The sequence below is a fragment of the Magnolia sinica genome, chromosome 3 (assembly GCF_029962835.1).
Source record: "Magnolia sinica isolate HGM2019 chromosome 3, MsV1, whole genome shotgun sequence".
NCBI lineage: Eukaryota > Viridiplantae > Streptophyta > Magnoliopsida > Magnoliales > Magnoliaceae > Magnolia > Magnolia sinica.
Window position 1 is genome coordinate 71244292 of NC_080575.1, and position 72089 is coordinate 71316380.

Here is a 72089-nt window from a genome sequence, read left to right on the forward strand (position 1 = left end):
TGATGAGGCCCAATGTGATGTATTTGAGGCTCATGGGATGTGGCCCAAAGCGATGTATATGAGGCCCTTGTATGAGGCCCAATGTGATGCATGAGAGGCCCATGAGTGAGGCCTAATGCGATGTATGTGAGGCCCTTGTGTGAGGCCCAAAGTGATGTATATGAGCACCGAAGTGATGTGTGATTCCACCATGATGTATGTAATGTTGTTTATGATGGGTTATGCCTTGGGAGCAATGATGGTTTGATGTCCACATTGTAAGAGCAATGATGGTTAAATGTTCACATTGTAACTCTCCCTAGGGCCCATTTTTAGGCCCATTCTCACCTCCCCTTAGTGGGCTAACCCAAACCATTGGGCCTCTATGATCGTTAAGCCCATTTTTTATATGAGTAGGTCGTCTAACCCCAACCTTGCTATGAGGAGAGTACATCATCATCATAGAACATGCTTAGTATAGCTTCACGATCCATGCCCATGCGCATCATATGTATGCTTGATATGAGGAGTGATTGATCATAGCACATGCCATTGGGTGGATTATTATGGGACTCCCTGATAGGAGGAGTTGCTATAACGTCTCAAAAAAATCCATATAAAGACCCAAGTACCCCCTCAGGCAGAAATCACTAAGGACCAAATTCTTTAGGAATTAGACGAAAATTAATTAAGTATTAAACTGAATTAATCAGAAGATTAGCTTGAACCGCTTTCTATATGATCTGCAAGACCCAAAACTAGTAGAATCGCTAACGTTACGTTACCTGAAAACATAGGATCAATCTCAAAACCCAGTTGCTCTCGGGAGCATCTTAAAACTCCGTATCGGACCTGGACCGTGTGTCGAAAGTCTGATTAATGCGAAACTATATAGTTATGACCGCCTTACTAGGATTGATGACCATCTCAGAAATCAAGTCCAAATAGTATCCCAAAATGCACAACTTGAGCCCGGAGCGAAGTGTGTGAGAAACGTGAATATCTTTAGAAAATAGACTCAACTTAAGTGAATTGGGCCATTCACTTACAGGCCAAATTTAAGGTTTCAGACCATCATATTCTGACCCAACTACACCCTTGGATTAGGAAAATTTCCCTACACATGTCAATGCACTTGTGACCCTAATCGAGTGACGATGACCGTTGAACTAAAACTGGTCCTCCGCGGTCGATTTACAAACCCGATCGGACCAAAACTTTAACCTGACATAGATCCATTGTCAGGGGACTTCCTCTGGATTGTACGCAGAAAATAGGCCTCCAGATGAGCCCCATTGGACCGAAATAGCCACTCTTTGGCTATAACCTAAGTATACCATGGCCCTGGGGCCATTTACACCAGTTCTGGGCCTATACAAGGGCCTTAACCCACCCCTCTCTCATTCCATACGAATTCCCTAAACCCTAGGAGAGAGAAGAGAGAAAAGAGAAGGAAAGAGTGAGGAGAAGTGAGAGAAAGTGAGAGAGGGTTGCTGGGATTCATTCCTACTGCTCTACGTGCTGAATCGCCTATCCCGTGTCACTACACCGGTGATTCCGATTTCGTTCTTGGGTAAAAAAATCTTAACCCTAATATGTTTTAGGTATCCAAATAGAGTAAATGGTGAAATAGCTAACTTATTTCATGCTATAGGTTGCAGTTGTGCCGTAGACAAAGACTTAGTGTTCGAACTGAGTTCGATACGAGTTTACCGGTGGAAGGTGCGGATTATAAACATTTAGGTTATGGTTTTCAAGGCTTTTAATGTTAATAATGATTTATGACTGACTTAATTGCTATCACATATGCTTAGATACGATGTTTTCCATATATTACATATATATGTGTATTATGTTGTTTTTAATGCATTCTATGTGTTTGTTGAAATGTTTAATTAAATATGAAATTATGATTTGTGCTTATTATGATTGATGTTTGAGGATACATGATTGTTGTATGTATGGTGAATCCTTTATGAAGGGATTTTGTATAATACCTGTTATAACTACTATATTACATGTATGTTGAGAGGTGTAGTCTAAGTGTTTGATAAAATGTCTAAATGAGAAAATGCTTGTTGAAATGTATTTAATGAGGGTGTTGAGATAGGATTCTCAATTCCCTCATCTATAGTTACCATTTCCTTTAGGTAACCTATCTTACTACTATGTGATTTGTGGATGAAATGCCTATGTGTGATAACATGTGTATTATTTATTTGTTAACATGCTCAAATGAGATTTATATTTAGATTGGTTGTCACATACTGTCTTTAACTACCACATGTGAATGCTATTGTTTAGAGTGTGATTGAGGCTACGATGTAGTCCAGGCAATCGGTAACCGTTTACAATCGGCGGCCGAACTGTTTAGTCACAACGGATACGTTCGATGAATCTGAGTCATATGGTGATTATCTACAGTGGTTGGGCCATGAGGAGTGCATATGCACTCCATGTTGATTAATTAAACGTACGCTCATACCAGTCGAGCTTGTAAAGTAACCCGATTGGCCTAGTGTATGTTCACCATGTATGAACACTACTGCTTGAATCTAAGGTACCAACTTACTAATGAAAAGCCCGTTTAACCTGGGTACCATGATCCGCTAAGGCTTATGAGCTGGGCATGATGGTATGGGACACCGTGGTTGAGCTGTCAGCCTACGCTGGGGCGACGAGCCTCCCCGTAGTGTCCAGTGAGCAAACCAAACTCGTGAGCTGAATATGGTGGTATGGGACACTGTATTCGAGCTATCGGCCAATGCTAAGGTGACAAGCCTTTCCCGTAGTGACCTTGAGTACAAACTAAGGCCTACACTGAGGTGACAAGCCTCTTCATAGTGACTCAAACTTGCCTGTCCACTCCTTTTAATCAAGGGTAACGTTGCCCTATAACTTGCCTATCATATATGATTAACTAGGATTGACGACCCTAGATAGATCATCATTTGGGTAAATGATATAAAGGAAGGTACCTTAGCTTGTCGAACCTACTGTATGAATGGGTCTAATAAAGGATTGGGCTAACACGATCATGCACCGCATTGCATATGCCTTTGGCGTAGGAGTTGACAACAGTGGAAAGGATGCATGCCGCGATCGTGAGATGATGTCACAGAGGGAGTGTAGGCGAGGGCATGCATCATTAACACATATCATCCTTGCATTAACCAGAGTACCTAGGAATGCTTGTTGTATTGCTTTATCATTACTGCTTAACTGAATTGATAACATGTTAACCTTTGCCTTATAGCTCCACTGAGTTGATCACTCACTCCCACTCTGGGATGGTGTTTTAAAGCACCAACCAGACTCTGTTGTTGTTGTAGATGATGGCGATGCTGACGAAATGGAGCCTGACTTTTATGATGATGAGGAGTTCTCCTATATGCAACTCTCGGGCGGGTCTATGTAGACCAGGAGTTATGTCATCGGGGCTACAGTGATATGGACTAGATGACATTACACTTGATCATTTTGTAAATTTTGGTATAGTACATGTAACTATTTGACCTAGTGACATTCATACTCTGGGGACCTACAATCACTTATATGCTTATATGTACTTATCACAGTCTTCTACTAGCTTAATTTAACTGTCTTTGGAGTATGATATATTGATTTGGTATAATCCTACTCATGTTTAATGCACTAATATGGATAACATTTAATCACCATTATCTATGTTGCATAAGTGATGTGTTGAAACTCGGGAGTTGGGCTCCAGCTCAACCTCCGATTTTCAGGGCGTTATAAGTTGGTATTAGAGCATGATTTGGATTAAACTGGGCCTGGGTTATGGATACACGATGCACACTGACATACTTTGATATAGGAGGGAGCGATAAAACATAGAAATGATCCTTAAATCCCCAGTTTCACCCGACGGCGATCATACGACCGTTGAAGCGAAACTGACCGTAGAAACAAGACCCATATGCATCTGTGATCATGCGAGGTGATCCCAATCCTTTTTCAGACTGTCAATCGATGAGTTTAGACCATAATTTAGCCTATTTCATACTCAAAAAACCTGAAAAAATGTGAATGTGTGTGAGATCGTACCCAAAACGCCTCAAACGGACTCATGGGCCTAAACGGTGCAAATCGGGGGTATCCAAAGTGGACCCCGCATACATACGACACCCCGGGGGGGATGACATCACCCCTAGGGCGAGCCCTCACCCCGCTGTCCAGCGACCGACATTGCCATCGCCGGATCGGCGAGGCCTCGCCGATCGGGTTGCTCGGTCCTGTCGGGCAGCGCCGGGCCGATTTGGCAGACATATGTACACGGCTGTGGGGCCCATAAAAATGTGTGGGACCCCTTATATCTTTCCCATTTGCTTCTTTTCCTCCATTCTTACCACTCCAAGCTTTCCAAATCTCTCAAATCTTCATTTTTCTCTCTCAAATCACCCCTCAAATCTCTTCTTCTTCCTTTTTCTTGCACCACCTCCACCATTCTCTCAAACCCACCTTCTACAACCACCTCTCTTCCTTAATCCCTCTCATTTGACCACAAACCCTTTTTTGTGTCTCAAAAATCTTAAAGTCCAACAACCCATCCTATCCCTCCATTTTCTTTCACTTTCATGGCTCTTTTCAAGCTCATGGCGGCGATTTTCTCCATTTCCATACTTCTTTCTCTCATGGGGAAGAAGAGGGCTTCTACGGATGAAGTCGGGCCTAGCCGTCCTACCCATTCATGGAGGCAGAAAGGCACCACAGCAAGTACAAGCGTCGATCGGGAGATAAAGATGAAGTGAGATCTCAACCCCCAGGTTCCCCTCGAAAGAGCTCTATTGGCAGATCTGTCACATCAAAGGTTTCAAGGCTGTAGGGTTCGTTTTGAAGCACACGAGGACGAGAAGCTCTTTAGGCTTTATCGGGCAATGGATCGCCTATTAGACGCCGGATGGGGTCCCAAATTTAAAGGCAAGTCCCGTGTGAATGAGAGCACCATCCGAGCCTTCTACGTCCATATGCGAGAGCCATCGCTGAAGCCTTTACAGTTTAAAATTCTCGTGGGAAGGCGAGAAGCCACAGTTGATGTTGGTTTGATAGCCTGAATCATGGGCATGCCACGTGGAGAGGTTCATGCTAGTGAGAAGAGCCTTAGGAGTGCGCGTGAAAAAGATTGCCGCACATGATTTCTTTGTGGCCGACTGTCCACTGGAATCTAAGCAATTGTCTCCTGACGTCCAGAATGACTCCTGACTTCTGCCTGCTCCACCACATCTTTACCCACAATGTGTATCCCAAATGGAGCAAGCGCAACGAGTGTACGCGCCTAATGGTAGATTTCTTATACTAAGCTAGGCAGGGAGACAACTTGTGCCTACCTACGTATGTACTACTATAGATAGTTCAGACCGCACGCTCTCTTAAGATAACCATCTCACTCCCATTCGGCCAACTTATATGCAAGCTTGCGCATGAATTCGGCTATAGACTTGGTGCAGAAATTCTTGCGCCGATTCATTTCATCAATGACACCACTCTCAACAACATGAATATTGGGCTACAACAACGTCAAGCCTGAGTCGATGAGAGTAAAGATGAAACGGAAAGTGAAGAGGAAGAGAGTGATGAAGAAGGTGGAGATGAGATAGAGGAAGAAGGTGAATAAGAGGAAGACCAGGAAAAGGTAGAAGAGGAGGCCCAAGACATAGATGAGGGCTCTCCTCCTATCCCACATGAGCGCGACAGTGATTGGGCTACTTTGGAAGCCCATTTGGCTCAAATCGAGGAGGGCCAGGTTGCCTTGTCACAGGAGGTCAAAGAGACCGGAGCCAAGTTAGAAGAGAATCAGGCCTTCGTGAAGTGGAAATTTTGTAAAGTGTCTCGCACCTTGAGGGCTATCCTGTGTTGTTTGCAGGACAAGGGTGCTCCTCCACCATCGCCAGATTCAGACGACTAGTCACATGTGTAGTCGTCTTTTAGTTTGCTTTACTGTTGGTCTTCCTTTGTACTAGCCTTAATAAACTTGTTTGGTCGTTAGTATGTTTAGTGGTTAAGCTTGTTTAAATTAGCTCACATGTATCTTCTGTCATGACTCATGTGAATCTATATCTCATGTATTGTGATGATTTTGGTAAATAAAATGCAAGAAGTTTCTTCTGGTATGGAATGTGAATGATGTGTAGATGAGTGTATGTTCTTATGCTGAATTTGACACGGGTTGCACCCTATGTTATATATAGGGAATGCAACCTAAGGCTACTCGGAGTACGGCACGTCTTACACTTGGCGACTCTATTGATGGGGCACCTCCCCTTAGCGATAGCCATACGGACTCCAGTTTTAGCCCGGATCACAAGACTATGCCGGATTCTCAGCCGGCCACTGGCCTCACTAATGGGCCAACTCCTTCTGCACCACCGGTTCCACAGCAGAACCGTGCGACTACCTGGACGCCAAACGTGCCTCAGTCAGCTCCTCCTCCTGATAGGTTGGAGTAGATGATGCTCTTGATGCAACAGCAACAACAGCAACAACAGCAGTTTTTGGCCAGCATTGTGGGGGTCATTGCCCAGAACATACACATGGTCCTGCTCACACCACCAGTGCAGTCTACTGAAAATATGAGTGCTAGCAGCTTATTCGAGTGATTTCAGTGCTTCCGACCTCCTACTTTTACAGGTACTCACAAACCTAAGGAGGCCGAGTATTGGCTCGACCACATCTCTAAGATGCTAAAGCCACTGCACTGCACTAAGGCAGAGCAGGTTGAGCTGATCACATACATGTTCGAGAAGGAAGCCAGTCTTTGGTGGGACAGCGTCCTTTGGACCGTGGCTGCTAGCTATGTATGGACATGGGAAGCTTTTGAGACACACTTCCATAAGAAGTACTTTCCCCTCACATATCATAATAAGAAGGAGAGTGAATTTCTTCACCTCCGTTAGGGAGGGATGACAGTGGCAGAGTATGAGAACAGGTTCATGGAGCTGGCTAGATATGCTCCCCTAATACTAGCTGATAAACCGATGTGAATGCGGCTCTTTTCTGAGGGTCTGCGACCCGAGATATGCTTGAAGATGTGTTGCACTAGCATATCTAACTATGCTAAGCTAGTGAGCATGTCTCTGCGAGCTGAACAGGATGGGGACAGGCTGTCCCATACACGTGTGTCTATGGTTCCTAGGCCTCGACCGGATTTGTCGAGTAGACCATTTCTCTGCAAGAGGCCCTGTACAGACTCGCCTCCCAAACTTACTGCTCCACCAGCCCCAACGAGGCGATCAGACTTATGGTGCACCTACTACAAGAGATCGGGCCATACAGATACCTATTGCATCACCAAGATGAGGGATAACGACTTCTCGCTGCCTCAGAAGATCAATCGTCAGCTTCCTCAAGCCATATCAGCTCCACCTCTGTGATTAGTACTGCCAGCATAGCCTTTCTATAGGCCTAATGTGCTACCTAGTAGGCCACCTCAACGGCCTATGGTACCACAGCCGAACTGCTCTCAACAGGCTCATGTGCACTCACTTGCAACTGAGGCATCCAAGGCAGCAGTTACAGCATCGATGGCTTTCGAAGTCACTGCGCATATTCAAGGTACACTAGTGTACTTATTGGTGGACACCGGGTCTACTATCTCTATATTATCATGCGCAGCAGTCAAGCGACTGGGATTGGAAAGTAGTCTTATAATTGGGCTGAGACTCCTTACCGCCACAAGGATTTTCTTAGACACTACCAAGATGTGTAAGGGTTGTTTAATAGACTTAGGGAGCAGAATGGTTCTCATCAACCTGATTATTACCATACTATGTCATTACGATGTGATCCTTGGTATGGATTAGCTCACCGAGATGAGGGGAGAGATCGATTGTGATGCTAGGTTGGTGACAGCCCATGGACCTAAGGGCATGACCTTTACATTCCCAGTACAGGTCAGTTGGTACTACCGCATCAGTTGTTATGCTACCCTGTTAGAGAATGTTAATGGTCTGACACTAGGGAACACGCCAGTAGTTCAAGATTTCATGGACGTATTCAGGACAATACCTGGGTTACCTCCTTAGCGCGAGATTGATTTTACCATTGATCTAGTGCCTGATGCAACACCCATTTCACTGCCGACTTATCGCATGCCTCCATCTGAGATGGAGGAATTAAGAAAATAAATTGATGATCTATTGGATGCAGGCTTCATACGACCAAGTGTATCTCCTTGGGGAGCACCCGTGTTGTTTGTGAAGAAGAATGATGAATCACTGCAATTGTGTATTGATTATCGCAGATTAAACCAGGCAACGGTGAAGAACAAGTATCTTTTACCCAGGATAGATGATCTATTTGATCAGTTGAAAGGGAAACGGTACTTCACTAAGATAGACTTACAGTCAGGGTATCACCAGTTGTGCGTCAGGGATAAGGACCTGCAGAAGACAGCTTTCAGGACTAGTTTTGGGCACTTGAGTTTCTTGTGATGTCGTTTGGACTCACAAACGCACCGGCCATGTTCATGGACTTGATGAACCGAGTGTTTAGGTCGTATCTATTCCAATTCGTCACCATGTTTATAGATGACATCCTGCTATACTTCAAGAGTCAGGAAGATCACGAGGAGCACCTGCGAGCAGTCTTCGATACGCTCAGAAAGAACCAGTTGTTTGCGCAGTACAAGAAGTGCGACTTCTGGAAGGAAGAAGTGAAGTTCCTAGGACATGTGGTGTCCAAGGAAGGAATAGTTGTGGACCTTGCTAAGGTGAACGCAGTTCAGGACTGGGAGCAGCTCGGTTCGATTACAGAAGTGAGAAGTTTTCTGGGACTCACTGGCTATTCCGTCGATTCATTAGGGACTTTTCCAAGATAGTCATGCCATTGTCTCAACTGACTCGGAAGGATCTCAAGTTTGCCTGGAATGAGAAGGCAGAAGCAGCTCTTCAGGAACTGAAGGACAAGTTGATGTCCGCCCCCATGCTAGTATTGTCAGTGTAAGGGGTCAAGTATTCGATATATACCGACGTATCTCGTATTAGTTTGGGTTGTGTTCTGATGCAGAAGGACAGGGTTATTGCCTACGCATCGCAACAGTTGAGGAAACATGAGGAAAACTACCCTACGTACGACCTAGAGTTAGCGGCCGTCATCTTTGCATTGAAGCTCTGGAGACATTTCCTCTATGGAGAGGAGTTCGAGCTCTTTTGCGACCACAAGAGCCTCAGATACATATTCACGCAGAGAGACTTGAATATGAGGCAGTGAAGGTGGATGGAAACCTTGAAGGACTTCAAGTTCGAGGTCTCCTACCATCCTGGCAAGGCCAACCTTGTGGTAGACGCGTTGAGCCGCAAGAAGACAATAGCATTTGTGGCTCCACTGATGATAGAAAAATGGGATATGGTAGAGTTTGTGCAAGACTTTGAGCAGAAACTTATGGTAGAGGAGCCATTCGAGAGCATCGCACATATTCGTGTTCAGTCACTTATCGATGACCGAATTATTGCGGCTCAGAAAGACGATGAACTATTGGCAAGGATGAGAGAGTAGGTGAGTGACAGTGAAGATTCAAAATGGAGAGTTAGTACAGATGGGGGTTTACGTTATCGTGGCTGCCTATGCGTCCCAAACCTTCATGACTTGAGAAAGGAAGTTCTCGAAGTTACTCACAATTCAAAGATGGCGATGCATCCTGGTAGTACGAAGATGTATCGAGATATGAAGCACTCGTACTGGTGGGACAACATGAAGGCCCACATAGCGGACTATGTATCCCATTGTTTCACGTGTCAGCAGGTCAAAGCCGAACATCGCCGACCTCCTAGACTGCTTCAGTCCATGCCCATAGCAGAATGGAAATGGGACTTCATTTCTATGAATTTCATCTCAGGATTACCAAAGACGAGGAAGGGACATGATTCTATTTGGGTGATTATGGACCGGTTGACGAAATCGGCTCACTTTCTCCCTATTAGAGTTTCAAAATGAGCAAATGATTTGGCCAAGCTGTACATCAAGGAGATAGTACATCTGCATGGAGTTCCTATAGAGATCATGTTGGATAGAGACACGCGATTCACATCTATCTTCTAGACCCGTATCCAGGAAGTAATGGGTGTGAAATTGAAGTTTAATACTGTATTCCACCCACAGACTGATAGGCAGACGGAACGGGTGAATCAGTGGTTGGAAGATATGCTGCGAGCTTGTGTGCTAGATTTTAAGGATAGTTGGGATGACTGTCTTCCTTATGTTGAGTTCGCCTATAACAACAGCTTCCAGGCGAGTATTGGCATGACCCCCTATGAAGCGCTGTATAGGCGACCGTGTAGAGCACCGCATTGCTGTGCAGTGGTTGGTGAGAGAAGTTTGATTGGCCCCAAGTTAGTACAGGCGACCTCTGAGAAGATCCAAATTATCAAGTATCGACTTCTTGTGGCACAAAGCAGGTAGAAGAGCTACGCCGATACGAGGCGACGACCGCTAGAGTTCGAGGTTGGGGACCATGTGTTCCTGAAATTTTCCCCCATGAAAAGAGTTCTTCAGTTTGGAAAGAAGGGGAAGCTCACGCCGAGATTCATTAGCCCATTCCAGATACTAGACCAAGTGGGTGTGGTAGCTTACCGCCTTACTTTGCCCACACCACTTGTAAGCGTGCTCAACGTATTTCATGTATCTATGCTGAAGAAATACGTTCCTGACCCTTCCCACATTATCAGATGGGAGCAGGTACAGTTAAGTGAAGATGCTACTTATGTACTGCGACTGACGCATATTCTAAACAGGAAGGAACATGTGTTACACAGTAAGGTTATCCCGCTTGTGAAGGTACTGTGGACACACCACACGGAGGACGAGGTTACTTAGGAGACACAAGCTAAGGTCTGCAAGAACTACCCTCAGATTCTCGAGGAGTACAAAAAGGTACTAATTTCAAGGATGAAATTTTTCTTTAAGGGGGGTAGATTGTAATGTCTCGAAAAAATCTGTACAAAGACCCGAGTACCCCTCAGGCAGAAATCACTAAGGACCAAATTCTTTAGGAATTAGACGAAAATTAATTAAGTACTAAACTGAATTAATCGGTAGGTTAGTTTGAACCATTTTCTATACGATCTGCAAGACCCAAAACTAGTAGAATCGCTAACGCTACATTACCTGAAAACATAGGATCAATCTTAAAACCCAGTTGCTCTCGGGAGCATCTTCAAACTCCGTATCGGACCTGGACCACGAGTCGAAAGTCCAATTAACGCAAAACTATATGGTTATGATTAGCTTACTGGGCTTGACGACCATCTCAGAAATTAAGTCCAAATAGTATCCCGAAACGCACAACTTGAGCTGGAAGTGAAGTGTGTGAGAAATGTGAATATCTTTAGAAAACAGAATCAACTTAAGTGAATTGAGTCATTCACTTGCAGGCCAATTTTAAGGTTTCAGACTGTCAGATTCTGACCCAACTACACCCTTGGATAAAGGAAATTTCCCTATACATGTCAGTGCACTTGTGGCCCTGATCGAGTCACGATGACCTTTGAACTAAAACTGGTCCTCCGTGGTCGATCTACAAACCCAATCAGACCGAAACTTTAACCTGACATAGATCCATTGTCAGGGGACTTCCTCTGGATCGTACGTAAAAAATGGGCCTTCAGATGAGCCCGTTGGACCAAAACAGCTACTCTTTGGCTATAACTTAAGTATACCATGGCCCTACGGCCATGTACACCAGTTCTGAGCCTATATATAGGCCTTAACCCACCCCTCTCTCATTCCATACGAATTCCCTAAACCCTAGGAGAGAGAAGAGAGAAAAAAGAAGGAAAGAGTGAGGAGAAGTGAGAGAAAGTGAGAGAGAGTTGCTGGGATTCATTCCTACCGCTCTACGTGCTGAATTGCCTATCACGTGTCGCCACACTGGCGATTCCGATTCCGTTCTTGGGTAAGAAATCCTAACCCTAATCTATTTTAGGTATCCAAATAGAGTAAATGACAAAATAACTAACCTATTTCATGCTATAGGTTGTCGTTGTGCCGCAGACGAAGACTTAGTGTTCGAACTGAGTTCGATACGAGTTTACCGGCAGAAGGTGCGGACTATAAACGTTTAGGTTATGGTTTTCAAGGCTTTCAATGTTAGTAATGATTTATGACTGACTTGATTGCTATCACATATGCTTAGATACGATGTTTTTCGTATCTTACATATATATGTGTATTATGTTATTTTTAATGCATTCTATGTGTTTGTTGAAATGTTTGATTGAATATGGAATTATGAATTGTACTTGTTATGATTGATGTTTCAGGATACATGATTGTTGCACGTATGGTGAATCCTTTATGAAGGGATTTGCTATAATACTTGTTATAACTACTATATTACATGTATGTTGATAGATGTAGTCTAAGTGTTTGATAAAATGCCTGAATGAGAAAAATGCTTGTTGAAATGTATTTAATGAGGGTGTTGAGATAGGATTCTCGATTCCCTCATCTATAGTTACCGTTTCCTTTAAGTAACCTATCTTACTACTATGTGATGTGTGGATGAAATGCCTATTTGTGATAACATGTGTATTATTTGTTTATTGAGATGTTCAAATGAGATTTATATTTAAATTGGTTGTCACATGCTGTCTTTGACTACCACATGTGAATGCTATTGTTTAGAGTGCGATTGAGGCTACGATGTAGTCCAGGCAATTGGTAACGGTTTACGATCGGTGGCCGAACTATTTAGCCACGATGGATATGTTCAATGAATTCAAGTTGTACGGTGATTATCGACAGTGGTTAGGCCATGAGGAGTGTGTATGCGCTCCATGTTGATTAATTCAACGTACGCTCGTACCGGTCAGCTTGTCAAGTAACTTGATTGGCCTAATGTATGTTCACCATGTATGGACACTACTGCTTGAATCTAAGGTACCAACTTACCAATGAAACGTCTATTTAACCTTGGTGCCACGATCCACCAAGACCCATGAGCTGGACATGGTGGTCTGGGACACTGTGGTTGAGCTGTCAGGTTACGCTGGGGCGACGAGCCTCCCCATAGTGTCCAGTGAGCAAACCAAACTCGTGAACCGAATATGGTGGTATGAGACACTGTATTCAAGTTGTCAGCCTATGTTAAGGTGACAAGCCTTTCCTGTAGTGACCTTGAGTACAAACTAAGGCCTACACTGAGGTGACGAGCCTCTTCGGAGTGACCCGAACTTACCTGTCCACTCCTTTTAAATCAAGGGTAACGTTGCCCTATAACTTGCCTATCGTATGTGATTAACTAGGATTAATGACCCTAAATGGATCATTGTTTAGTTAAATGATATAAAGGGAGGTACCTTAGCTTCCCGAACCTGCTGTATGAATGGGTCTAATAAAGGACTAGGCTAACAAGATCATGCACCGCATTGCATGTGCCTTTGGCGTAAGAGTTGAGCACAGTGGAAGGGATGCATGCCGCGATCGTGAGATGATGTCGTAGTGGGAGTGTAGGTGAGGGCATACATCATTAACACATATCATCCTTACATTAACCAGAGTACCTAGGAATGCTTGTTGTATTTCTTTATCATTACTGCTTGACTGAATTGATAACATGTTAACCTTTGCCTTATAGCTTTACTGAGTTGATCACTCACTCCCACTCTGGGACGGTGTTTTAAAACACTAACCAGAGTCTGTTGTAGTTGTAGATGATGGCGATGCTGACGAAGCGGAGCCTAACTTTTATGATGATGAGGAGTTCTCCTATATGAAACTCTCAAGCGGGTCTTTATAGACCTGGAGTTACGCCATCGGGGTTACAGGGATATGGATTAGATGACATTACACTTGATCATTTTATAAATTTTGGTATAGTACATGTAACTATTTGACCTGGTGACGTTCATACTCTGGGGACCTACAATCACTTATATGCTTATATGTACTTATCACAGTCTTCCGCTTGCGTAATTTAACTGTCTCTGTAGTTTGATATGTTGATTTGGTGTAATCCCACTCATGTTTAATGCATTAATATGGACAACATTTAATCATCATTATCTATATTGCATAAGTGATATATTAGATATCGAGAGTTGGGATCCTACTTGACTCCCAATTTTCAAGGCGTTACAGTTGCCCACATGAGTGCGCGGTATGCGCAGGATTACTGCATGACTGGATAGTATGATTAATGCATCTCACATTTATGTGATATGATTTCATTACGCCCTAGCGACATCAGGGCCATAGTCTCCACAAGCATATCGTGGATGGCTGGATTAGACACTGGAAATACTTTTACTAGCATTGGGGCGCCATAGATGTCTCTGGGTGAAAATCTCTAAACTCGATGGTACTAGAGAATGACTCTAATGTCAAAATCGAGTGAGCACATGAGTGCACGAGGGTCATATACCAGTAGGTCACATCTCCCACTGTGTCGTGGTCGGTTAGAAGGGGGTGTGACCATACCCGCCTAAGTGAGGGGGCAATATTTAGGTTGAGTTTGACCAGCTTGAGGAATGGGTCCACTATCGACAAGTCAGGCCCGATATTGGCAGGTAGATAGTGAGGTCTCTTCCACTTACCCAGTTGTGCACTTGAATAGGGGTGACAAGCTGGCGTGGAGTGTACTAGACCCCGGTGATTGTCTAGAGTGAGATCTGTACTGATATTTGATACTCTAGTGATGAGCTGTATGGCTATGTTGATTCAGATGAGGATTAGCATGCATACATTGCATCTAGCATATGACATTCAGCTACATAGGCCTCGCATTGCATGGCCTTGGTATGGCCGACATCATTCATGCCTCACATTGCATGGCCTTAGTATGGCCGACATCATTTATGCCTTGTATCACATGGCCTTGATATGGTCGATAGCATTCATGCCTCACATTGCATGGCCTTAGTATGGCCGACATCATTTATGCCTTGTATCACATGGCCTTGATATGGTCGATAGCATTCATGCCTTGCATCGCACAGCCTTGGTACAGTTGATAGTATTCATGGACTTACCAACATATTTTCACATTACTCTGATATTGCATACTTGCATTGCTACCTTGCGCACACACTTTGACCACCCTCTAAGCTTTTTATAAGCTTATGCACGATACATGAGTGCAGGTGGCGTTAGGTTGCAGCAATGTTGAGCTTGGGGCATACAGCTGTCTTCTGGAGCTTTGATTATCAATATATGCATTTCCCCTTTAGCATTATAATCAACCATTTATATTAGTGGATATGTGATGATGGTGTTGCCTTTGTGATTTGGGTAAACTTGTGGTTATGCTTCCTACGAGATAAATATACATTGAAAAATCCTCCTTGTAGGATCCCAAGATCGGAATCTGGCGTATGGATGCTAGGAGCTAAGAATGGGGTACTACGGAGGTTGTCGATACCGGATTCGGTGATCGGGAATTTTGTGAGCCCGATCTCCGAGTTTGGGGCGTGATAGGAAGGGTATCTTGAGCTACGACACCTCTTGAGTAGGCGTTTCCTATCATGAAGAAGGAGACGCGGGTGTCGAGGACTCCGCTGGAGTCTTAGTCCTCGGACGCGAGGTGCATTTTTTGAACCTTGTGGAGCAAGGTGGTTCCTTGTGAACCAGGGCTTTACCTTTGTCCTTAGGCATGGTGTAAGACTAGGAATGTAACAAGATTTACGAAGAAAATCAACCGAGAAATGCACAAATGCAAGGAAAAACCTCAAATCAATCATAAGAACCATAAAATGGCAACCCGAGCTAAGGAAAATGAAAATGGAGGATGCAAATGGGATGCCTTACCAAAATGGAGCAATAATGGATCAAGAAGGATCAGTGGAAACTGACTGCCGGAGCTCTAAGGACGAATGGGAGACGAGCGGACGCACAAAGGAGAAGATAGAAAATGAAATCCAGAAATCCTGCTCACGCCTGCTATATATAGGCAGCGATTCTTCGATGCCACCGAAAAGTGTCTAGATAGGTCAGTGATGCACAAGGGATTTTCAATGCCATCGAAACATATTCGATGCCATCAAAGACCAATTCGATGTCATCGAAGATGCCATCAAAGCAATTTATCAATTCAGTTTTACTAGTTCAGCTTGCAACAACCTATACACTAAGATGTACAAACATATTTACCAATAAATCATCATTTGTACGCCCAATCAAAATTCATAGAAAGAAGAAATTAAAAAAAAATTAAACACACATATATTCAAAAAGAATAATGAGGCCAAAAATCCTTAAATATAGCAATTAAAACATTTAGGCCAATTATGAAATTAGACCACACATACTCCAATAGATTTTTGAAGATCTCTAAATCTATTGGCATCCAGTGGCTTTGTTAAAATATCGACAAGTTGTTGCTCGGTAGGCACATAATCCAACACAATCACATTTTCCTCTACTAGCTAATGAAAAAAATGATGTCTGAATGGACAAGCTATAAATGTCCTAAAGGGGGGTGAATAGGACAATGCTAAATAATTCGATACAATGCGGAATAATGAATCAATTAAATACAATATTACAAAATATTGAATCTTTGATACCAAATAGTTCGTAGGACAACCTTACACCTAAAAGATTTAGGTAGGACAACCTTATTTCATGACGTCTTTGAAATCAAAATATCAAAACTTGTAATGAATAAATAAATCACAATATGACAAATAAGGAAATCCAATCACCACATTGCACAAAAGAGTTATAGTGGTTCGGTGCCTCAATGCAACCTACTCCACTCTCAAAATTACTACCCTTACAATTTTGGCTTTCACTATTTCAAGGTTTTCCAGGGTCAGCTTAACAGCCTTATACAGTTATTACGATTTTCACGGACTATCACAATCAAACCCACTTTGTAATTTTACGAGGTCAGCACAAACAAACCTGCTGAGATTTTTGGGCTATCTATCTCAGAAAAACCCTAACTAAAGTAATTAAAACAAACAGTACTTATCTTCGATTTAGCGAGTCGAAGTCGTAGCTGTAGCTTAAGTGCAACGATCTTCTTCTTAGGATATTGATGAAGCCGAAGTATGAGTTCAACCCAAAAAGATGCAAAGGGATCCAATAGATATTCAATGAAATGAATGAAACTTTATTATTGTACTTCCAATTTTCGTTCTTCTCAAAGTAGAGTATGAATTACTCTTATCAAAATAATTTAATCTAACTTTGAAAATGAGAATAAAATAAGCTAATAATAAAATATGAATTACAACATAAATAGCTTAAAGAGGATTGAAGAATCTTTCTCTACAACACAATAAAATAATAGGAATTTTCGTGATTTAGAATATAAGAGAAACCTCTATTTATAGCCAAGGATATGTGTAGTTCGGCTGACCCAAGATTCAGTTCGGTTAGCCGAACTCCAAAGATTACATTCCAATCAAAATCTGGAAATCGCGGGATAAAATCTTTGAAAACTTCGGTTGGCCTAAGCCCAAGTTCGGCTGGCCTAAGCTCAAGTTCGGCTAGCCAAACTGGCCTGGATTCTGAAATCGTTCCATTTCTGAAAACTTGACCGAACCACCTTGGGTTGGCCGAAGTTACGTTTGGCAGGCTAAACCCCACCTTAGGCTGGCTGAACCTACCACAAAACAAGATCTTATGTGATCTGAATTTTCTTCAAATTTTGCATGGTTGGTCCAAGTAGTTAGGCTGGACGAACCGAACATCGAGCTGGCCTAACTAGTGTGTATTTAATATAAAATGTGATTCAAAATATGCATAAGTGAAATGCACCTAACCTATGGTCTAACTAGGTTTATACCACCTATAGGTTGACTCATATGAAGTGTGCTGAACTTCGAATCATGAATGATCTTACATTAAGATGTTGAATCTTCTTTCCAGGTACTTGATTGAGTTGATAGCTTGTCTTCAATCGAGCTTATGATCATAACCAGGCAACGAAATTTGACAAACTAATATGTGTGTTGAAGCATAAAAAAGAGAGGAAAGCATCAGAAAAATCATTGTGCGCAAATCGTTGTGCGCAAATCATTATGCGGAAATACACCCTGCAATACAGATATCCGCTCACTAACTTCTTCACAAAGGAGACTGCATAAAGTCGTCCACATAAAGTCATCTGCGCAAAGGAGGTTCACGCAAAGAGGACCGCACAATGACTACGTGGCATGTTCGCACGTGTGAAAAAGCTATAAATATCCCTGACCCATGAGTAAGGGGTCAAGAACAGCCAATCAAGAAGTAGAAGAAGATTCAGAGAGAGAGAGAGGTAGAGTTCCGCTCTCATTGTGCGGAATGGGTGTTGTGCGGCGCACAACACCATTATCGTACAAAACCTATCAGCACGCAATGTCTATCAGCGTGCAACATCTATCAGCACGCAAAAAGTCTCCGCACAAAACAAGCGCCAGCGCACAATGTGTCTAGGCGCACACGAGCCTGAGCGCACAATGGGTCTGGGCGCACAATTTGTCCGGGCGCTCGACAGAGTTGACTCACAACGTATTCCTTGGGTGCACAATGTATCCTAGCGAACAGGGAATTATGTGCACAATCAACTTGGACAATAATCTGCAATATATGATGCTTCTACCCATTATATCCTTAATCCATATCATTTTTTTTACTATTATCACAAGTTTATTTTGGAATCAAAGGAGAAAGGGGTGTACAAGAACTTGGAATAAATAAATAAAGTGATTGTCTTTCTTGTCTTCTTATGTTGATTATCAAGTGAATAAGATTTCTTGAACAAAATGCATTTGTTTCTTGTTCAAAACAAAATGGCAACTCTGCTAGGGACTTTATCACTTGAATATTAACTTAAGAATTGCAAGGGAGATAATTGCGGCTGTTTGGCGCCTTCAAGGCGCCAAAATGACGACTCTCAAAGGGAACATCCTACCTTTCGTCTCCAAAACAGAATACAATTTGATACAAGTACTATTTTTTTTATTTGTTGCTTTATAAATGTGAACAACAGGGAGAGAAAGAATATTGCAACCAATCAATCAATGGTAATCGTGCAAGGGAGCACAGTTTTCTACTTCACCACGATAGGGTTTGTCGTGGAATATGCTAACAAACGAACTAGATATCGCAAAGATGAAGCAGTAACAAGCAAGCAAAAAAAATCACGAGCAGCTATTGCAGTTGTAACTGCTTCACTGGTAGTATAGGAAGAAAGAGATGAATGGACCGTCGTCACTCGCAGGAGGACAAGGACCCGAAATGTAACTGCATCAAGAACAAATTCACCACTGACAAGAGTCAGGGGACCGGTAACGCGTAATGTTGCCAGGAAGAATCCTGAACTCGCCCCTCCTATGATATATCCCAGGTGAACAAATCCATAGTTAACGTTGCGCGGCTTCCTGGTTCTAATAGCCCCAAGAGTTAGATGGACAAAAGAACAGAAAGGTAAAGCCTTATTAGCAAGTTCACCAATGTCTGTATCACCCCAATCAATCGACGGCAGTGGAAGCACTGAAAGATCAAATGAAACTCCATTCTCCCCTCTCCTTGTAAGTCCTATTACGTCGATGTATTCCCACTCCACTCCAACTACGGTTTTGTCAAAGAGCGGAGAAGTCACGGTACATATGGTCAGAATAAACCAAGAAAGTATACCAGCTGCGGAGGGTCATATGAATGAAATGGTAGAAGCACAAAGAGTACTAATGGAAGAGTGCAGAAGCCTCAGAGAAGCCTTAGCGACTCTCGCACACAATGTAGCTTAGATAACAGCTCCCTCGATGATGGGCATAATGAATGGACAAGAAGATCAACCCAAAGGCTTTCCACCACAGGGGGCAGGATCACAGGGGTCTGCCCCAGTAGTGAGAACCATGACACAAGACGAGGTGAGACAAGTCATCGAAGAAGTTGTCAGGGTAGAGAGAGTGTGCAAAAATACTAGCCATTTCAGATACCGAACATCATATCCAAGAGAGGTGGAAGACATCCCGTTCCCAGCCAACTTCAAACACCCAGATTTTCAAAAGTTTAATGGGGAAGGATTGTTAGAGGAACATTTAATGCACTTCATTACTAGTATGGGGAATTTTTCTATAATACCACAGTATTACTTGCGATTGTTCGGATCTATCCTTACTATTCCGATGGTATTCTAGCCTGGCTCTAAGATCGATACGTACTTGGGAGCAAATGTAGGATGCCTTTATGTCAAACTTCTTTTCCTCAAAACGTGATGTTAGTATTACGGAGTTGGCTTCCGTGCAGTAAAGGGACGGAGAACCGGTTGAAGAATTTATAGACAGATGGAAGACGTTGGGAGCCTTGTGTCGGCAGCTGCCGAAGAAAAAGGAACAAGTCAAGATGTGTCTGAACTCTATGAAAACGGGAATCACGTTTGGACTCACTAGCGCCGACATCAGAACCTTCCGTGATCTAGCCACTAAGGCTCATGCTTTGAAATTAATGACTTGGAAGATGCCGACGTTTCACTGTGAGACAGCTAGGAGGGTACCCAGCAGGATGGCCGTAAATACTGTTGATCAAGAAAAGAGAAGAAAAGATACAAGAGACTCCAGAGATAAGAGGCCGAAATGGAAAGAAGAATCAAATCAGCCAAGAAACAGATACAGTGGAAAAAGGCCCAAGATGCTCAATTCTCACGAGGGGTTCGCATTTAATAGGGAAGATGTTGTTCCTATGATAAAACAACTGCTAAAAGCCGGTATGATAGAATTATTAGAACCCAAACGCCCTGAAGATGTAACAAGAACCATAGAAAGAGATTTTTGTTACATCATCGCCTGGTGGGACATCCAACGGAGAATTGTTACACGTTGAAATGTATAATACAATGAATGACAGACAGAGGTGAAATAGTAATTGGAAAAGAAAAGGAAAGGGTTACAATAGCAACGGTGAATGTGCTCACGATCCGGGAAAAGGCCCTAGAAGTGAAAGAGAAAGAGGACCGTAAGATGACAAAGAATGTAGCGGTGATTATGTTACGGTCGGGGAAGAAGATAACAAGACTTATGAAGCCAATAGTAGGAATTACAAGAAAGGAGGTCATTGAAAGGCAGAGTACTGATGATGGGAAAGAAAAGAAGAGTGAGATGACAAAAGTGACTTATAATGTAATAAGTCATTTGAAGGGCATACTGGCTCGATTAACCGTCTATGATGTGCTTAAGTTGTTAGAGGAATTTCGGTAGAACTTAGTCCAAAAATTGTCCAATCATAATGTCAGAGAAACCCTATTGGCAGAGATGGAACGCGAAGAGTATGATGAACAAGAAAACTGCCTACCAGTCATTTCCCTCTCTGATGATAATTTAATCTGCGACACAGGGCATAATAGGCCGCTAATGATAGAAGGCCATATTTGTGGGAAGAAGGTTAAGCGAATTATGATAGATAATGGGTCTGTAGTGAACCTCTTAGTGCTCTCGATGTTGAGTAAACTGGGTTATCACTGTTCTGATCTACGCCTTAGTTGAATGATGATACAGGGCTTCAACTAAGATGGGCAATGTGCACTCGGTAAAATTACAGTGATGTTGGAGATCGGAGAGCTGAGTACTGATGTTGTATGCCATGTTATAAATGCAGTGACAACATACAATCTTCTCATAGGAAGACCATGGATACATCAGTACAGCATAGTACCCTCTACTCTGCATCAATGCTTCAAATACTGTAAAGGCAAGGTACAACATAAAGTAATGGCCGATGTGAAGCCATATACAGAGGCTGAATCCTTCTTTACAGACGCTAGTTATTATAAAGGGTTCGCTAAAAAAGAAAGAAAGAGTGATGAAAGTGAAGTCCTAAAGGACATTCAAGTAAAAGTGATGAAAGGAGAAACAAAAAAGACAGGAACATCCAGGGCTGCAGAAGCAAAGAAGAAATTCTATTTTGTGCTGAAACATCTAAGACAACCGGGGAAACCACCATTAACCCTATTGTCACCTGAACAGTTGAAAATTTTAGAGTCCAATTACTCAGTGCCATTCCCGTATGTTGAAAGAAATAAGCCATTTTCAGCTACTCTAAGAAGATTTCAGGTCAGGGTTAGCACGAAATACCCGGAACCAATAGAATTTTACGCCTCAGTGGAAGTAAAGGCAGGAGAAGAATAATGTGTACCACGGTAGGCTGACACTGCAAGATCTCCAAAAATATAGCCCGACAAGCAAGAACATCATGAGAAACATGGGTTTTGATTATGAAGAACCCACTGGCCTGATTCATGGGAGAGGAATTCAAATTTCTATTGGAGTCGATCAGGAAAAGCAAGGAAAATTCCAGGGATTAGGGGCAGAATCATCGGTGAACATGGTTACAACTGAGCACTTATCGGAGGAGGATCCTAAAATAGTCGAACATCCTGAAATGGCTCCAAAGCAAATGGAAGACGGGGGCAACCGATGATAGACAGTTTGCGAGAAATAAACCTGGGTACGGAAGAAGAGCCGAGGAACACATTCATCAGCACAGGTCTTTCTGAACAAGAGTCTGAGAAATGTGTCCAGCTTCTCAAAAAAATAAAGACGTCTTCGCTTGGACGTATGCGGAAATGCTAGGTTTGGAGCCTTCCGTAGCAATGTACCGATTAAATATTTCTAAGGAGAAAAGACCGGTTAAACAAGCGTAAAGGCAATTTTATCTGGACTTGGTTCCCCTAATTGAGGAAGAAGTGAATAGGTTGATAAAAGTTGGGTTTATCAAAGAGATTAAGTATCCTAAGTGGATATCGAACATTGTCCCAATAAAGAAGAAAAGCGGACAAGTCAGGGTGTGCGTTGACTTCAGAGATTTGAATGAAGCCTGCCCGAAAGATGATTTTCCTCTCCCGATAACCGAATTACTAATCGACAATGCAGCTTAGTATGCTATGATGTCCTTCATGGACGGTTATGCAGGGTATAATCAAATTAGGATGGCACCTAAAGATGAAGAAACGACAGCATTTAGAACTTCGCTAGGGATTTATTGTTATAAAATTATGTCATTTGGTCTCAAGAATGCCGGAGCAACATATCAGAGGGCAATGCAGAATATCTTCCAAGACATGATGCATAAATATATCGAGTGTTATGTCGATGACTTGGTAGTCAGATCAGGAGATCATTAGGAACATCGTGAACATTTGATATCGGTCTTCCGTCGGCTCAGAAAGAAACAACTAAAGATGAACCCGGCTAAATGCACATTTGGGGTGTCTTTAAGTAAATTTCTTGGTTTCGTTATCCAACATAGGGGCATCGAGATCAATCCAGGGAAAGTTAATGCCATTCAAAACATGCAGCCACCGAAGACATTAAAAGAGCTAAAAATTTTGCAAGGAAAGTTGGCATATATTTGCCGTTTCATTTCGAATCTGGCAGGGAGATGTCAGTTATTTTCCCATTTGATGAAGAAAGGCACAGAATTTTTATGGGACCAAGCCTGTCAGAACGTGTTTGATTCAATAAAGGAATTGTTAAAACAGCCACTAGTACTGACAGCTCCGATAAAAGGGAAGCCGCTTATTTTATATATATCTGCAACCAATAATTCTTTAGGGGCTTTGTTGGCACAGGTGAATGAATCAGGGAAAGAAATCGCTCTTTATTATTTAAGAAGAACTATAATGGGTGCAGAATGTAACTACTCTCCAATCGAAAAAGAATGTCTGGCACTGATATTCGTGGTACAAAAATTAAGACATTATTGTCTCTCCCATTACATAACTTTGATCTCAAGAGCAGGTCCTATAAAGTTTTTATGACAAGACCGATGTTATCTGGGAGATTGGCCAAATGGATGCTGTTACTTTCGGAATATACTATCATGTACGAGCCCACAAAAGCAGTAAAAGGGCAAGCAGTGGCAGAATTCCTTGCAGCACACCTTGTAGCAGAGTGTGAGGCCATCAGCGATGATTTTCCCGATAAACAGGTTATGTTAACCGAGTCGTAAAGCCCATGGCAGATGTATTTTGACGGTGCCTCCTGACCATCAGGAACGGGGGCAAGAGTGATATTCATTACTCCTCAAGGTGACTTGTTACCTTATTCCTTTACATTGGGGACTACATGCATAAACAATGAGACCGAATACAGAGCCCTCATCATCGGAATGGAAATTACTCAGGAAATGAAGATAAAAAAGCAAGAGCTTTTACCATACTGCTGAAAAGCACAGCAGTTGCTAGAACAGTTCTGGCATGTCAAAATCAAGCACGTACCGCGGTCTGAAAATGCAAGAGCAGATGCTTTGTCCAGCTTGGCAGCGGATCTATCCTACCCAAATCAAAGCCCTCTCCAGGTAACTATAAAAGAAAGAAGATTTTTACCATCTCAGAGGTCATCGATGAAATTTTTGAAACACTTCCTATATCGTGTCTAGAGGTAACGACAGACGATTGGCATCAGCCTTTCATAAACTATTTAAAATATGATATTTTGCCAGAAGATTTGGTGCAACGACAGCAAATCAAGCAAAGATCGAGTAGATCCATCATATATAACGAGGTGCTGTATAGAAAATCTTACAGTGGAATGCTGCTACGTTGCTTAGACGAATAAGAAGCAGGCCAGATGTTGCGAGAGGCACGCTCTGGAGAATGTGGGGCACATCAAGCTGGCTGAAATCTATTCCATCGGATACATTGAATGGGGTACTATTGGCCTACCATGTTCAAAGATGCAATAGATTATGCAAAGCGGTGTCATGAATGTCAGATTCACGGAGATGTTATACATATTCCTCCAGAAGACCTGCATCAGTCAGTCGCCTCTTGGCCCTTCTTTACTTGGGGACTTGACGTCATTAGTCCTATAAATCCACCTTCGTCCAAAGGAAAGCAATATATCTTGGCAACGACAGATTATTTCTCCAAGTGGACAGAAGCAGCGGCATTACGCAGTGTTAAAGAGAAAGATGTAGTTAATTTCATCAGGCACGTAATAATATACTGCCATAGTATTCTGAAGAAAATTGTTACAGATAATGGCACTCCCTTAAAAAATAGAGGTATGGAAAAGCTATGTTAGAAATTTGGCATTCGTCATTCATTTTTAACACCTTACTATCCACCAGCCAATGGATTAGCAAAGGCGTTCAATAAAATGATAATCAAGATATTGAAGAAGACAGTGACAAGTAACAAGTGTGATTGGGATGAGAAGCTACAAGAAGCATTCTGGGCATACAGAACTACCCATCGGACAGCAACAAAAGTCACACCGTACTCGCTGGTCTATGGTGTAGAAGTTGTGATCCTGATTGAAATACAAGTAGCGTCACTTAGGGTGGCAGTGCATCAATCTATTACAAATAATGAAAATGCAAAAATAAGGCTGAGGGAGTTAGATTTGCTTGATGAAAAATGCCTGGCAGCCCAACAACGATTACAATTGTATCAGGCAAGGGTATCGACCGCCTTTGATAAACAAGTCAAGTATCGCTCTTTCAAAAAAGGGAATATGGTAATGATGTTGAAAAGACCTATAGTGATCACCCATCGAATAGGGGGCAAATTCGAGCCCAAATGGGATGGGTCGTATATAGTAAAAGAAGTATACTCCAATGGAGTGTACAGAGTCGTAGATCAAGATGGATAAGGTATCAGTATACCGGACAATCCTCGTTTCATCAAAAGATATCGTCCCTAAAGATAATACTGATTTTGATCCAGAATACTATCAGGATAATGATCCTGTATCAAAAGGGGACAAGAACATGGTTATGTACTGTCAGATGAATGAATAAAGGAAGAAATTTGCGAGCATAACAAGACTATGTATTGTTAGATGAATGAACAAGTGTTGCGAAAAAAATGACTATCGTCATCGTCAAGCGAGCTCTACAAAATTTTGTTGAAATTGGTATCGTAACCAAGCTGATATATTATGAACAACACATATACCATTGAAGATATTAACAGAAGTGGTGACATATCAATCTAAGTCAGAGATGTCTATCATCCTCACGGCAACGATGGCTACCTACTATTATCTTTTAAGGCAGCCTAACCAAGCCCTAAAATGGCCAGCTACACATAAGACCTATTATTTTCTCCATTCAGGCAGCAATGAGAAGCCAGTGGCCCTAAAAAACTCGTGAATACCATCATATGCATATCCATGTGGGCAGCAAACAGAACCAGCGACTAAAAGCCCCCAAAAAGCCAAAAAGTCCGCAACGGCCAGTCACGTGTGAGACCAATGCCGTCTCTATAGCTTTTCGACAGTGTCACAGGGAACGGAGGAAAATGCCCTCCTGTGAATGGGTCCGACCTTGCAGATGAAGAAAATGCGGATTGCAGTGCAAGCTCTTTGGTCATGTCCAAAGATAGGCCAACCATGCATAACACCCCTTAGATCTTTGGCTTGATTTTAGTATTAACTCATGAGGAAGGGCTTAAACCTATATAATGACCTGGAAAATTTTGTGCTAATCTTTCCTTAAGTAGTTATTTTTGGGGTAATTAGCGCTATACTCGATTGCTTGTGAAATTTGTATCAATCACTTTAAATTGTATCCGCATGACTCAAAACTTGTAGAATAGTTAGCGCTATGTTACTCTGAAATCTGGGATCCATCGCTAAATCCAGTTGTTCTGGGGAATTTTTAGAAGATCTGGATCGGACCTGGACCGCGCGTCGAAAGTCCGATAGCGATGATCTTAGGCTGTTGCGGTCACTATGTTGGACTTGGTCATCACCTCGAAAATCAACTCCATGTGATGTTCTGGGTCGATTTGTTTGAGTTCGGAGTGAAGAGTGTGAGAACGGTTGGAAATTTATTAAGCTTTTATGAAATCTGAGTCGTGTCGCTTGCGCGATGATTTTAAGCAATCTGACTGTTAGATTCTGACCCAATTTCACCCTCTGATCAGGGAAGGTGGCCCAGGCATGTCCTTGTGCTTGTGGACCTGATCGAGATTCTGTGACCGTTGAATTGGGTGTGGTCCGCCACGGCTGATCTGAAGATCTGGTTGGTACGAAAACTCAGCTTAACCTAGATCCATGGTCAGTGAGCTTAAGTCCGACCTTTCGTGGTAATAGGCCCACCAGAAGTGCTTCATTGGATCGTGAGAGGCTGGTTTTGGTTATACCCTAAGTATACCTTGGCCCTGGGGTTATTTTCATCAATGTTAGGCCTATTTATAGTCCTTAAAACCCTAGCTCTCTTTTCTATACGAATTTTCTCTAACCCTACCTAAGAGAGAGGAAAAGAGAGAGAAAGTGAGAGAGAAGTTGGTGAATCATCCTAGATTCTTTCTTGTTCTTCTTCATCCTTTAAACCTTCACTTTGAATCGTTATTCTGACGATTCTGAGTTCATCCTTGGGTAAGTTAACCTAACCCTAATCTGTGTTAGAGCTTAGAATAGTCTTGGTGTTGTTGTATCTCATTTCTATTCTTGCTTTAGGGTATTCTATCGACGTTGACGAAGACAACTCGTCTGAAATCAATTCGGTGTTCTTTTCTGGCTTAAGGTGCGGACTTTAAGTGTATAGGTTATGGTTTTTCAAGGCTTTAAATGCCAGTGAATGATTTATTCTTGCTATGGATGAGATTTCACATGCCAAATGTTATGATTATGTTGCGCTCCTGATTTGCATGTGTTATATTGAGATTTGTGTATTCTATGTGTATGTATAAAGTACCGTATGCGTATAAAATATGCACTTGTGTTTGCCATGATTATTTGTCATGTATGTATGCTAGATGTATGTATGACAACTCCTTGGTAAAAGGAATTGTCCAAATGTGTGTATTTCAACACACGTCATATATGTTGTATTATGTATTCTAAGTGTTTGTAGAAATGTCTGAATGATCTAAAGTGTGATATATCAACCTAGTATGGGCGTTGAGAAGTGATTCTCAACTCTCCCACTAGTGTGTATGATTTCCTTCATGTAAGTTACATTCCTTGTTGTTTAAGTTCAAGCATTACTTATGCTTACATTTATGTTAAGTTGATATTCTTCAAATGCTTGAGTACCCCATGATTGAAGTTGTTGTTCCATTACTGTTCTACATTTAATACGAATATCTGTCGTAGTGTAATGTGTTTAGGACTATGAATAGTCCAGGAAATCGGTAATCCACCTTAAGGTTGTGGCTGAGATTGCTTTTGCCACAACGGACGTAATTAGACGAACCCGAGCCGTATTAGAGTTGGTGGTAGTGGTTTGGCCACGTGGAGTGTTTGCGCACTCTATGTCGTTCAACCCAACGTGCGCTCGTGCTAGTCGAGTTCGTCAAGTAATGTATGTTCACCATGTATGGATGCTACTGTTTGAATCTAGGGTACCAAACTTACCAATGAAATCCTATTAACTATGGTACCTTGATCCGCTAAGACTCATGAGCCGGACATGGTGGTTGAGACACCGTGGTCGAGCTGTCGACCTACGTCGGGGTGACGAGCCTCCCCGTAGTGACCAGTGAGCAACTAAACTCGTGAGCCGATTATGGTGGTATGGGACACTATATTCGTGTTGTCGCCTACATTGATTGGTGACGAACCCTTTGTAATGACCTCGAGCATGCCTGGATACCGCATTGAGGTGACGAGCCTTGGTGTAGTAACGAAGGTATGATAGGCGTGCATTGATTGGTGACGAGCCCTTTGCTATGACCTGAAACCAGATGATCGTATGAGATGCCTAGGACTGACGACCCTAGAATGGCTCACTGTTTGGATGGTGATATGAGGAAGGTATCTTAGCTTCCCAATCCTGCTGTATGAAATGGACTAATAACAACTTGGTAATCATATTCATGCACCGCATTTGCATGTGTTTTGTAGACGTAGCGCACTTTGAGGTGGTGTCATGCGTAACGTAAGATGAAGATGCTGAGGGTGTACGCTGAGGGCACGCATCATTTTGCATACATCCTTGCATTAACAAGAGTACTTAGGACATGCTTAATTGTTCTGCTTTATCATTACTGCTTGATTGAATTGATAACATGTTAACCTTTGCCTTATTGTTCCACTGAGTTGATCACTCACTCCCATGTTCTGGAGCGGTGTTAAACACCCACCAGACTCTGTCTTAGGTTCTGATGTTGCAGATGTTGATGCGACTTCTGAGGTAGAGCGGGAGATGGATGATCATGAGGCTGCTTTCTCTTTTATGCAGTTTTCAGACGGGTTCTAGTGAGCCTTGTTCTGATGCGCGGGATGCTGGGATTTCTTTTGGGAAATTAAATGATGTAATCTAATGCTTGTAATTTTGATAGTAACACTTTCAGAACGACCTGGTATGTATATGTACTTCAGGGATTTGCACTTGTACACATATATTTCTATTAGTCTTCCGCTTGCTTTCTTCACTTATCCCTGAATTATATCTGTGCTTTGGCTTAATCTATTCCATGTTTTATGCACTAATACAGTCAACATACATCCATCATTAAATATGTTGCATAAGTGATGTTTTGGAACTCGGGAGCTGAGTTATGCTCAACCCCCGAATTTCAGGGCATTACAAGTTGGTATCAGAGCATGATCTGGATTAAACCGGACCTGGGTTATGGTCTCACACCACACGTTGTAGCCACTTTAGTGTATTTGGGTGCACGTCTATCGTAGATTGTGTGTTTGCTCTTCGTAGCATCTATCGGCGAAAGTTTCCTGAAAACGTTCACCGAGATCGAGTCTGTGCTCTCTCCTGATCACACACACCGACCCGAAACCTTTCCGGGACCATCTATTAATGAGTCTAGATGGTCTATCTTCCCATTTCAACCCTTTAACCTTCATGAAATCTCTGTTTCAATCAGATTTCTGCCAGAATGGCCCGATAGGCGTCAAATCATGCAAGGGGTCGATCGGGGCATTTTCAGTGGGGCCCAGGGGGGAACCACATCATTTTGAGCATGGGGGACCCAGAGGACCTCGCCCAAATGGTGAGGCACCGCCGAAAGGTTCTGAGACCGGCGATGCCATCGCCGGCTCGACGAGGCCTCGCCGATCAGCGGGCCGGCGCGGGCCGACTCATGTTTGGCCTTGTGTGGCCCACCCCTCCACGGTTTGCTATTTTAAACCCTTCCTATACCCTACTTCCTTCATAACTCTCCCTCCCAAGCTCTCTTTTCTTTCAAGTTTCTCTCAAAGCTTCTCCAAACCCTCCCCAAATCTTCTTCTTCTTCCATTTTCGTGTAAACCCCATCACCCCATATCAAAAACCTCACCCCCATTGTTGTTTATCCTTTCTTTTCTTCTCATTTGGGCTCTCAAATCCATCTTTGGGCTCTCAAGTGTGTGGAAGCTTCACCATCTTCCTATTTCTCTCTTTCTCTCATTTCTCATGGCCCTCTTTGAGGTTATCACGGCCATCTTTTCCATTTCCTCCCTTCTTTCTTTGATGGGGAAGAAGAGAGCGCCCGTGGATGAAGCCGGGCCTAGCCGCCCAACCCGTGCACGGAGGCCGAGAGGTGTCACCGCGAGCACGTCCGCCACTCGTGAATTCCAGACCAAGCGGGACCTCGATCCTCGAGCTCCCATTGGTAGAACTTTATTGGCTGAGCTATCGCATGGAGTCTATGAAGGCCGTTGAGTCCTTTTTGAGGCTCATGTTGATCCACGGCTGTTTGGCAAGTTTTTGTTGTTAGAGTGCCTGGAAGGGGCTGGTTGGAGTCCCTTATTTGAGGGCGAGTATCGCACGAATGCAAGTACTGTTCGAGTTTTTTATGCCAATATTCATGATCCTTTGCTGGAGCCTCTGCAGTTCAAGATTCCTTGTGGTAGTGGTCGGGAAGCTACAGTCAACGTCGCTTTGATATCCCGACTCCTGAATGTGCCACTTGGTGAGGTGCATGCCAGCAAGAAGAATTTGAACAGTATGCGCGAGAGGGATCGTCGCACCCGATCCTTGTGTGGTCGTCTGGTCGAATGGCAGCCGAATAGGAGTCTTCTGGCTACCAACATGACGGACGACTTCTGTTTGCTTCACCACATATGTACGTTCAATGTATGTCCAAGGTGGAGCAACCGCAGCAAGTGTACACGCCTGATGGTGGATTTCCTGTATCAGGTGGGGCAAGAAGCGAAGTTGTGTGTGCCGACATACATCTTGCGCCAGATTATTCTCATCGCTCATTCGGCTAGGAGGATCGAATCGCTTCCTTTTGGCTGCCTCATTTGTAAGCATGCTCATGAGTTTGGCTATAGGCTTGGGGCGGAGAAGCCGGTTCCTGTTCGTCGTATTGGCTTGACAATCCTTAAGCATATGGAGATTGGTTCTGGTCGGCATGCCTAAGAGAGTGAGGATGAGCCAGAGAGCGATGATGAAGAGAGTTATGCTGAAGGTGGTGCTGAGATTGAGGAAGAAACAGGGCAGGAGGAGGATGAGGATGAGGCACAGGATACGAGTGATAGCTCTCCTCCTATGGCGCCAGAGCAGAGCGCAGAGCAAACTGCCAGAGATGCCCGTATTGCTCGGCTTGAAGAAGGGCAGGCTGTTCTACGCCAGGATATTATGGATCTTCGAGGCCTTGTGAAGCATAATTTTATGAAGGTGACTCGAACTCTGAAGTCTATCCTGTGTTGCTTGCAGGATAAGGGTGCCCCGCCTCCATCTCCTGATTTCGACGAGTAGTATCGTTGTGGCCGTCCTTTGCTTTGTTTGTTGTTTTCTTTCTGTGTGTAGCCGTTGTTGGCTTTGTAGTTGGAGTTGTTGTAGTTGTTGTGGTTGTTTGAAGTGTTAGATGTTGTAGTTCACATGCTTTCCTAGTCGTGATTCATGTAATGCTGCAGTACTTGTCTTGCGATAATTTTGTTTAATGGAATGCATGTTGTTTATCTTTGGAGTTGTGCTGTGAATGCTATGTGGATGGATTATGTGGACGTAGAATCAGACAGGTTGCATCCTCTGTTGAATGTAGGGATGCCTCCTAAGGGTTCGAAGACTTCGGCCCATCTCTCTTTGGTTGAGTCACTTACTGGGGTTCCTTCCTTGAGCGATAGCCAGACGGATCCACAAGCGGGCCCGTCTCATGCCGGTGTTGGGCCGACACCTATGGCTCCTCTAGTCACGCCTTCGGTTCCTAAGCCGAGCCGTGCACCTTCATCTGCTCCACCTGCTGATAGGTTTGAGCAGATGATGTTGTTGATGCAGCACCAGCACCAGCACCAGCACGAAAGCATTAGAAAAATCATTGTGTGCAAATCATTATGCATAAATAATTGTGCATAAATCATTATGCAAAAATACACCTTGCAATACAGATATCTGCTCACTAGCTTCCACACAAAGGAATTCACACAAAGGAGTCCGCACAAAGGAGTCCACATAAAGTCATCCGCGCAAAGGAGGTTCGTACAAAGAGGACCGCACAATGACTACGTGGCATGTTCGCATGTGTGAAAAAGCTATAAATATCCCTGACCCGTCAGTAAGGGGTCAAGGACAGCCAATCAAGAAGCAGAAGAAGATTCAAAGAGAGAGAGAGACGTAGAGTTTCACCTCATTGTGCGGAATGGGTGTTGTGCAGCACACAACACCATTGGCGCACAAAACCTCTTAGCGCGCAACATCTATCAGCGCGCAACAAGTCTCCACGCACAACAAGCGCCAGCGCACAATGTGTCTGGGTGCATAACGAGCCTGAGCGCACAATGGGTCTGGGCGTACAATGTGTCCGAGCGCTCGACAGAGTTGACTCACAACGTATTCCTTGGGTGCACAATGTATCCTAGTGAATAGGGAATTATGTGCACAATCGACTTGGACAATAATCTGCAATATATGATGCTTCTACCGATTATATCCTTAATCCATATCATTTTTTTTACTATTATCACAAGTCTATTTTGGAATCAAAGGAGAAAGGGGTGTAAAAGAACTTGGAATAAATAAATAAAGTGATTTTCTTTCTTGTCTTCTTCTGTTGATTATCAAGTGAATAAGATTTTGTGAACAAAATGCATTTGTTTCTTGTTCGAAACAATGTGCTTTAAGTATAAGCACTTACAATCTCCCCCTTTGTCAATTTCGTGACAAAACAATAATACAACTCAACATAACATATTACAACATCTCAAACAACACAAATCTTTTGAGTTGACACTTTAATCTTTTTACTCCCCTTGAGATCAGGCATCTGCATCACTCCCCCTGAGCACTTAGTCATATCTACAAAAATATAGTTCATAGAGTGCATGTAAAAATGTGTGTGCTCATAAACGAGGGAAATGATGATATTGATCTCATATCCATATCACAAAAATATAACATATTTCTCTCCTTTTTTCTCAGAAGTTGACAAAGGAAGAAGCAATCAATGAAGCACAATGGATATAAGGAGAAAATAACATAAGGATTTAGTAGCATAAAATAAGCATAGCATAGTATCATATCCAGATGTATGTCAGTAAAAGTAAAAATATATTAAGTTATTACAGACCAAGAGTTTAAGAAAATCAGTCAGAACAGGAGGAGGATGGTGCCAACATGTCAGGGTCATTAATCCTCAAACTCCTGTTGAAATGATGAAAGTACTTTTTCATGTACTTCATCTGTTGTTTCTGAGAGACATTTAGGTCATCCAGCTTCTTCTCTAAATTATCCAACCTCTCTGAGAACTGTGAGGGCTGGAAATCAGAGTCATTGGTATCATCAGTTTCTTCCAGATTTATAAAAATAACATCTCTATTGACATCTTTTCAGGAACACCTTCCTAATGTCCTCGCTGCTCAGGTCTTAGCTCAAGTTGCATCATGTTGATATTAGCATTACCAAATGGGAGCTGAAACTACGGTGCTTCAGTTGCAAGGATTTGAACATTATATCGTAATGTAATGCAAGTCATGAGATATGCAAAAGGAATAAAGCCATGATGAGGATGAAGACGGTAATCGATAATCTAATAAGTAATCAAAGATGGAAGACAGATACGGATACCAGAAATGACCAAATGAAGAATACGCATCATATAGGGAGTAAGGTCTATCTTTTTCCCACCACGAGAATAAACATTTGAAGTGAAAATATGATGCAACACACGGTAATTGGAAAGAAGATTATAGGTGGGGAGCGAGTTATGTTGACGCCAGGTTGCATTAAAACCACATAACTCCCTAGTGAGAGATTCTCTTTCCGTTTGGTACATATCTTCAAACATCAATGGAATAGAGATTTCTTCTTCCGCCATATCAATACCTAAGATTAATGATATGATGGAGAGGTTAATGGTAACTGTGTCTTCCACAAACTGAATGGAAAATAATAATAGATTTAAAGACATAGTATTTATAGATACATACAACCCTCTTGCGATAAACCGATATGTCGCACCACCCCACACAAAAATCTTATCCCATCCTACCGCGGATAGAATTTCTACAAGACCGAATCGGGCAATATGATTTATATTAGCGGTGCGCTCAATGACAAAGTTACGGGTAAGAAAATCGTATACATTTTCTGGATCATTTTCAGGTAAACGGATAGAGCGCACAACCCAATTAGCAAATCGAGAGGAAGAACCAGTTTGAGGGCCTCGCACAGTATGCTTAGAACGAGACGCCATGATAGAAAATGACTAGATTTGCAAAAGAAATACCAACAAATGGAATGAAAAAATCTAGATCATATTTTTATCTAAAACCCAACAAAATAGAGTTCTAGATTCAAGAAAAATGATGAAATCTACAATAATGCACAAGTAGGAACTTCAATCTAGAAGGAAACTCAAAATATTCACTTACAAGAACACTAGAGTGATGGGTTGGTTGAAGGAATCCATGAGCTGACCAAAGAAGATGAGTATGGAATGAGAGTTTTGAAAAAAAAATACCCAATATAACCCATTTGCGCATGGTTCGACTAGCCTGAGCATGTCCTCGGCTGGCCGAACCAGGCGGTCAGCTCAGGGTTGGCCGAAAAAAAATATATAAATTTTTTTAAAAAAAAATGACATGAATGTACATTATTCTATTAAAGAAATCATATAAAACAAACAAATTACAATATAAAATAATTAGTTAAGCAACACTGTATAAACCAATATCATTTTTTTAAATTAAAAAATTTGACACTATCAAGAGGTTTAGTCAGAATATTTGCAAGCTATTTTTCAATATTAATATATTCAAGCATAAGAGACTTACTTTCAACTAATTCTTTGATATAGTGATATCAAATATCAATGTGCTTAGTACGAGAATGTTGAATAGGATTTTTAGATATATTTATTGCACTAGATTATCACAGTATAAATGTATTATTTCTTGATCAATACTATAGTTTGTTAACATCTTTTTCATCCACATTAATTGCATACATGCATTTCCTGTTGCAATATATTCAGCTTCAGCAGTGGACAAAGATACTGGGTTTTGCTTCTTGCTCATCCAAGAGACAAGACAGTTTCTAATGTAAAAACATCCACCACTTGTGGATTTTTTGTCATCCACATTACCTGCCTAATCAACATCAGTATATCCAGCAATTTGTAATGATGTATCATGAGGATACCATAAACCCAAATTAACAGTACTGGCAACATATCTAATTATTCTTTTTACTGCGGCCAAATGAGATTCTTTAGGGTTAGATTGATTCTGGCACATACGCCTACACTGAAAGAGATATCAGGCCTGCTAGCTGTTAAATATAAGAGACTGCCAATCATACTATGGTAAAGATGAGGATCAATGCTTTTACATGTGTCATCTTTAGATAATTTGAGTGTTGTAGCCATGGGAGTAACAAAGTTTTTACCATTCTCAAACCTAAATTTCTTAACTAAGTTTATCGCATACTTGATTTGAGGTATGAAAATTCCATCTTCAAGTTGTTTCACTTAAAGTCCAAGAAAATAATTCAGCTCCCCACCATGCTCATCTCAAATTCTGATTTTATAGATTCTGTAAACTTAGAGGAAAGGTCAGCATTCATTGATCCATAAATAATATCATCTACATATATTTGAGCAATCAACAACTCTTCATTAATTCTTTTGATGAATAGAGTTTTATCATAGTTGACTCCTTCAATTTGGGTGTACCCTTGTACAACTAATCTCGCTTTGTTTCTTAAGATATTCTCAAATTCATCAGATTTATTTTTAAATATCCATTTAACTTCAATCACATGTTTGTCAGATGGTCTAGGCACTAAATACCAAACATCATTCCTAATAAATTGATTTAATTTATCTTTTATAGCTAAAATCCAATTTTCATCAACCAAGGCTTCATTTATTGTAAGACCCGTATCCTAACCCGTACCGTTCCTTAGGCTTCTATGGTCCTCCCGATCGAACTCCAGTGACCCACGATCTGTAACCGACATTTGCATGTGATCCTGAGTTATATCCCGTATTCCAGAGTCAGCTCAACCTAAGACTTGTATCCTTATGACCGCACCATCGCCGCGGTTCCGACGTCACATATAACGCGCCTAGGCGATACCCAGGCCAGGAGATGTGGGCCCACGTTCAGTTCGAGGAAAATGTCACGCGTTGCAATCTTGAGAGAATGTCCCATCGATCACATCAAATGTCAAGTACTCTATCCCATCCCCAAGTACAACCACCCTCCCCAAAGTCAAATCTCTCTCTTACAACTAAGTACACCCATCACTCACCCCTCTCTCTCTTACAACCTCTCTCTCTCTCTCTCCCTCCTTCCTTGTTGATGTGGCCCACCTATTTTGTGTATGTATGATTCAGACCGTCCAGCCATTGGGCCAGCCCCGCTGCCTGATCTAGATGAAGGGAAATCACAAATATCAGCTTGATCCCGGCTCGGGTGGGCCACCACATGAACCCACCATATTGTATATATTTTATCAACACCATCCATCTTTTTTATCCAGGCCGTCAAGTGGGCCTGGACAATGAGAAAACACAAATATCTGCTTGATCAAAACTTTGGTGGGCCACGCTGGCGTGGGAACCCACCCCCTGGAGAAGCAGATTGGCTGGTCTACCACACCAGTTATATAGCTAATGATGTCAGCTAGCCTTGTGGGCCCCTCATGATGTATATGTTGTATCCCAGCCGTCCATCATCTGGAAGGTGGGCCCCAGCAGCCTGGCTGCTATGCGGAAGGATGCCAGCAAGTTCTGTGCCTACCACGATATATGTGGGATACATCCCAACCGTCCATTTGTCCTGGACGTGGGCCCACCCCACACGTGTGACACGTGTGGTTGGGACCCACCATGATTTATTTGTTCTGTATCCACTCCATCCTTGTCTAGGACGATGGATCCCATGGTGATGTATGTGTTTCACACACACCATCCATCTATTTTTAGCTCATGTGGGGCCATCCCACACGTGTTGTACACGTGGAATGGGACCCACCTTGGTGTATGAATTGTATATCCACTCTGCCATCTATCCAGATGGTGTGGCCCCCACTGTAATGTATATGTTTTATATCCACACCATCCGTCCCTGGAAGGTGTGCGTGGGATGCACCATGTTGTATGTTTTGTATCTCACCGTCCATCCGTTTCTGCTGGTGGGACCCACCTCCCATGATGGTGTGTTCCATCCAAATCATCCATCCATTTGGCAACTCGTTTTAAGGTTTGAGACTAAATCTAATGTAGATTCAAACCTCTGGTGGGCCACCACGTAGACAGCACCTTAATGTATTTATTTCATCCACATCGTCCAAATTGTGTTGGACGGTGCCGGACAGTGTTTGAACAGTGTTGTCCAATGTTTGGATGGTGCTGATTTGTTGTTCAATGTTTGGACAGTGCTGTCATGCTAGGCAAACCGTGATGTATGTGTTTCGTGTAAGCCGTTCATCTGCAGGCCCACCTGCAGCGTGCAAGGCCCACCTTGATGTATCTATTCTATATTCACTTCGTCCATATGCCGGACGGGTGGGGCCAACCTTGAGATGTGTGTATATTCATACCGTTCACATGGAAATCCCACCTGTGTATATCTGAGGCTCACTTGCAATGTATTGAGGCCCGTGTGTAGGGCCCACCTATCGTGTATTTGAAGCCCATGGGTCGTGGCCCATTGTGATGTATTTTCAACCCATATGTTGTGGCCCATTATGATATATTTCCAGCCTATACGATTAAGCCCATTGTGATGTGATGAGGCCCAATACGATGTATATGTAGCCCATGTGATTCGGCCCATTATGATGTATATGTGGCCCATGAGTGAGGCCTGACATGTGTATATGAAACCCATGAGTGAGGCCCATGGGATGTGGCCCATTGAGATTATATATGGTCCACCGTGATGAGGCCCATTGAGATTGTATGTAGCCCACTATATTGTGTATGAGGCCCTTGTGTGAGGCCATGGGCCCACTATATGTTTAGCCCTATGAGGACCACTCCTTGGGAGCAATGTTGGTTAAATGTCCACATTGATCGGTGATGACAGTTAAATGTCTACATTATGACCTTCCCTTGGGCCCTTTGTTAGGCCGATTTTAATTGTCAAGGCCGATTGTAGAGGCCGATTCCGATGTCGAGGCTAATTATTGAGGCCGATTCCGATTGTCGAGGCTGATTATCGAGGTCGATTTTAATTATCGAGACCGATTCCGATTATCGAGGTCAATTCTAATTATCAAGACTGATTCCGATTGTTAAGGCCGATTATCGAGGCCGATTTTGATTATCGAGACCAATTTCGATTGTCGAGGCCAATTCTGATTATTGAGACCGATTTCGATTGTTGAGGTCGATTCCGATTGTCGAGGCGATTCTGATTATCGAGGCTGATTTTGATTGTCGAGGCTGATTGTGTAGGCCAATTATCGATGCCGAATATCAGTGTTAGTTGTTGATATTGATTACGAGTATAACATTATGATACATGCCCATATGCATCATCTGCATGTTTGTTATGAGATGTGGTTGACCATTGCATATGTCATTGGACAGGTTGTTATGAGACTCCCTGATAGGAGGAGATTGTCTTACAGGAGCACACGGTATGCGTAGGATTGATGCATGACTGGATTGTATGACTCATACATCTTGCATTGTGTGTTGTGCTTATTGTACGCCCTAGCGACATCAGGGTCGTAGACTCCACAGGCATGTCGTGGATGGCCAGATGGGACACCGAAATCTGTTCATAGTATTGGGCAGTCATAGATGGCCCTGGGTGAAAATCACTAAACCCTCTTGGTATCAAAGAATGCCCCAACGTTGAGACCGAGTGGATATATATGAGTGCATGAGGGTCATATACCAGTAGGCCGCGTCTCCCACTGTGTCGTGGTCAGTTGGGAGGGGGTGTGGCCTTACCTGCCCGAGGGTAGCGGGCATAGCTATGCTGAATTTGATCAGCTTATAAATGGGTCTGTTATCGACGTGTCGGGTAGATATTGGTTGACTACTGGTTAGGCGGATAGTGAGGTCTCTTCCACTTGCATGGTTACGCGTCCAGTAGGTAGCGATTACATGTAGAGTGTACTAGACCCTGATGATGATCCTAGTGATGTACGGTATTAATATGTGGGCTTATTAAGTAGGAGTTGCATACTCATTCATTCATTCATTCACTATCCACTCGAGCTGGTGGTGCGTAACTATTTGTTACGTGTACCTTGGCAATGACCAGGATTTCAGTTGGGGCGCGCGACTAACCTGAGATCAGGAGTTTACCACATTGAGTCTGACTATCCAAATTTAGGTATGGGACTGGTTTGGATAGAAGTCCCTTGTGGTGGACCCCGTAGCCTGCGATACCACACACTATCATCCTGGCTTTATACTGTAGTTTGGTCATTTCATTCGCATCACATATTGCATTGCATCCTCAACACATAACATTTGTTTTACTTTGCTTTTGTATTGCATAACCTGATTAAGGTTGATGGTATTCATGGACTCGATATCTGATATTTGGCTTACTATGTCTCCGCATTGCATAGCTGATCTACATTGCTTCCTCAGCATATGATTTTGGCTTATTGTGTTTTTGCATCACATAGCCTAGATAAGGCTGATGGTATCTATGGACTTACCAGCATGTTTTCGTAATACTCTGATATTGTAAGATTTATGAATTGCCAGTATTTTCACTTACTCTAATATCTATATACTTGGCACGTGCATCGCAAACACTTACACCACCCTTTAAACTTTCTATAAGCTTATGCACGATAGATGCGTGCAGGTGGCGTTAGGTTGCAGTAGCGTTAAGCTTGGAGCGTGCAGTGGTCTTCTGGATATGTGTGTATTTCCCTTTCGGCATTGTATTCAAATGTTTATATTAGTGGATATGTGATGATGATGTTGCCTTTGTGATTTGGGTAAACTTGTGGTTATGCTTCTTATAAGACAAATGTACATTGGAAAATCCTCTTTGTAGGATCCCAGGATCGGAATCGGGCATATGGACGCTGGGAGCCGAGAATAGGGTACTACGGAGGCTGTCGGCACCAGATTCAGTAAATCAAGAATTTTGTGAGCCTGATTTCCAGGTTTGGGATGTGACATTTACATTTGATGGTTCTATCTAGGAATTGAAGCATACATGATTACAAATGTTTTCAACTTATCTACTGGTTTGAACACCAGTGTGAGGGTTACCAAGAATTTGATTAGCCGGATGGTCTTTGACTAGTCTATTCTCAGTTGTATATGATTTTGATAAAGGTTCTGATTGATTATATATAATAACCTCATCATCGTGTTTATCAGCTGGAGTGATTGTTTGATCATCAATTACAACATTTATAGATTCTTGTATCACTCCAATTCTTTTATTTAGGAAACGATATGCTCTACTGTTCAGAGCATACCCTAGAAAAATACCTTCATCATTTTTTGCTTCAAATTTTCCTAAATATTCCCTATCTTACAAAATGAAACATTTTCTTTCGAAAGTATGAAAATATTTTAGTGATGGTTTTTTGTTAGACCAGAGTTCATAAGCCATTTTATTTAATCCTGCTCTTACATAAACTCGATTAATAATATAACAAGTAGTGTTGACAGCTTCATCCCATAAATTTTTTGCTAATATTTTACTATTAAACATAACGGTCCCATTTCTTGTAGAACTCTGCTTTTCCTTTCAGCTATACCATTTTGTTGAGGAGTTTAAGGGGTAGAAAATTCATGTAATATTCCATGGTCATCACAAAACTTCTCAAAATTGCTATTTTGAAATTTTGTTCCATGATCACTTCTTATCTTTTTCACAAGCAGTTCATTTTCTATCTGGATGCGTTTAAATAACTCTTTGACCTTGTCAAAAGCATCCGACTTTTCTCTAAAGAAGGCTACTCATGAATATCTAGTGTAGTCATCAACTATAACTAAAAAGTATTTTTTACCTCCTCTACTCTCTATTCGGGTTGGTCCAACAAGGTCCATTTGAATTAATTCAAGGAGCCTAGATGTGGCTAAAGAGTTCACCTTTTCGTGACTACTCCTGATTTATTTGCCTATTTGACTGGCACCATATACTTTCTTTTCCAACTTTTTCAACTTGGGTAAGCCTCGAAGATGATCTCTTTTGCTAAGTTTATATAAATCTTTAAAGTTCACATGTCCAAGACGTTGATGCCATAATTCAGTTTCGTCTGTTTGGACCATGTAGCAAGAGTGACTTGTGGAACATGATTCATCAATGATATAACAATTTCAGAGGTTCTTCGACCATTTAATATTATATGACCATGATTATTATGTTTTAAACCTTCAACATATAAAACATCTTTAAAAATAAGAAGATTGGGAAGTCTTACATTACCTCCTCCGCTGATTTTGCAATTACTGCCATCTCCAAATGTTACTGAGCCTCCATTAATGTGATTAATGTCTGAAAGTATCGCATTATCACCTGTCATATGTCTAGAGCATCCACTGTCCAGGTACCATCTCGAATGGCTACTAGCTTTAAAAGCTATGTGGATGGCAAGACACTTAATTTCTAGAACCCATTTCAATATGGTTTTAGGCTTAGGAGGATCTCTGTTTATATGATTAGTTTGAGAGCAATAATTTTTCTTATTCTCACTTACTCTCATAGTTCCAGAGTTGGATTTCAAATGCTCCTTAAGTAAGTCCATTTTGGATACTCTTAGGAAGAATCACCTTTTTGCACAGAAGTGTGATTTCCGGAAAGAGGAAGTCAAGTTCGGGACATGTGATGTCCAAGGAAGGAATAGTCGATCTTGCCAAGGTAGTCAGTGCGGACTAGAAGCACTTGGTTCGATTCGAGGTAAGGAGTTTTCTGGGTCTTGCAGGCTATTATCGACGCTTCATTCAAGACTTCTCGAAGATTGCCAGACCGCTGTAGCAGTTGACACAGAAGGATTTGAAGTTCGCTTGGAATGAGAAGGCGGAGTTAGCTTTTCAGGAGCTGAAGGACAAGTTGACGTCCGCCCCTGTGCTAGTATTGCCAAAGCAAAGGGTTAAGTATATTATATATACTGACGCCTCTCGCGTTGGTCTGGGTTGTGTCCTTATGCAGAAGGACAGGGTGATTGCTTATGCTTCGCGTCAGTTGAGAAAACACGAAGAGAATTACCCTACGCACAACCTGGAGTTAGCAGCTGTCATATTCGCATTAAAGCTTTGGAGACATTACCTCTATGGTGAGGAGTTCGAGCTCTTTTACGACCACAAGAGCCTTCAGTATATTTTCACGCAGCATGATTTGAATATGAGGCAGCGTCGATGGATGGAAACATTGAAAGACTTTAAGTTCGATGTTTCTTATCATCCGGGCAAGGTGAACCTTGTGGCAGATGCGTTGAGTCGCAAGAAGGCTATTGAGTTTGCGGCTCCGCTGATGATAGCAGAGTGGGATATGTTGGAGTTTGTGCGAGATTTTGAGCAGAAGCTTACGGTGGTTGAGCCGTATGAGGTTATCGTATACATTCGTGTACAGCCCCTTATCGACGAGAGGATCGTTGCAGCTCAGGCAGATGATGAGCTTTTGGTGAAGATGAGGAAGTGGGTTGGTACAGATAAGAACTCTGACTGGAGTATTAGTTCTGATGGGGGCCTACGATTTCGTAGCCGGTTATGTGTTCCTGACATCCCTGACTTGAGACGGGAGGTTCTCGAGTTAGCCTATAGTTCTAAGCTTGCGATGCATCCAGGTAGCACGAAGATGTATCAGGATATGAGAATATCTTATTGGTGGGACAATATGAAGGTCCAGATTGCTGAATTTGTTTCTCGTTGTCTCACGTGCCAGCAGGTCAAGGCAGAGCATCGCCGACCTCCTGGGTTGTTGCAGCCCATGCCCATAGTAGAATGGAAATGGGACTTCATCTCTATGAATTTTATTTCTGGGTTGCCGAGAACGAGGAAGGGATATGACTGTATTTCAGTGATCGTTGACCGATTAACGAAGTCGGCGCATTTCTTACCGATCAGAGTCACAAACTCTGCAGACAAGTTGGCTAGGTTCTATATCAAGGAGATAGTACGTCTGCATGGAGTTCCGCTGGAGATTGTGTCTGATAGAGACACGCGTTTCACATCTATCTTCTGGACTTGTATTCAGGAAGCGATGGGTGTGAAATTGAAGTTCAGCATCGCGTTTCATCCGCAAACAGATGGGCAGATGGAACGTGTGAATCAGGTCCTGGAGGATATGTTGCGAGCTTGTGTTTTGAATTTCAAGGACAGTTGGGATGATTGTCTTCAGTATGCAGAGTTCGCGTATAATAACAATTTCCAGGCGAGTATCGGCATGGCTCCCTATGAGGCGTTGTATGGTCGCCTGTGCAGAGCACCGCATTGTTAGGCAGAAATTGACGAGCGTAGTTTGCTTGGCCTGGAATTGGTGCAGGTGACCTCAGAGAAAGTTGACATCATTCGACGTCGACTTCTGACAGCCCAGAGTAGGCAGAAGAGTTATACTAATGCGAGGCGTCAACCGCTTGAGTTTGAGGTTGGAGACCATGTATGTCTGAAGGTCTCTCCTATGAAGGGAGTTCTGCGGTTCAGTAAGAAGGGGGAAGATGACGCTGAGATTTATTGGTCCATTTCAACTTCTGGATCGAGTGGGAGTGGTAGCATACCGCCTTGCTTTTCCCACACCTCTTGCGGGCGTGCATAACGTATTTCATGTTTCTATGCTGAAGAAGTACATTCTTGATCCTTCGCATATTATCAGTTGGGAGCAAGTGCAGTTAAGTGAGGATGCCACTTATGTACTGTGACCGGCGCGTATTCTCGACAGGAAGGAGCAGGTATTGCGTAGCAAGGTTATCCCTCTTGTGAAGGTGCTATGCACGCATCATGGTGTGGAAGAGGCTACTTGGGAATCGGAAGCTGAAGTCAAAAAGAGCTACCCTCAGATCCTTGAGGAATATGAGAATGTATGAATTTCGTGGACAAAATTTTCTTTAAGGGGGGTAGATTGTAATGACCCGGGAAATTTTGTGCTAATCTTTTCTCAAGTAGTTGTTTTTGGGGTAATTAGCGCTATACTCGATTGCTTGTGAAATTTGCATTAATCACTTTAAATTGTATCCGCATGACTCAAAACTTGTAGAATAGTTAGCGCTATGTTACTCTGAAATTTGGGATCCATCGCTAAATCCAGTTGTTCTAAGGAATTTTTAGAAGATCTGGATCGGACCTGAACCGCGCGTCGAAAGTCCGATAGCGATGATCTTAGGCTGTTGCGGTCACTATGTTGGACTTGGTCATCACCTCGAAAATCAACTCCATGTGATGTTCTGGGTCGATTTGTTTGAGTTCGGAGTGAAGAGTGTGAGAACAGTTGGAAATTTATTAAGCTTTTATGAAATTTGAGTCGTGTCGCTTGCGCGACGATTTTAAGCAATCTGACCGTTAGATTCTGACCCAATTTCACCCTCTGATCAGGGAAGGTGGCCCAGGCATGTCCTTGTGCTTGTGGACCTGATCGAGATTCGTGACCGTTGAATTGGGTGTGGTCCGCCACGGCTGATCTGAAGATCTGGTTGGTACAAAAACTCAGCCTAACCTAGATCCATGGTCAGTGAGCTTAAGTCCGACCTTTCGTGGTAATAGGCCCACCAGAAGTGCTTCGTTGGATCGTGAGAGGCTGGTTTTGGTTATACCCTAAGTATACCTTGGCTCTGGGGTTATTTTCATCAATGTTAGGCCTATTTATAGTCCTTAAAACCCTAGCTCTCTTTTCCATACGAATTTTCTCTAACCCTACCTAAGAGAGAGGAAAAGAGAGAGAAAGTGAGAGAGAAGTTGGTGAATCATCCTGGATTCTTTCTTATTCTTCTTCATCCTTTAAACCTTCACTTTGAATCGTTATTCTGACGATTCTGAGTTCATCCTTGGGTAAGTTAACCTAACCCTAATCTGTGTTAGAGCTTAGAATAGTCTTGGTGTTGTTGTATCTCATTTCTATTCTTGCTTTAAAGTATTCTATCGACGTTGACGAAGACAACTCGTCTGAAATCAATTCGGTGTTCTTTTCTGGCTTAAGGTGCGGACTTTAAGTGTATAGGTTATGGTTTTTCAAGGCTTTAAATGCCAGTGAATGATTTATTCTTACTATGGATGAGATTTCACATGCCAAATGTTATGATTAGTTGCGCTCCTGATTTGCATGTGTTATATTGAGATTTGTGTATTCTATGTGTATGTATAAAGTACCGTATGCGTATAAAATATGCACTAGTGTTTGCCATGATTATTTGTCATGTATGTATGCTAGATGTATGTATGACAACTCCTTGGTAAAAGGAATTGTCCAAATGTGTGTATTTCAACACACGTCATATATGTTGTATTATGTATTCTAAGTGTTTGTAGAAATGTCTGAATGATCTAAAGTGTGATATATCAACCTAGTATGGGCGTTGAGAAGCGATTCTCAACTCTCCCACTAGTGTGTATGATTTCCTTCATGTAAGTTACATTCCTTGTTGTTTAAGTTCAAGCATTACTTATGCTTACATTTATGTTAAGTTGATATTCTTCAAATCCTTGAGTACCGCATGATTGAAGTTGTTGTTCCATTACTGTTCTACATTTAATACGAATATCTATTGTAGTGTAATGTGTTTGGGACTATGAATAGTCCAGGAAATCGGTAATCTGCCTTAAGGTTGTGGCTGAGATTGCTTTCACCACAACGGACGTAATTAGACGAACCCAAGACGTATTAGAGTTGGCGGTAGTGGTTTGGCCATGCGGAGTATTTGCGCACTCTATGTCGTTCAACCCAACGTGCGCTCGTGCTAGTCGAGTTCGTCAAGTAACCTAATTGTCCGATGTATGTTCACCATGTATGGACGCTACTGTTTGAATCTAGGGTACCAAACTTACCAATGAAATCCTATTAACCATGGTACCTTGATCCGCTAAGACTCATGAGCCGGACATGGTGGTATGGGACACCGTGGTCGAGCTGTCGGCCTACGCTGGGGTGACGAGCCTCCCCGTAGTGACCAGTGAGCAACTAAACTCGTGAGCCAATTATGGTGGTATGGGACACTATATTCGTGCTGTCGGCCTACATTGATTGGTGACGAGCCCTTTGTAGTGACCTCGAGCATGCCTGGATACCGCATTAAGGTGACGAGCCTTAGTGTAGTAGCGAAGGTATGATAGGCGTGCATTGATTGGTGACGAGCCCTTTGCTACGACCTGAAACCAAATGATTGTATGAGATGCCTAGGACTGACGACCATAGAATGGATCACTGTTTGGATGGTGATATGAGGAAGGTATCTTAGCTTCCCAATCCTGCTGTATGAAATGGACTAATAACAACTTGGTAATCATATTCATGCACCGCATTTGCATGTGCTTTGTAGACATGGCGCACTTTGAGGTGGTGTCATGCGTAACGTAAGATGAAGACGCTGAGGGTGTACGTGTGAGGGCACACATCATTTTGCATACATCCTTGCATTAACAAGAGTACTTAGGACATGCTTAATTGTTCTGCTTTATCATTACTGCTTGATTGAACTGATAACATGTTAACCTTTGCCTTATTGTTCCACTGAGTTGATCACTCACTCTCATGTTCTGGAGCGGTGTTAAACACCCACCAGACTCTGTCTTAGGTTCTGATGTTGCAGATGTTGATGCGACTGCTGAGGCAGAGCGGGAGATGGATGATGATGAGGCTGCTTTCTCTTTTATGTAGTTTTCAGACGGGTTCTAGTGAGCCTTGTTCTGATGCGCGGGATGCTGGGATTTCTTTTGGGAAATTAAATGATGTAATCTAATGCTTGTAATTTTGATAGTAACACTTTCAGAACGACCTGGTATGTATATGTACTTCAGGAATTTACCCTTGTACACATATATTTCTATAAGTCTTCCGCTTGCTTTCTTCACTTATCCCTGAATTATATATGTGCTTTGGCTTAATCTATTCCATGTTTTATGCACTAATACAGTTAACATACATCCATCATTAAATATGTTGCATAAGTGATGTTTTGGAACTCGGGAGCTGAGTTATGCTCGACCCCCGAATTTCAAGGCGTTACAACCTACTTATTGATGGACTGGCGGCCCTAGAGTTCGTACCCCAAAGGTCGCCTTGCGAGCCCCGTGAACTCTAGAGAGTTACTGTGGCCAACCCTGTGCGTAAATCCAACCGAGTTCACGGCCCTGATAGCTTCACTGGGCCCCTCTGATGGATTGTGGTTTGTGAACTCACCAGGCTGTGAGGAGTCCAGTGAACTCATGAGAGTTACAAAGACCATCACGTGAGACCCAACTCCACTACTCAAGAGTCTAAACTGTGTTGCTCCACTACTCAAGAGCTTAAACTGTGTGTGGCTATTTAACTAAACTGAAATCTAACACCACCTATTAAAACAAAAAATCACATAGGGGAATTCCATACTGACAATCATAATATGTGGTGGCTTTGTTAATAACGTTTTGTTAAAATGTGATGTTGAGACTACTGCATAGATGAACATGTTTAAAATGATTCATGGTATAGAAATTTATGAAAGAGCAAAATATCTTGAAATGTCACTAATAAAAAATTTTGTGAGCTGTTTATATATCATAACACAAAGGGAATATTTACATGTAATGCCTACAGATCTTCAGTTATGTTCAATATCTCTAAATAATGTTGTAATTCTTCTTTCAATTGAGATTGTGCTACAGCCGTTGTGCGCTCAGCTGCAAGGATCATGCTGGCCTGATCAGGAGCACCAATCAGTTCATACTCCAAAGAAGCAGCGGCTTCTCCATTCCTTGTCCGTTCAACTTGTACGATATCAATCAATTGAGTGTTTGATTCAAGCTCTACTTTGATCTGACAAATGGTTAAGTCTTCCGCTTCCCACTGACTCTTGAGTAATAGAATCTCCCTTTTAAGAAAAGCAATTTAATCGCCAATGGTTGCCTTATTTCTATCAGAAACCTTCAACTTCTCATGGAGAGATTGGCTAACTGTATTACAATTAGTAAGAACATCATCTGCATTGGAGAGTTTCTCCTTAAGAAGTGCCAATTCTTTCCGGTGACTTAGAATTTTGAGATCAATGACCATATTCCGTGTTGCTTCTAAATTCTTTGTAGAATCATAGAACTGAGATAAAGAGGTGTAGAGAGACTGAACATCAACATATGTCAAGCAAGCTGAATGAGTAAGAACTCCTAGAGCGCTATCCAAAAAAGGCCATTGAGTTGGATCTTTAAAGGCACTAATGATGACGGAAATCACCTTCCTGAAGAGCCCCAACATGAGAGGTGGCACCTTTTCCAAAGAAAGTTTATCAAAAACCGTAGCCACCGAGTTGGATCCTTCAGATCCACTGGGAGTTGGCATGACTGAAACTATGAAATAAAAAGTAAGGGGTATAAGTCCAAAAGAAGAAATATGCATATATAAGACTAACATTAAAAGAAGAGAAAGACGGCATATACCTGGATTAGGAACAACAGCAGAGGTAACTGGAACAGAATGAGTTGTGGGTGTTGTAGAACTAGGGACTTCTGTAGTCATAATAGCATTAAAAGAAAGCTCCTAAGCTCCTGCAGTATTTGAGTTGAGAGTACTTGGAGTAGGGATGTCAGCTGGATCAGAAAGAAATTCTAAACTTCGAGCTATTGGCTGAATAGGAGAAGGACGTGCAGTAGAGGACTTGTTAGTTTGAACAGGGACATCAAATGTCTGGGGAATTAGTGACAAGGTTTCTTCTGTATTCGGAAGAAGAAATGCAGTCCCCATCATCGCCTGAATTTCAGATGGTTGAGCCTTCGCATCCCTTGAAGTTGATGTTCCACGAGCAGCTACCTCAGAAGCATCCACGATACAAGGGGAATACGAAGCATCAAAAGAGAGAAAGATATTCGCACCAGGAGAACAACCATATTCACCATAATCAAGTTGCTCTTCATTATCCAGAGAGGTATCCGGAATGGGATGGGAAGTGTCAAGATGAGTGGTCGGAGCATCAGGAAGAGAAGACCTAACTTCAACATCGCTCACTTCTCTAATGTCTACCTCAGCATCAGTATCTGCATTTAGCAAAGCATCTCCTTCATCAGTGAGACTTGTGAGAGAAGACGTATCTTCGCTTGCAGTGTTTGCAGAATATTTTGACGAGCTGTCTTCCTCCGATATAGTTTGTTTTCCTTTATAGGTAGTCTTCACAGGAAGGAGACGTGTACCTTGGGAGGGAGAAGGAATTGGTTGTGCCAAAACCTCAGGAGATAGTGACTTAGCACGAGAACGGGTCATGGGAGATGTGGCAATGACAATTCAACGCATAGTCGGGGAAGTTGTGGCTGTAGTACGATTGGCTACGATTCCTATAAGATCCACAATCGGGACAACCGTGGCAGTTATATGTTCGACAAGCTACGAAATTCCAGAAGAAACAGGTTCTGTAACCAGAGGAAGAACAGGAATAGGATTCACAAGTTGATTTTCTCCTACGAGAGTGGGGGAAGGCAGAATACCTCCTACAGTTCTAAATTCATTGTGGGGAGTGGCTGATCCTTCTCTCTGATTTATTAGATCCAGAGGAGAATCAAAGGCAATCCAACCTTCCAAAGTGTTTGGGGGCTTTATCTCTCCGATGAGCTCTTCCACATAAATTTTTTGATGAAGTTACCCTGGAACTACGGCTTGATCCTTCTCGTAAAAATATCCAATCCCTTGTTCCGGTCTGTAATTCCTCAAGTGAGGAGGAGGGACCCAGATAGGGCGGTCCACTAAAAAGCAGTTGCGCACTAAATAGTAATGATGACTCCACCATTGCATCCAGGTATATGAAGCTATTACTCTATGATTATACCCTAGGAGGACAAATCGAGAACTGAAATTTCTGGTTAGGAGTTGCTTCCATATCAAAGCCCAGTTATAAGGACCAACTCCATAACTCCTCATTGTTCGAGTGACCTCTTCACTTACTTGAGGCATGGCTTGATCATATCCAAACTGTCTAGCGAATTGACTCGGATAATATGGTTCAAGCCAGAATTTTAGCCCTTCTCGTAATGGGAGACTGCAAGAATGAATGCAGAAGAAGAAAGTCCTTTCGATAGGTTCCAAGTCCTGATTATCCGCCACATCTCTATCTTCAGCTTGATAATCCAAGTAAGAAGGAAAGAAGTCGATGGATTCCATGCTATCAATTTTATCCACTATCCATTCGTATCCCTTCCTTATCAATTTTCGTTTCAAAAAATGTCACAAGGGCAGATGATCTGGATGGACATAAGCTTTCTCCAGATCATTGTATGTCCAGGGGAAATAAATACCAAGTCACCCAGAGAAGTAATGCCACGGAGTGAAAGCAGATGAAACTCCCAGTGCCAGGCTTGAGCAATATGCCACGGGATGACCAAAAGCTCTGTATAATGAACATAAGACAGGAGGGGCCATAGAATATCTCTTTCTGCCTTCTGTCATCGCACCCACTGCCACAAATAAAGTCAGCCGAATAGAATCTGAACTTTTTGAACTGGGGAGCACAACTAAGCTCAACCAGTAAGCCAGGAAAGCAGCTAATTCTGTTTCGAGGTGAATTCGGTCAGGCCCCTTATCTTTTTTTGATTAGCTTCTAGTTCAGCGCAATGACTGCCAGAGAACCTAAAAAAAAAGGGAGAGGATAAGATCAGTGAACAATTCATATTTATAGGTAAGCATTGTTTGAAGGGAGAGGAAAGTGTTAAAATACTTACACTAAGTATCGGGAAAAGTGGGCTAGCCATTGAAGGGGAGAAATCTTATGAATGTCAGCAAAATAAGAAGTTTCCCGAAAGAGCTCAATGGTTGTTGCTGTAATTTTAGGCACTCTATTGGGTGCGATGTAGGCAAATTCTTGGTTCGAAGGAACATATTCATCAAGAAAGGATCCAGAGATAGGCAGACCGGCCATCCTATATAAATCCCACAAGGTGATACTCACTTCCCCTATTGGGAGAAGGAAAGAATTTGTAGTAGAAGACCAGTATTTCAGAAATCCTTTGTAGATCATCGTGTCTTTTAGAAAGAATACTGAAGTGACTTCTATGGCATGATAAATCCTTGCCGCAATAAGGACATCTTTATGTTTCTGCAAAATCGGTTTGGTCCAAGCACTGTAATATAGACGAACAGTCCAAAGACCTCATGTTCTGAATTCATCCTTACTCTACAAAGAGTCGCGAGGACGAAAATGTTGTTGAATTGTCTCGAAGAAATGAGTATAATATAAAGAATGAGGGTCGTGACAAGGTGTGAGAAAACGCATGTATCTCACTTGCCCGGTCTTTTGAGTTAAGCCTTTATTTATGACATAGCCCTCTAGGATTTGCGTCTCTTTAATCACCTAATTAGACACATACAAGAACATGTTCTGTGTCATGTAGTCTATCGGTTCGCTCCAAAGAATGGAACGATGACGCTAAAGTTGCAGGGGTAAGGCAATGGTCTCATCTTTATATGGGTTGCAAAATTTAATCGCTTCAGTACTTAGCTTGACTGAATCCCCGGCATTCTGAAAGCTTCTTCGATTATGTTCTCGAATCTTTTCCTGGAAAGCTTCATCTTGGCTCTGTTCTCTTGTTCGTTTTGGAACAGTTAGGGAAGGAGAAGCTTCTATAGCAAAAGGACGAGTGTCATCTGTGTAAAAGTTGGTTGTGCATTTCAACCAATCCCAGTCAAACTCCTGTCCTGAAAGGGGAGGTCCCTCTATCTCCTTCATTATTATGGCCATACGGATGTGTTCAGATAAGCATTGAATGCGATCGGCAAAATTAATGATGACGGGAGTCGGCTCTTTGAAAAAGGAACTGTAGTTCTCGCTGGAGCGGGGTCTTTTCTGGTTATGGGTCTCAGCGGATTGTGGGTCTGACGGCCCGGCAACACTTGGGGAAGGAAGAGGTCTTTTTGATCTTGCCATGTGGAGATATGTATAAGGAGTTGACAAAAAAATATTAAAGTTAGAAGGAAAGATTTATTAAAAAGAGAAGTATAAAAGATCGCTGAAGAGGGAGGACAGATAAACTCAAAGTATAATAAAAATGTTCAAAGTCCAAGTTATAGTGTGCAAAGTGTTGCATGTAAAACGTTGTGCATAGTCTATTGTGAGCAAAACGTTGTGCGTAAACTATTGCACACAAAGTATAGTGTATAAATTGTTGTGCGCAAAGTGCTGAGTGCGAGGGCATTATGCACTACCTATAAAGTACAGAAATTTTGGTCAAGTATGAAGGGATGTTGAGCGCTAAGTCTTGTTGTGCGAGACAAGCTGTTGTGCGCAAAAGGGTTTGTGCGGAACGGTCGTTGTGCGGCGCACAATGAGGTTAGCGCACAAAGGTAGGAACTTGACGCAAGAACAGTACGGAGCAGCAGAGAGAATTGGCAGAAATGAGGATAAGTCCTGTACTTATAGGCAAATTCTGGGCCATCATGCGGTAACCGTTGTGCGGGAATTATTGCGCGATAAATGTTGTGCGAAATTCATTGTGCGTAGATCGGTCAGCGTACAACAAAGAAAATATACACACAATAAGGAAGGTCAAATAGTGTTTTATTGTTATTGATCCTACATGTTTATTTCTGTAGGTGTAAAAATAAAAATGCAGGATCAAGGGGGCATCTGTTGAGGCATAAAAAAGAGAGGAAAGCATTAGAAAAATCATTGTGTGCAAATCATTATGCATAAATAATTGTGCATAAATCATTATGCAAAAATACACCTTGCAATACAGATATCTGCTCACTAGCTTCCACACAAAGGAATTCACACAAAGGAGTCCGCACAAAGGAGTCCACATAAAGTCATCCACGCAAAGGAGGTTCGCACAAAGAGGACAGCACAATGACTACGTGGCATGTTCGCATGTGTGAAAAAGCTATAAATATCCCTGACCCGTCAGTAAGGGGTCAAGGACAGCCAATCAAGAAGCAGAAGAAGATTCAAAGAGAGAGAGAGAGGTAGAGTTTCACCTCATTGTGCGGAATGGGTGTTGTGCAGCACACAACACCATTGGCGCACAAAACCTATTAGCGCGCAACATCTATCAGCGCGCAACAAGTCTCCACGCACAACAAGCGCCAGCGCACAATGTGTCTGGGTGTATAACAAGCCTGAGCGCACAATGGGTCTGGGTGCATAACGAGCCTGAGCGCACAATGGGTCTGGGCGCACAATGTGTTCGAGCGCTCGACAGAGTTGACTCACAACGTATTCCTTGGGTGCACAATGTATCCTAGTGAATAGGGAATTATGTGCACAGTCGACTTGGACAATAATCTGCAATATATGATGCTTCTACCGATTATATCCTTAATCCATATCATTTTTTTTACTACTATCACAAGTCTATTTTGGAATCAAAGGAGAAAGGGGTGTAAAAGAACTTGGAATAAATAAATAAAGTGATTTTCTTTCTTGTCTTCTTCTGTTGATTATCAAGTGAATAAGATTTCGTGAACAAAATGCATTTGTTTCTTGTTCGAAACAATGTGCTTTAAGTATAAGCACTTACAATCTCCCCCTTTGTCAATTTCGTGACAAAACAATAATACAACTCAACATAACATATTACAACATCTCAAACAACACAAATCTTTTGAGTTGACACTTTAATCTTTTTACTCCCCTTGAGATCAGGCATCTGCATCACTCCCCCTGAGCATTTAGTCATATCTGCAAAAATATAGTTCATAGAGTGCATGCAAAAATGTGTGTGCTCATAAACGAGGGAAATGATGATATTGATCTCATATCCATATCACAAAAATATAACATATTTCTCTCCTTTTTTCTCAGAAGTTGACAAAGGAAGAAGCAATCAATGAAGCACAATAGATATAAGGAGAAAATAACATAAGGATTTAGTAGCATAAAATAAGCATGGCATAGTATCATATCCAGATGTATGTCAGTAAAAGTAAAAATATATTAAGTTATTACAGACCAAGAGTTTAAGAAAATCAGTCAGAACAGGAGGAGGATGGTGCCAGCATGTCAGGGTCATTAATCCTCAAACTCCTGTTGAAATGATGAAAGTACTTTTTCATGTACTTCATCTGTTGTTTCTGAGAGACATTTAGGTCATCCAGCTTCTTCTCTAAATTATCCAACCTCTCTGAGAACTGTGAGGGCTGGAAATCAGAGTCATTGGTATCATCAGTTTCTTCCAGATTTATAAAAATAACATCTCTATTGACATCTTTTCAAGAACACCTTCGTAATGTCCTGGTTGCTCAGGTGTTAGCTCAAGTTGCAACATGTTGATATTAGCATTACCAAATGGGAGCTGAGACTACGGTGCTTCAGTTGCAGGGATTTGAACATTATAGTGTAATGTAATGCAAGTCATGAGATATGCAAAAGGAATAAAGCCATGATGAGGATGAAGACGGTAATCGATAATCTGATAAGTATCAAAGATGGAAGCATATACGGATACCAGAAACGACCAAATGAAGAATACGCATCATATAGAGAGTAAAGTCTGTCTTATTCCCACCACGAGGATAAACATTCGAAGTGAAAATACGATGCAGGACACGATAATTGGGAAGAAGATTGTAGGTGGGGAGTGAGTTATGTTGACCCCAGGTTACATTAAAACCACATAACTCCCTAGTGAGAGATTCTCTTTCCGTTTGGTACATATCTTCAAAGATCGGTGGAATAGAGATTCCCTCTTCCGCCATATCAATACCTAAGATTGATGATATGATGGAGGGGTTAATAGTAACTATGTCTTCCACAAACTGAATGGAAAATGATAGATAATTGATTTAACGATGCAGTATTTATAGATACATACAACCCTCTTGCGATAGACCGATATGTCGCACCACCCTACACAAAAATCTTATCCCATCCTACCGCGGATAGAATTTCTACAAGACCGAATCAGGCAATATGATTTATATTAGCGGTGCGCTCAATGACAAAGTTACGGGTAAGAAAATCATATACATTTTCTGGATCATTTTCAGGTAAACGGATAGAGCGCACAACCCGATTAGCAGATCGAGAGGAAGAACCAGTTTGAGGGCCTCGCACAGTATGCTTAGAACGAGACGCCATGATAGAAAATGACTAGATTTGCAAAAGAAATACCAACAAATGGAATGAAAAAATCTAGATCATATTTCTATCTAAAACCCAACAAAATAGAGTTCTAGATTCAAGAAAAATGATGAAATCTACAATAATGCACAAGTAGGAACTTCAATCTAGAAGGAAACTCAAAATATTCACTTACAAGAACACTAGAGTGATGGGTTGGTTGAAGGAATCCATGAGCTGACCAAAGAAGATGAGTATGGAATGAGAGTTTTGAAAAAAAAAATACCCAATATAACCCATTTGCGCATGGTTCGACTAGCCTGAGCATGTCCTCGGCTGGCCGAACCAGGCGGTCAACTCAGGGTTGGCCGAAAAAAAATATATAAATTTTTTTTCAAAAAAATGACATGAATGTACATTATTCTATTAAAGAAATCATATAAAACAAACAAATTACAATATAGAATAATTAGTTAAGCAACACTGTATAAACCAATATCATTTTTTAAATTAAAAAATTTGACACTATCAAGAGGTTTAGTCAGAATATTTGCTAGCTATTTTTCAATATTAATATATTCAAGCATAAGAGACTTACTTTCAACTAATTCTTTGATATAGTGATATCAAATATCAATGTGCTTAGTACGAGAATGTTGAATAGGATTTTTAGATATATTTATTGCACTAGATTATCACAGTATAAATGTATTATTTCTTGATCAATACTATAGTTTGTTAACATCTTTTTCATCCACATTAATTGCATACATGCATTTCCTGCTGCAATATATTCAGCTTCAGCAGTGGACAAAGATACTGGGTTTTGCTTCTTGCTCATCCAAGAGACAAGACAGTTTCTAATGTAAAAACATCCACCACTTGTGGATTTTTTGTCATCCACATTACCTGCCTAATCAACATCAGTATATCCAGCAATTTGTAATGATGTATCATAAGGATACCATAAACCCAAATTAACAGTACTGGCAACATATCTAATTATTCTTTTTACTGCGGCCAAATGAGATTCTTTAGGGTTAGATTGATTCTGGCACATACGCCTACACTGAAAGAGATATCAGGCCTACTAGCTATTAAATATAAGAGACTGCCAATCATACTATGGTAAAGATGAGGATCAATGCTTTTACATGTGTCATCTTTAGATAATTTGAGTGTTGTAGCCATGGGAGTAACAAAGTTTTTACTATTCTCAAACCTAAATTTCTTAACTAAGTTTATCGCATACTTGATTTGAGGTATGAAAATTCCATCTTCAAGTTGTTTCACTTTAAGTCCAAGAAAATAATTCAACTCCCCACCATGCTCATCTCAAATTCTGATTTTATAGATTCTACAAACTTAGAGGAAAGGTCAGCATTCATTGATCCATAAATAATATCATCTACATATATTTGAGCAATCAACAACTCTTTATTAATTCTTTTGATGAATAGAGTTTTATCATAGTTGACTCCTTCAATTTGGGTGTACCCTTGTACAACTAATCTCGCTTTGTTTCTTAAGATATTCTCAAATTCATCAGATTTATTTTTAAATATCCATTTAACTTCAATCACATGTTTGTCAGATGGTCTAGGCACTAAATACCAAACATCATTCCTAATAAATTGATTTAATTTATCTTTTATAGCTAAAATCCAATTTTCATCAACCAAGGCTTCATTTATTGTAAGACCCGTATCCTAACCCGTACCGTTCCTTAGGCTTCTATGGTCCTCCCTATCGAACTCCAGTGACCCACGATCTGTAACCGGTATTTACATGTGATCCTGAGTTATATCCTGTATTCCAGAGTCAGCTCAACCTAAGACTTGTATCCTTATGACCGCGCCATCACCGCGGTTCCGACGTCACATATAACCCGCTTAGGCGATACCCAGGCCAGGAGATGTGGGCCCACGTTCAGTTTTGAGGAAAATGTCACGCGTTGCAATCTTGAGAGAATGTCCCATCGATCACATCAAATGTCAAGTACTCTATCCCATCCCCAAGTACAACCACCCTCCCCAAAGTCAACTCTCTCTCTTACAACTAAGTACACCCATCACTCACCCCTCTCTCTCTTACAACCTCTCTCTCTCTCTCCCTCCTTCCTTGTTGATGTGGCCCACCTATTTTGTGTATGTATGATTCAGACCGTCCAGCCATTGGGCCAGCCCCGCTGCCTGATCTAGATGAAGGGAAATCACAAATATCAGCTTGATCCCGGCTCGGGTGGGCCACCACATGAACCCACCATATTGTATATATTTTATCAACACCATCCATCTTTTTTATCCAGGCCGTCAAGTGGGCCTGGACAATGAGAAAACACAAATATCTGCTTGATCAAAACTTTGGTGGGCCACGCTGGCGTGGGAACCCACCCGCTGGAGAAGCAGATTAGCGGGTCTACCACACCAGCTATATAGCTAATGATGTCAGCTAACCTTGTGGGCCCCTCATGATGTATATGTTGTATCCCAGCCGTCCATCATCTGGAAGGTGGGCCCCAGCAGCGTGGCTGCTATACGGAAGATGCCAGCAAGTTCCCTGCGTACCACGATGTATGTGGGATACATCCCAACCATCCATTTGTCCTAGGCGTGGGCCCACCCCACATGTGTGACACGTGTGGGTGGGACCCACCATGATGTATTTATTTTATATCCACTCCGTCCTTGTCTAGGACGGTGGACCCCATGGTGATGTATGTGTTTCACACACACCGTCCATCTATTTTCAGCTCATGTAGGGCCATCCCACACGTGCTGTACGTGTGGAATGGGACACACCTTGGTGTATGAATTGTATATCCACTCTGCCATCTGTCCAAATGGTGTGGCCCCCACTGTAATGTATATGTTTTATATCCACACCATCCGTCCCTGGAAGGTGTGCGTGGGATGCACCATGTTGTATGTTTTGTATCTCACCGTCCATCCGTTTTTGCTGGTGGGACCCACCTCCCATGATGGTGTGTTCCATCCAAATCATCCATCCATTTGGCAACTCGTTTTAAGGTTTGAGACTAAATCTAACGTAGATTCAAACCTCTGGTGGGCCACCACGTAGACACCACCTTAATGTATTTATTTCATCCACATCGTCCAAATTGTGTTGGACGGTGCCGGACAGTGTTTGGACAGTGTTGTCCAATGTTTGGATGGTGCTGATTTGTTGTTCAATGTTTGGACAGTGCTGTCATGCTAGGCAAACCGTGATGTATGTGTTTCGTGTAGGCCGTTCATCTGCAGGCCCACCTGCAGCGTGCAAGGCCCACCTTGATGTATCTATTCTATATTCACTTCGTCCATATGCCGGACGGGTGGGGCCAACCTTGAGATGTGTGTATATTCATACCGTTCACATGGAAATCCCACCTGTGTATATCTGAGGCTCACTTGCAATGTATTGAGGCCCATGTGTAGGGCCCACCTATCGTGTATTTGAAGCCCATGGGTCGTGGCCCATTGTGATGTATTTCCAACCCATATGTTGTGGCCCATTATGATATATTTTCAGCCCATACGATTAAGCCCATTGTGATGTGATGAGGCCCAATACGATGTATATGTAGCCCATGTGATTCGGCCCATTATGATGTATATGTGGCCCATGAGTGAGGCCTGACATGTGTGTATGAAACCCATGAGTGAGGCCCATGGGATGTGGCCCATTGAGATTATATATGGTCCACCATGATGAGGCCCATTGAGATTGTATGTAGCCCACTATATTGTGTATGAGGCCCTTGTGTGAGGCCATGGGCCCACTATATGTTTAGCCCTATGAGGACCACTCCTTGGGAGCAATGTTGGTTAAATGTCCACATTGATCGGTGATGACAGTTAAATGTCTACATTATGACCTTCCCTTGGGCCCTTTGTTAGGCCGATTTTAATTGTCAAGGCCGATTGTAGAGGCCGATTCCGATGTCGAGGCTAATTATTGAGGCCGATTCCGATTGTCGAGGCTGATTATCGAGGTCGATTTTGATTATCGAGACCAATTTCGATTATCGAGGTCAATTCTAATTATCAAGACTGATTCCGATTGTTAAGGCTGATTATCGAGGCCGATTTTGATTATCGAGACCAATTCCGATTGTCGAGGCCAATTCTAATTATCGAGACCAATTTCGATTATTGAGGTCGATTCCGATTGTCGAGGCAATTCTGATTGTCAAGGTCGATTTCAATTATTGAGGTTAATTCCAATTGTCGAGGTTGATTATCGAGGCTGATTTTGATTATCGAGGCTGATTGTGTAGGCCAATTATCGATGCCGAATATCAGTGTTAGTTGTTGATATTGATTACGAGTATAACATCATGATACATGCCCATACGCATCATCTGTATGTTTGTTATGAGATGTGGTTGGCCATTGCATATGTCATTGGGCAGGTTGTTATGAGACTCCCTGATAGGCAGAGGTTATCTTACATAAGTGCACAGTATGTGTAGGATTGACGTATGACTGGATTGTATGACTCATACATCTTGCATTGTGTATTGTGATTATTGTACGCCCTAGCGACATCAGGGCCGTAGCCTCCATAGGCATGTCATGGATGGCCAGATGGGACACCGAAAATCTGTTCATAGTATTGGGCAGTCATAGATGGCCCTGGGTGAAAATCACTAAACCCTCTTGGTATCAAAGAATGCCCCAACGTTGAGACCGAGTGGATATATATGAGTGCATGAGGGTCGTATACCAGTAGGCCGCGTCTCCCACTGTGTCGTGGTCGGTTGGGAGGGGGTGTGGCCTTACCTGCCCGAGGGTAGCGGGCATAGCTATGCTGAATTTGATCAGCTTATAAATGGGTCTGTTATCGACGTGTCGGGTAGATATTGGTTGACTACTGGTTAGGCGGATAGTGAGGTCTCTTCCACTTGCATGGTTACGCGTCCAGTAGGTAGCGATTACATGTAGAGTGTACTAGACCCTGATGATGATCCTAGTGATGTACGGTATTAATATGTGGGCTTATTAAGCAGGAGTTGCATACTCATTCATTCATTCATTCACTATCCACTCGAGCTGGTGGTGCGTAACTATTTGTTACGTATACCTTGGCAATGACCAGGATTTCAGTTGGGGCACGTGACTAACCTGAGATCAGGAGTTCACCACATTGAGTCTGACTATCTAAATTTAAGTATGGGACTGGTTTGGATAGAAGTCCCTTGTGGTGGACCCCGTAGCCTGCGATACCACATACTATCATCCCGACTTCACACTCCAGTTTGGTCATTTCATTCGCATCGCATATTGCATTACATCCTCAGCACATAGCATTTGGTTTACTGTGCTTTTGTATTGCACAACCTGATCAAGGTTAATGGTATTCATGGACTCGGTATCTGATATTTGGCTTACTATGTCTCCGCATTGCATAGCTGATCTACATTGCTTCCTCAGCATATGATTTTGGCTTATTGTGTTTTTGCATCACATAGCCTAGATAAGGCTGATGGTATCTATGGACTTACCAGCATGTTTTTGCAATACTCTGATATTGTAAGATTTATGAATTGCCAGTATTTTCACTTACTCTAATATCTATATACTTGGCACGTGCATCGCAAACACTTACACCACCCTTTAAGCTTTCTATAAGCTTATGCACGATAGATGCGTGCAGGTGGCGTTAGGTTGCAGTAGCATTAAGCTTGGAGCATGCAGTGGTCTTTTGGATATGTGTGTATTTCCCTTTCGGCATTGTATTCAAATGTTTATATTAGTGGATATGTGATGATGATGTTGCCTTTGTGATTTGGGTAAACTTGTGGTTATGCTTCTTATAAGACAAATGTATATTGGAAAATCCTCCTTGTAGGATCCCAGGATCGAAATCGGGCATATGGACGCTGGGAGCCGAGAATAGGGTACTATGGAGGCTGTCGTCACCAGATTCAGTAAATCAGGAATTTTGTGAGCCTGATTTCCAGGTTTGGGATGTGACATTTACATTTGATGGTTCTATCTAGGAAGTGAAGCATACATGATTACAAATGTTTTCAACTTATCTACTGGTTTGAACACCAGTGTGAGGGTTACCAAGAATTTGATTAGCCGGATGGTCTTTGACTAGTCTATTCTCAGTTGTATATGATTTTGATAAAGGTTCTGATTGATTATATATAATAACCTCATCATCGTGTTTATCAGCTGGAGTGATTGTTTGATCATCAATTACAACATTTATAGATTCTTGTATCACTCCAATTCTTTTATTTAGGAAATGATATGCTCTACTGTTCAGAGCATACCCTAGAAAAATACCTTCATCATTTTTTGCTTCAAATTTTCCTAAATATTCCCTATCTTACAAAATGAAACATTTGCTTTCGAAAGTATGAAAATATTTTAGTGATGGTTTTTTGTTAGACCAGAGTTCATAAGCTGTTTTATTTAATCCTGCTCTTACATAAACTCGATTAATAATATAACAAGTAGTGTTGACAGCTTCATCCCATAAATTTTTTGCTAATATTTTACTATTAAACATAACGGTCCCATTTCTTGTAGAACTCTGCTTTTCCTTTCAGCTATACCATTTTGTTGAGGAGTTTAAGGAGTAGAAAATTCATGTAATATTCTATGGTTATCACAAAACTTCTCAAAATTGCTATTTTGAAATTCTGTTCCATGATCACTTCTTATCTTTTTCACAGGTAGTTCTTTTTCTGTCTGGATGCGTTTAAATAAATTTTTGACTTCATCAAAAGCATCCGACTTTTCTTTTAAGAAGACTACCCAGGAATATTTAGTATAGTCATTAACTACAACTAGAAAGTATTTTTTACCTCCTCTACTCTCTGTTCGGGTTGGTCCAACAAGGTCCATATGGAGTAATTCAAGGGGTCTAAATGTGGCTAAGGAGTTCACCTTTTTGTAACTACTCCTGATTTGTTTACCTATTTGACAGGCACCACATACTTTCTTTTCCAACTTTTTCAACTTGGGTAAGCCTCAAAGATGATCTCTCTTGCTAAGTTTGTATAGATCTCTAAAGTTCACATGTCCAAGATGTTGATGGCACAATTCAGTTTCGTCTGTTTGGACCATATAGCAAGAGCAACTTGTGGAACATGATTCATCAATGATATAACAAAAAATTAACACTATGATTATTATCACAGATTTAAGATATGCTTAGCAGATTGTGTTTCAAACCTTCAACATATAAAACATCTTTAAAAACAGGAAGATTGGGAAGTTTTACAGCACCTCTTCCGCTGTTTTTGCAATTGTTGTCATCTCCAAATGTTACTAAGCCTCCATCAATGTGATTGATGTCTGAAAGTATCGCCTTATCACCTGTCATATGTCTAGAGCATCCACTGTCCAAGTACCATCTTAAATGGGAAAGCTGTGTGGATAACAAAACACTTATTTTTTTGAATCCATTTCAATATGGTTTTGTGTTTAGGAGGATCTCTAATTATATGATTAATTTGAGAGCAATAATTTTCCTTATTCTCACTTACTCTCATAGTTCTAGAGTTGGATTTCAAAAGCTCCATAAGTAAGTCCACTATCTTATCTGCAAGAGAAAGATTATAATTTTTCTTTTGATAATTGGACTTAGTTTTTGGATAAAAAGGTTTTTGACAAGGTTTTTTCTTTATTTCCTTTGTAGTTTAGTTTCTTGTTTAGATTTTGAAGATTCACCGTTAACAAATATAGGAGCAGTATTTTTATATTTTTCTGAACGACTCTTGATATAACCCAAACTAGATTTGTTGTTACTTCGACGAGACGCAGATAATAGCTTTTTAAGTCTCGGGTCACCATGAGTATATATCCTGATTTCTTTAGAATTTTTTAGAGAAGTAATTTCTAATTGTAAATTCTTATTTTCAGTTTTGAGATCTTCAATTTTAGAATTTTTTTATATTGAGTTCATATTTGGTTTTCTCAAAACAATCAGAAAAATGTGATTTCTCTAAAACAGATTTTTCAAGTTCTAATTTTAAATCTATAAATTTATCCTTTTAAATTTTTAATTTTGTTGCAATCTTACAACTTTGTTTACATAAGGCATCATAGGATACTTGAAGATCTTCTTCATTTTCAACATCACTTCCTGACATTTCATAATCAAATGTTTCATCTTCATTTGAGGAAGTAAGCCTAGGTATGGTCATAAACGTCTTCTGATCATTTTCAGTTTCATGATCCGATTCGTCAGTTTCTGAATCAGATTCAGATTCAGACAATTCATCCCATGTGGCGATCATGCCTCTTCTTTTAGATTTATCCTTCTTAAGACATTTTGCAGCTAGATGCCCATATTCAAAACAATTGAAACATTGAGAGTCTTTATATTTAGATTTCCAATTTCCTTTTCCTTTGTCAATTGGTTTTTGAAAATCAGATATATTTTTATTTTTTAAAATCCTATAAAAAAATTTAGCAAGCATAGCTATGTCATCCTCATTTTCTTCATTATCTGAATATTTTGATTTGGATTTTGAGGATTTTAGGGCTATAGATTTACTTTTGAGAATTTTGAAATTCAACTCATAGGTTTGTAGAGATCCCACTAATTCCTCTACCATCATTGTATCAGTGTCCCTCAATTCTTATATAGTAGTGACTTTAGAATTGAACCGTTCAGGAAGCGATCATATGATTTTTGCACACACTTTGCTTTCAGGGACTTTTTCTCCAAGACCCCATATGGAATTAACAATGTCATTTAGTTTAGTGAAGAAATCCATGAATGATTCATTTTCTTCCATATGGAATTCTTCAAACCTTGCTGTAAGGATTTGAATCTTAGATTTCTTGACAATGTTAATTCCTTCGTGTGTCATTTCAAGTATATCCTAAGCTTGTTTTACTATATCACACGAGACGATTCTTTTGAACTCGTCTAGTGATAGAGCATAAGTGATAGCATTAAGTGCTTTTACATTAGCACTACTTTCACTTTTCTGACCTGGAGTCCATAGATTATTAACTTGTACTTTCATGGACTTGGTTCCATCTTCACTCACTACTTCCAACATTAGAGGGACCCATTGGGTCATGGTAGCTTGCCACACACTTTCATCAATAGATTTGGGGAAGATATTCATTCTAGCTTTTCAGTAGGAATAGTTCAAGCCATCAAAGGGCGGTGGCCTGAAAATGGATAGATTATTGAAATTTGACATTCCAATAGCTTTGGATCTAGCTCTAGGAAGTTAATCCCAAAAAGATCAACCTCGCTTTGATACTACTTGAAAGGACGAGCTATAGATGTCCTAAAGGGGTGTAAATAAGACAATGCCAAATAATTCGATACGATGCAGAATAATGAATCAATTAAAAACAATATTACAAAGTATTGAATCTTTGATACTAAACAGTTCGAAGGACAACCTTACACCTAAAAGATTTAGGTAGGACAACCTTATTTCATGACGTCTTTAAAATCAAAATATCAAACACTTGCAAAAAATAAATAAATCATAATATAACAAATAATAAAATCCAATCACCACTATGCACAAAAGAGTTATAGTGGTTCGGTGCCTTAATGCAACCTACTCCACTCACAAAATTATTACCCTCACAATTTTGGCTTTCACTTTTCAAAGTTTTCTAAGGTCACCTTAACAACCTTATACAGTCATTGTGATTTTACGGGCTATAATAATCAAACCCACTTTATGATTTTATGAGGTCACCACAAACAAACCCACTAAGATTTTCAGGCTACCTCAGAAAAACTCAAACTGAAGTACTTAAAACAAACAGTGCTTATCTTCGATTTGGTGAGTTGAAGTCATAGTTGTAGCTTAAGTGCAGCGATATTCTTCCTGGGATATTGATGAAGCCAATGTATGAGTTCAACCCAAAAAGATGCAAAGGGATCTAATAGATTTTCAATGAAATAAATGAAACCCTATTACTACAGATTCGATTCTCCTTCTTATCAAAGTAGAGTATGGATTACTCTTATCAAAACAATTTAATCTAACTTTGAAAATGAGAATAGAATAAGCTAATAACAAAATATAAATTACAACAAAAACAGCTTAAAGAGGTGTTGAGGGTCAAATATTGCATATTATCCCCCATTTATATCTTGGTTTTATGAACATAATAATGCTTAATATTCTATTTTACTCATGTTTGTGTTATAAGGTAAATTTAAGAGCTTGGATTGAAAATGGTGCTAAAGCATGGATTTGATACTCAAGAATCACCAAGGCAAGTGATGAATCTTAGGAGACTAAGATTGAAGAATTCACATGCCAAAAATCTAAGAAAACCAAGTGAGGAATGAAGAGAATCAAATATTTAAAGTGAAGAAAAGGAATCCTGAAATCGTCCTGAAAAAGAATATTCTTAAACTCTAGGTCATTTTGTGAAATTGCACAGAGTGAAGTCTATTTTGGGAAACTGTGCAGAGTGAAGTGCATTTTAGCAAACTGCATAAATTTGAAGCTATTTCTAGAGTTTTCCAACTATGTGCGAAAATTAGAGTTCCACAACTATAAATAAGACTCCCTAGGATGTTCCTAAGCATCTTCTAGGATTTAAAGGGTGGAACAAAAGGGTGGAGAAACCGCCGCCAAGAGTTTTTCTTCCTCTTCCTTAGTTGTTTTCATACTTTCTTCTAAGATTTTAAATCCAATCATGTCTATGGTTGGCTAAACCTATTAGATAAGGCTAAGAGATGAAGCTTATAGCATGATAGGATGTTTCTATTACTTTGATTCATGTTTATGTTGAACTCCATGGTTCTAATTTGATATTTAAGGAATACCTTCAGTTTTTAATGGTTTATTGTGACTTAAATTACAGTAGATCTGCAATAACTTTGAGTATCTACTTTTCCTGATTTGAGATTGTGAAATTAGTAAGTCCTATTGTTTACTATCATCCCTTGGGCATGGTAGGGTGATGGAATCCTTCCTTATCTTTACAATTCTCCTGCTTTGAGATAATGGGATTGGTAAATCCTATTGTTTGCCATTGTCTCCTGGACATGGGTTGGTGATGAAATCCTTGTCAATTATCATAGTTCTCCTTCATTGAGAATTAGGTCAATGGAAGTTCAGATTTGGTTTTATTGATATATTTTCCAATTGGATAGGATAAGACTCCAATTCTAATTCTGTTACTTAAATCAAATAAAAGGACTCCCTAATCACTACAAGTGGATCCTTGGTACCCTAGTTCCCACCTTTAAATTCTTAGTTTTAATTACTCTATTCACAATTACTCTCACACTTCAGAATTCATTTCACATCTTCTTCTAGTTCTACTTCTAGTTAATTTCAGAAACATACAAGTTTCGGTCCCTATGAATTCGACCTCGATCTTACTAAGATTATTACTATATCGCGACCCTACCCTTGGGGTTGTGGACAACTTTTTGGCGCCGTTGCCAAGGATTGACGGTTGCGTTTTCTGAATTTGATTAGTTCTGGAATTAGGTTAAGATTAGGATTTTTCTACTTTATATTTTTTGGTTAGGATTTTTTCAAAATTATTTTAGAAACAAACTTAGCTTTCTATTTATAGGTTTAGAAACTTTCCTTTTTTATTTTTAAAAACTAATTTACTTTCTAATTCTATGATAGAAACTTTTTTAATTTGTTTTTATAAACTAATTTTTTATTTTTTAGAAACTTTCCTAATCCGTTTTTATAAACTAGTTTCCTTTCCTTTTTCAGTTTTTAGAAACTAACTTACTTTCTATTTTTTCGAGCTTTCCTTTTTCTTTTTCTTTTTTTAGAAACTAGGTTGTTTTCTTAATTCTTTTTTAGAAACTTTCTTAATTTTTTTTAGAAGCTAATTTTCTATTTCTAGATCTAGAAACTTTCTTAATTTTTTTAGAAACTAATTTTTCTTTTCTATTTCTAAATTTAGAAACTGACTTTTCTTTTTATTTCCAGATTTAAAAACTTTCCTAATTTGTTTTTAGAAACTAACTTTTCTTTCTATTTTCAGATTTAGAAACTTTCCTAATTTGTTTTTAGAAACTATTTTTAAAAAAAACTAATTTGTTTTTACGACTTAATTTTTTTTTTAAAGGTTAGGGTTTTTTCTGATTTATTTTTAGAAACTAACATTGTTTTCTGTTTTGTAGGATCCTAACATAGAACTCTCCAAACCGGTAAAATCCTTCTAACTTCTTCTCTACTTACTTTTCATATTGCTGTAGGATTTTTCTTTTATTCTATTTTAGGATTAGGTTCAGGATTAGGGTTTCACCATGTATATGTAAGAGTGGGAACATCAGTATGCTGAGCTAGTTTTAGAGAATGCGAGAAATTGTGAATGGTTGTCAGATGATTATATTAGGAAACAAACTATGTCTCAAATTTTTTCTGAAACCATCATCAAGAACCAACCAGAATACAATACTCCATTGGTTAAGAAGTCCTTACGTGATCATATGCAGGAGAATAATTACAACTCAAAGATTAAGAAAGTAGTATGTGATTGTTGGGGTTATCATAATTATGGGAGTGAGAACTATTATCAACCATCAGACAACAAAAAACAGTGAAAGATTATATTATGGGTGATAATATGTACCAACGACCATCAGACTCTCCCACCTATGAATCATACGACTATAATCAGTGGAAACATCAACATTATAAAGATAAAACAACAATTGATTATAGTGACTATTCTCTTGGATCCCCTACCTTTGAAATCCAACCAGAAACGATCCAAGAGGATTCACGTTTGAATTTCACGAACTATCAAGAACAGTTCAACCAACTTGTCACAGGCATGATGAAATCATTGGAAGCGATTGAATTGTGCCTCGATAAAGTTGAAGAGGCTAGGTTATCATAATCTCAACCTAATCTAGAAACACAATGCAAGGAAAGTGATCCTAACTCGCTTGTGGAGATTATTGAAAATGATAATGAAGAGTTGGATTGTGTTAATGAGCATACAGCTCAATTTTCCAAAGTGTCGATCTCGATGACTATCCAAAGGAATGATCAAGAGACATGAGTGCCTTTCAAATATATTGATACTGACACGCTCCAGTCATATGACACACTTGACTTCAATGAGGAGGAAGAGGCTAGTTTATTCAAGCCTTAACTCAACCTAGGAAAACAGTGTGAGCAAAGTGGTCTCATCCCACTTGTGAACTGTACTGAATTGGAAGATGATAAGTATTGGGATGAGAGTCATGAGCTTACAGCCCAAGATTCACTGGAATCGATTTTAATTATGGTTCAGGAAAGTGATCACGAGATACAGGACATTGTCGACCATAATGATCTACTCTACCCATCTGACACATTTGATTTACATGTGCAGGAAGAGTCCCTTCCAAGTGAACCACATGACTCTTTTAAGGTGTGTGTAAACCACTCTCCTTATTTAGATTATAATATGATTAGGGAGATGGACAAGTTGCTTGAGACGACTCTAGAATATGAAACCACTCAGTTAAGACTACCTTCTGAGCCGTCAACACTTGACGATATAATGCCTCTACTGAGTAGTAACAATGAACAGAGTCTTCACATCAATGCTCTTACTGATCTACAATCTTTCTATGCAGGGCAGGGCGAGATGTATCCGGTGACAATTGACTCTCACCAAGGTGAAGAGCAAGAGATCATGTTTCCCTCTATTCTGAGAGAAGACGAAGAAATCATTGGGCATATCATCACAAACCTCAATGTGGAAAATGAGTCTCTCTCAACTGACTATCTCAACTCTCTGAAAGATTGCTTGGCATATTTTGCAGATTCAAATGATCCCATAATAAAAGAAATAATGTATGCCTTACAAAATAATACTTCGGTGGTCGTTACTGACTGAGAGAACCCTTATTTTGAAGCCCCTCCTTCCACGGATCTTGAATGTTTATCATTAAGGGAGGAGGAGCTGAAAGTTGAATCGAAGCCTAAAATTTTAGAATATGTTGAGACTATATTACCTACCAAGAATTTCTCTGAATTTTATCTATTTGTAGTCTCTGATTTACCATGTTGCGCTAACTCCGAAATTTTCTCTGTCTCAGGCGAATCATATGTACTTTGGGCACCTAAGGAGATTAAAAGAAAACTTTATGCTGAAGTCCACAAATTTTTCTAGAAAATCATGCTCCAGGGCATCCAAGCCTACTGCAAAAAGGGCTTTTGGATGATTTTGTTACGAAACCTACTGAGAAATTTATCAAGATATTGGCCGAAGGAGAACCTTGTGGCATGACTAAGTAGCTTTCCCCTGTTTTCCTAATTAGGTTTATTGCTTTCAAAAAATTTAGGATTAGGATAGTTTATTTTTTGTTATTTAGGATTGTTTGTTTTCGCCGTTTAGGATAGTTTTTTTTTTTTTTGCTATTTAGGAAAGTTTGCTTTTTGATGGTTTAATTCTTATGCTAACCTATCTTCACATTGAGATATTTTGAAAAAAAAAACCCTCAGAATTCCTTCTTCAGGTACTACCTTTCCACTACTTCCCTTTTCTTTTCGTTGCCTCATATGTATTGAATGCTTATCTCTTTTACATTGAGGACAATGTAGATTTTAGGTTGGGGGTGTGGATTAGGCAGGCTAATCAGTTGTTTTCTTAGTCTTTGGGCGAAGTTGTGAAAAATTGAGAAATTTTTCTGAAATTTCTGCAAATTTAAGTGATCTCGAAGTTAATTCATGAATTAGAATTACAAGATACTTAATGTTGATGCCTTATGTCTCTTGGATTTTAGTCACTTAGGAGATATCAAAATTAAGTTAAGAGATATCAAAATTAAGTTAAGTCATTGATCCTCGATTATAAGTTGTAAATATTGATTAAGTTATGATTTCATATGTCACATCCGGCTTACACATTTCAATATCAATTTGATATTGAATTGTTAATTTGATGATTATTAAGCATGGAAGGAACTAACCTAGGAAATTTATTCATCATGTTCAATGGGAAGAATTGAAAAGAAAGAAAAAGAAAATACCCAGCTAAAAAATAATTGTCGTAAAAAAGGACTACCTATTAAAGATCTTTAAAAAGGTAGACATAGTGTGAAAGCCATCGATGGAAAAATCAAAACCTGGAGGAATAAAAGAGGGAACTAAAAGACGAACTGTAAAGTAAGTTTCGATTTAGGTTTTGGTTGTCCTGAATGCTCTTTTAATTATCAATGTTATCAAGAAAGTGACAAATTGAACCTTTGATTATGATAAGTCTAGACTTCATTATATACCCATGAAACTCAATATTTGGAATTGTTCTAATTAGAGGATTAATGCTTTGAACTTGATTATGAAACTTACCGAGTGCTAGAGTTTAGGAGAAGGTAATACACAACATTGATGTATTTTAGAATTCTATTATCTGGATTGTTTTTTAAAAAATCACTTGAGCTTATAGAAATTATCCTGTGGTTCTTGAAATATTTTTCACGTACTTTGCTCGGGACTAGCAAAATGCTGGTTGGGGATTGTGTTGAGGGTCAAATATTGCATATTATCCCCCATTTATATCTTGATTTTATGAACATAATAATGTTTAATGCTCTATTTTACTCATGTTTGTGTTGCAAGGTAAATTTAAAAGCTTAGATTGAAAAAAGTGCTACAAGCATGGATTTGATGCTCAAGAATTACCAAGGCAAGGGATGGATCTTAAGAGACCAAGATTAAAGAATTCACATGCCAAAGATCTGAGAAAACTAAGTGAGGAATGAAGAGAAATCAAAGATTTGAAGTGAAGAAAAGGAATCCTAAAATCGTCCTGAAAAAGCATATTCTAAAACTCTAGGTCATTTTATTAAATTACGTATAGTGAAGTCTATTTTGAAAAACTGTGCACAGTAAAGTCTATTTTAGTAAACTGCATAAATTTGAGGCGATTTCTAGAGTTTTCTAACTACGAGCGAAAAATGGAGTTCCACAGCTATAAATAGGACACCCTGAGGTGTTCCAAGGCATCTTTTAGGGGTTTAAGGAGTGGAGCAAAAGGGTGGAGAAGCCGTCGCCAAGAGTTTTTCTCCTTCCTTAGTTGTTTTCATGCTTTCTTCTAGGGTTTTAGATCCAATCATGTCTATGGTTGGCTAAAACTCTTAGATAGGGCTAAGAAGTGAAGTTTGTAGCATGATGGGATATTTCTATTACTTTTATTCATGTTTATGTTAAACTCCATGGATTCTAATTTGATATTTAAGGAATACTTTCAGTTTTTAATGGTTTGTTGTGACTCAAATTACAGTAGATCTGCAATAGTTTTGAGTATCTTCTTTTCTTGATTTGAGATTATGAAATTAGCAAGTCCTGTTGTTCACCATTGTCCCTTGGGCATGATAAGGTGATGGAATCCTTCCTAATCTTCACAATTCTTCTGCTTTGAGATTATGGGATTGGTAAATCCTATTGTTTGCCATTATCTCCTGGGCATGGTTTGGTGATGGAATCCCTGCCAATTATTGTAGTTCTCCTTTATTGAGAATTAAGTTAATGGAAGTTCAGATTTGGTTTTATTAATATATTTTCCAATTGGATAGGATAGGACTCCAATTCTAATTGTGTTACTTGAATCACGCAAGAGGGCTCCTTGATCACCACAAGTGGATCCTTGGCACCCTAGTTCCCACCTTAAAATTCTTAGTTTTAATTACTCTATTCACAATTACTCGCTTAAATACTTTAGAATTAGTTTCACATCTTCTTCTAGTTTTACTTCAAGTTAATTTCAGAAACGTATAAGTTTCAGTCCCTGTGGATTCGACCTCGGTCTTACCAAGATTATTAT